This window comes from Miscanthus floridulus, chromosome 1, assembly GCF_019320115.1.
Source record: "Miscanthus floridulus cultivar M001 chromosome 1, ASM1932011v1, whole genome shotgun sequence".
NCBI classification, from domain to species: Eukaryota; Viridiplantae; Streptophyta; class Magnoliopsida; order Poales; family Poaceae; genus Miscanthus; species Miscanthus floridulus.
Window position 1 is genome coordinate 22,997,130 of NC_089580.1, and position 72,089 is coordinate 23,069,218.

The 72,089-nt window shown below is 47.0% G+C and overlaps 3 protein-coding genes across 3 annotated transcripts in view; 2 read left to right on the forward strand and 1 right to left on the reverse strand.

The window, feature by feature from the left end:
* Nucleotides 1-412: 412 nt before the first annotated feature.
* On the reverse strand, nucleotides 413-1,035 carry LOC136476055 (uncharacterized). Its single transcript, XM_066473737.1, has 2 exons — nucleotides 947-1,035; nucleotides 413-843 (listed from the first exon to the last, which is right to left on the reverse strand). The coding sequence occupies exons 1-2, from the start codon at nucleotides 993-995 to the stop codon at nucleotides 632-634; spliced, it is 261 nt and encodes an 86-aa protein (XP_066329834.1). The 5' UTR covers nucleotides 996-1,035; the 3' UTR covers nucleotides 413-631.
* Nucleotides 1,036-18,330: 17,295 nt separating this feature from the next.
* Nucleotides 18,331-22,774, forward strand: LOC136476066 (endoplasmic reticulum oxidoreductin-1-like). Its single transcript, XM_066473748.1, has 10 exons — nucleotides 18,331-18,657; nucleotides 18,764-18,895; nucleotides 20,169-20,424; nucleotides 20,521-20,631; nucleotides 21,047-21,165; nucleotides 21,255-21,359; nucleotides 21,492-21,694; nucleotides 21,782-21,905; nucleotides 22,246-22,410; nucleotides 22,488-22,774. Exons 1-10 carry the CDS (start codon nucleotides 18,469-18,471, stop codon nucleotides 22,497-22,499), a joined length of 1,416 nt encoding a protein of 471 aa, XP_066329845.1. The 5' UTR covers nucleotides 18,331-18,468; the 3' UTR covers nucleotides 22,500-22,774.
* A 48,582-nt stretch (nucleotides 22,775-71,356) lies between these two features.
* LOC136476076 (GRF-interacting factor 1-like) overlaps nucleotides 71,357-72,089 on the forward strand; it is a 3,965-nt gene continuing 3,232 nt past the window's right edge. The window contains exon 1 of the mRNA XM_066473756.1: nucleotides 71,357-71,508. Coding sequence (XP_066329853.1) covers nucleotides 71,419-71,508 — 90 coding nt within the window. The 5' untranslated portion in view covers nucleotides 71,357-71,418. The remainder of the gene's footprint in view (nucleotides 71,509-72,089) is intronic.

The window sequence follows — 72,089 nt, forward strand, 5'->3', positions numbered from 1 at the left end:
ATAGTGTTTTTAATTTCAGTATGCAAAAATTTCGCCCACCACCGAAATTACCGAATTTCACGAAATTCAGCCGAAATTTCGCCGAAATTTTTTTTTAGTGATTAGCACATGAAGTATGCTTTTTCTAAAAAAAAGTTTAGATTTAAACAAATATTAGTATAATTATGACTATACATCTATTGAATAAAAGAATATGCAATATAAACAATAGAAAAATATAAGTTTAGAGTTATATAACACATGTATTAGTGTATTATAAAATTTCGGAGTTTTCTTCCGGTCACCACCGAAATTACCGAATTTCGCGAAATTCGGCTGAAATTTCGCCAAATTTTGAAGCCTATTAGCTGTGTTGCTGTCTGGTCTGTTGGAAGAAGAACGTCAACCGATAGCCTTCAGGCACATTCCTTATGGATTTTGAGTATTTTTCATGACCTCGCATCGCTTGTTCAGTAATACTAAGACTGTACTGTAAGACACATACTTTTATTATTACTAAACATACTTCATTATTCTAGACACAAACAAAAAAAACATACTTCATTATTCATTAATATTCAGCAACGACACTATTCAGACGATCACAATGCAACTTGGTATCGCCCCTGCATGCGCGGCTCCAGCTATAAACCTATGCCTGCCGTGGGCAGTTGAAGGTATCGCCGGTGGCTAGGTGGTGAAGCACGCAGTTGATGCCGTTCTTGGGGGCGCACTCGCAGGCGCAGCCGTCCAGCTTCTGGTACGGGTAGTTGTCGCAGGTGATGTACCCGCCCTGGATGCACACCACCGGGCACGGCTCCGGCGCCGCCAGCGTCCCGCCGATCTCACCCAGCACAACGAGCCCTGATTCATCACAACATACAGAAATCGATCGAGCTCAATGAAGAACCACGCATTATCTCAAGATAGAGAGCTTGGCTAGCAAACGTCGCACATGTCAGCTTACCGGAGAGGAGGAGGATGCAGGTGAGAGTGAGCAGCTTCATGGAGGCCATTTTCTCCTACACTTTGCTTTGCTGGTGTATTGTAACTGTGTTGCAATGGCTGCATAAGTGCATATCGATGTGTTTATATAGGGAAGATGGCAATACGAAGATGTGACTCAGCAATTCAGTATGCCTGGAATAGTAGATAGGATAAGGTTATGAGTGGCTGAAGCCTACACGTCTCTCCAATGCAAATTACCGTACTTGGTCTTTTGCAAGCCAATTAGTCCATCACTCCATTGGGCAATCAGAAATAATTCAGAAGTTCGGTCAACTGAAAAAAAATTGAAATTGCAAAAGGCCTTCGATATATAGATGTCAAAATATGGAGAGCGGTGGACTGCACTAAAATAGCACGCCATATCTCACTGCTTCCGCTGCAAGTAAGGGATAATCATTGAATAATTCATCAGAGATTAGGTAACACAGCTTCCTGGAAGCTCCATTTCAGCCTTTAAGGACTGAAGAGCATCTTGAATCACTTCAGAAATGGTTTTATACTTTTATATGTGGCCCTGTTCGTCTTCGTCTCAACAACCTCCATTGTTTGTGGCGCTACGCTAAGTTTTTTTTTTCTTTTTCTTCAGCTTCTGCGAGGCAGCGCTAGGAAATTGTGTTAGGAACGTAACGCCGTCTCGGTTGATTGCATCATGTGACGTAGGAGTACTTGTACTAGTTGCCTGATCACAATTAACCCGAAGATAGCGGCCGGTGGTCCATAGGCCATAGGCCATAGCCCATAGTGGAGCTTGCGGCACCAGCACCGCGTACCCCAGTGGCCCAGTCCATTGTCGAGGCCGGGCTAGAGGTTACTTGATGGGCTTAACGACCCATGTTCTAGGTTGGGCTGAACGACCACGCTGGTGGGCTATTTAGAGCCTGTTTCAGCCTAAGTTTTGTCAAGTGAAAATGACGAGGCAAAACGCCTGTTACTTTTTTTCATTCCATTTTTTCTAATAATATAAGGATCCGGCTTCGTCTCTTGAACCCATGAGAACCAGACCAATTTTTACAAAAGTTGAGGAACGTATAAAACCAAAACCACTTAAAAACCAATCCTAGCATTATTTGGCCATCCAAAAGAAGCAAAGAACTGCATAGCCGTCGTTTCTAGCGCCCGACAAACATGGGAGAAGCGATCCTTGATTTCATCACACCTTTGCAACTGTGACCAATGTCGTAGCCAGTGCGTTCCTTTGAATAAAACTTGCAAAAGAAATTTGGGTTGACATTTCTCTAAAACCATATCATTTCTTACTAGCCATAAGTCCAACAAATGGGTGCACCACCTGTCAATAACAACGTCTTATTTGATCTACCCCTTTGTGCCAATCATAAAAGATATCCATTACATTCAAAAGGGATTTGAGCCCAAAACGATGTATCGACTGCCATAAGAACTTAGCATACAAACACTCGAAGAAGAGGTGTTGAATAGTTCCATCCCTACTACAAAACACGCAAGATTTGTTCTCATTCTATTTTTTTAATAAATTATCTTAAGTTAAAATCACCCCTCTCTTAATGAACCATAAAAAAATTCAGTGGTATATGTAAACGCCAAATATCCCAGGATACTTTAAAGCCCGTATTGACAAGGTGTTTATACATGGAGTTTACTGTGAACTCGCCCACTGCTTTTAAGGAGCCAAAAGAACCTATCTCATCCAACTTGTAAGTTAATGTTTGCTACTTTTGATACTAAGTTATTCCACTCAACCAGCTTAATTCCCAGTAAAGCCCTTTTGAAGGAAACATTTAGAGGAATTGCCTCTAGAGTCTTTGCTAAATAGCATGTTTATGTCGAACTATATTATACAAGTTTGGATACTGTGCTTTGAGAGGATATGCACCCCAACCTGCTATCTTCCTAGAACCTTATTTGAGTACCATCTCCTAAATTGAATTTCCCTAAGCTCATGAATTGCTCCTTCACTCCCAAAAGCCTCATCCAAAAATGGGAATCACCAGGTTTTTTTTTAACTCGCGACAAAGTCGTATCTTTAATGTACTTATTTCTTAGCAGCTCTTGCCAAATGTCGTCTTCATTGTACAGTTTTAAAAAGCCATTTACTTAATAGATGTTTATTCTATAAATCCAGGTTCTGCATACCCAAACATTCCAGTTATTTTGGTTGGCATATAAGAGACCACTTGGCAACTCTATATTTTTTTATACCGATCATATTGCTAGAAAAACCTTGATCTAAGATCTAAAATACTCTATTTTCTTTAGAACACCTCTTCGGATCTCAAAGAAAGAAAGCATAAACACGGATAGGCTAGATAAGATTGAATTGCTCAAGACTAATCTTCCACCCAATGACAATAATTTTGCATTGTAGCTACATAGGCTCTTCTCAATCCTTTCTTCAATTAATTTCCAATCCTTGTTGTTGAGCTTCCTGTAGTACATTGATATTCCTGAGTATTGGAAGGGATATGTACCTATTTTGCAACCAAATAATTGAGAATATTGTGCCTCACACAACTTTGCTTGCACGAAACAGAAGATTTCACTTTTGTGAAAATTTATCTTTAGACCGCTAATTGTTCAAATGTGCAGAACAATAACTTCATATTCATAGCTTGTGCAATATCATGGTCTAGAAATAAAATAGTGTCATATGTGTATTGAAAGATAGATAAACCATCCTCTATTAAGTGTGGTACAATCCCACAAATTTGACCATCTTCCTTGGCCCTAGCAATAATGACAGCCAACATATCCACCACTATTCTACAGAATAGGTGAAAGTGGGTCACCTTGCCTTAAACTTTTCTTAGTTTGGAAGTATGGGTCAACCTGGTCATTCACCTTTTATGCCTACATTGCCTTTTGTATGAAGGTCTTAATCCAACTACATCAACTATGAGAGAAACCTTTCATTCTTAAGGTTTGTTGGAGGAAAGTCTGATTTAACTGAGCTCAAGTTTTTATGCTTTTTAAGAGGTACATGTTAAATTTATGTTATGGTGTATCACTAAGTTATTACTTTATGATCTATGATATATATATCTCAAGATGGGAAACAGGCCAACATAACGTGTGGTACTAGCTCTCTTTAGTTGTCAGCGCAAGTAGATTTTTTATACCGGGTAGCAGCCCGTTCGGTAGGCTGGCTGGTGCTGGGGCTGGACCAGCCAGTCCAGCCAGCCAATGCCGCTGGCCTCCAGCCATGGCCAGTAGCCTCCAGCCACCGGCTGGTTTGGACACATTCAAAAATTGGCGCCAATGCATTGTAGCTCATGCTGATTTCAAATTTTTGAATTCAAACTACCATGCATTCCTTGTATGCTCCTTTAATGTCAGTTGAGATACTACACAGCAAGTCCAACCTGGCTATATTGAGTTCAGAAGACATAATACTCACTATACAAAATAATACATAACACAACACGGAGTAAGCCTTTCAGCACTACCAACTGATTATCAAACAGACTTGCCCTCCTATGCACCGGCCTCCTGCAAGTGCTCCACGTCCAATGTGGTCTTGCACCCCACTGCCATCTCCAAGTAAAGAAGAATTAGCTATTTGTCAGGCACATCCACAAAAATACAAGGGTTCCTATGCAGACTTCACAAAAGAATCCACACTCTTCAAATGAGTTGATGGAACTGCACACAAAAAGGCATGCTCTAAGATTATACCTGTCAAAGCAAGCTTTAAACCATATCTTGTATGCTTGGCAAAAAAAACACCAGGTGTATCAAGCACATACATACTAGGATCAGTTGTAATCTATACATGACAAATAAGGTTGGTAGTTTATTGAGCAGATCACTAAAGAAAAGAAGGCACGCATTTACATTTCAGGAAATAAATATTACTTGTATTGTTACGCAACAAAAACATGGAAATGATGGATAAAAGTGAAGCAACAAAGATGATATTAACAAGTACCAAAAAGGAAGGTCCAGTACAGTAGGTGGTCTAGCTCTCAACCCATATCTCTTGCATTGATCATTCATAGTTTTCATAAGCTCCTTAACCCATCGGCTGTATCTTTTTAGCCCGCTCCTGGTAACAGAGGGCAAAGGAGGTCAGACAACAGATGTAAAGCATGATGCAATGAAAGATATGTCATGAACAAAAAAATACAAACCTCTAGCTTCGCATCACTTTCATCCCCTTTTTTCAGCTTAACTATTGCGTTATAAAGTTCCAACTTCTCCTGCAAACAAACAGACTAGTAATAATATGCTCACAGCCAGATCTCGAGGCTGAAGTTGCCAGCATTCTAATAGAATCACAAATATACCTGGATCTCACAAAAAGTTGCCTCATCCATTGTTAGCTTGGATGCCACATCTCCACCCTTCTTGCATCTCTCAATCATATTTTGCAGAAAGGGATTGGACCTGAATATCGAATTGAAAGTTGTGCCATTCATATAAACCAGCATTAGACCAAAGAGTGGCCACTCTTACATGCCATCATACAAGGGACTTCATAGGACATTAGTCAAATTGTAACAAAAATTATAATGCCCAAAAGTCTTGTTGTAGCTTCTACCAAAGTAATAAATGATATGATACCACTAAAAATGGTCTCATGAAATCTAAAAACTTGTACTTATTCCACTAGCATGTCACAACAGGAAGCTTATGCAAACGAAGTTAAAATAGTATGACATCCTAGAGATTATTTTCATCCAACTTTTCTGCTTCTGCTAGCACTTCAGAATCCACCAGGATCTTCTACAAACGGTAATTACCCAAAAAAGGTAGGACATAGAATCAGAGAGCCCAACAAATCAATGGTTACAGAACGAAAATTACCTCACGTTTATCAGTAGACATACTTTCTGAGACTTGATTAAACCTGTTGTCGCACCTACTCTTGTACAGAATCTAGGACAACATGACAAAAATAAGTCTGGCTTGGATACATAAAATTAGGACAGCAGAGGTTGAATGCAAATGCTTTATAGAAAGCTAAAACTAGCACATGACAGACTGAATCGAATACATGTGTGCCATGGATATCATAACCTTTGCAACCGGAAGCATAGCTTGACAAGCATGAAGCACGTCTTCTTCCGTCAACTCGAAGCTTCTCTTATTCTTTACCTGCAGCCTACGCAGTTGCAAACTCATGTTACGTCTGGTTCAATCATCCATATGACCAAACAAAGGAACAAATACGATAAAATCATACCTCTGTGGAACAGAATCCTTGAAGAAAGTCAAGCCTAAGCTATATCTGCCCACTGCATCCCGAGGTCAATGAGATAAACAGTGTACCAACAAATTCATTGTCCGTACACAAATTAACCAGAATATTACATCACCTCCCCAAACATTACAAAACTTCGCACTTGTACTTATGTTCGTACAAATCGTCATACATCAATGAACATAATTAGATAGTCCCATACAATCTTACACATGCACACGATAAGACTGCCATGGAATTGTACCTACAGCTACTGGTTGGTAAAACAACTACCTTGACCTACATCAGACATTGCTCCACACCGCCATGGATATCAGCTCCCTAAGGCTAGAGATAGGGGTTCCTAGATTTAGGTCAACCCACTACAGCACCTCGTACGAGGGTGGATTTGCGCCGTACTTACGTATCCACAAAAAATTATCTAAAGTAAAGCATAAAATGATTATCATAGCCTACTTCATCCTACTGCAGTACAGCACCCCGCCCAGAATATGCCAGCGTTCTTTCAACACCCCAAACCTTCTTTCAATTACATTCCACAACTTTGCATGAATGTAGTTGAATTTCTCCTCCCTCTGCAATTGCTGCAAATCTATGCCCCTAAAGTCGTTGATGTGATACCTTGTGTTTTTGTAGGGAGTCATGTAACCTACCATCTCCTTGTAACCTACGTCCACCAGATAGTACCGGCCTACAAGCAATGAAAGCAGCCATCAGCTGTCTTAGCAAAATGAACACAAAGTATGCTTCAATTAATGTACTACAAGCAAAAAAAACAAGGAGGTTTGGGGACAGGCAGCCATCACGAACCTGGTGGGGGATGTGGGAACGCATCGTCGTCCTGACAGTCTTTCCTATTGTAGAAATCAGCCTTTGCCTAGCGGTTAACCTCAACGTTTACGTGCGTGCCATCTATAGCACCTATGCAGCCATCAAACCAAGGTGAATGTGCAGCTAGTTTATGGCTTACACGAGCGTAGTTCCTATCTGCTGGCACTAGAACAATATCTGCCCAACGATACATTACCTCTGCAACTACTGTAATCTTCCCGCTAACTGTATCTAAAGAGCTTTCAAACCTATCCTTACACTCTCTACTAGCCGATTGGTGGGCACATGTCTAGATGTACATGCCTAGAGCTTCTACTGAGCTGCACTTATCTGTTTCTGGTAGCCCATATGGCAGCAGGGCTTCATGCAACTACATGAAGTCATCAGGTGACATGCGCAAATTCTCTAAACATCTGGTATTGTCGGCTAGTGTAAGATGCATCCACTGGGCTCCCATTAGCTTAGGAATGGGACAAGGAGGATTTACCTTAGTCATTTGCTGTGACATAAGCCCTTTCAGTAGGACAAATGTTGCCTTTGCCACGGTGACATTGCTCGGTCCTTCACTGGAAGTGTCGCTGTAGGACGACTCGTTAGTGCTGCTTATGCTGCTCATGGTGCTACCTACAATTGGGTAAACATAAGACAGATTATCAAGCCGATATTAGGATCAAATCAATTGCAAATAACTGAACATATGACGATACCTGAACTAGGTAGGACCTTCAAAACAGGTTGGAATGTACATGGAAAAAGTGAAACACGCATATTTTATTACAACAGTCATAGCAGTACACTAAATATTTATTCAAAACACGAGACAACGACATGCACTTAGTTCTGAACAATGGTCTTTGGTTCTAAGAAAAAAATGAACATAAGGATACAACAAAGCGAATGAACTCAACATGCACATGGTGGATATCCGCAAATAGGTGAAAAACAAGGAATGTGCTCATCAGTGGGACTTGTTGGAGCACTCATAGGCCCACGTCACTTTGATCTAGTTCAGCCGGCCCTCTTTAGATTCCATGTCTAGAAAACCCTAGCGACTGAGCCTATCTCTGCAAAGGTTCAGGGCTTGCACGAATACTTCATCAGCCTCGCTAATACCATCTTGCAGCAGAATATTTTGGACTTAGGCCAACTCCTGAGCATCGTTTTTGTGACAGGCCTTCTGGGACCTAGCCTCTCTGAGAAATTTGCCGATGTCTTCATGGCACTCTTCTACAGATGGAGTTTGGCTACTTTTCTTGCTGCGAGGACTGTTCACTAAAAATTCCCTATGGACTCTCTTAGAGGGCTGCTGAGCACTAGGTGGCTCGACCGGCTCGTCCGATAAGGCTGGAGGAGTGTGAGGGCTTCCATTACTGGGTGACTTGTCATATCGATGGCCCCCCGCCGATACCAACTGGCCCATGTCACGTGGGGTGCATCCCAAAATCGTGATTAGTTGCTCACATCATTGGGGCCGTTTGAACTTGTTTCTAGCGGGTTGGCTACTTTCCTGCACGTGTTGCAGTGATGTCGAAGTTAGTACTGAGTTAGTAGGAACCTAATTGCTACAAAAAAATCAAAGAAATGCATGTAGTTAGTACCCCGGGGCTGGCGCCATACCACTCGGGGTCAGCTGTAACCTCCTGTAACACCCTGGTGTTACAATCTTGTTTAGCACCATGAACTAGGCCTGAGAAAAATTTCCTAAACGGGTTTATCGAATTTTAAAATTTAACTAATGAGCTTATGTTTAAAATGCCATTTTTAGCAAACTATACTGAGCAAAGTAATTAAATAACGCTTAAATATTTTGTCTCTATGGGTTAGTGCGAAGTATGAACTTTTGCGTGAAATAATTGTTAGTGGAAGTTAATCGAGTTCAAAACTTAAAACGAAATAGAAATAAGAACGAGAGTGCTGCTGGCCACTCGTCCCACCTTCCTCGCGGGTATGACGATGTCGTTTTCCCTGCTCTGAATCGGTCACCCGAATTACTCGTGTCACGCCGCGCTGTCTCTGCACTGATGGAGTTGGCCGAACCCTCACGTTGTTTGCTTGCTCTATCTCTGATCGTCCTTGCCTGTCGCTGGCTGTCTATGTGTTTAGCTCCCGACGTGTCCATAGTGCTGGTGTGTATACGACGTGCACGATCCGCATACTGCTGTCTGCCCTGTCCTCATCATGTCCTTTCACATTCCGTGTGCATGCAGGCGAGCAGCTGACGGCCATGCTACGATGTCCTCCCACTGTCCCCCAGTCACGTTTATGAAATTGGGGCGAGCCAACGAGTAGTCTCCATCGCGTTTCCTTTTCTTGTCTGCTTGCCTCGCTGTCTTGTCCATCTGCCTCTGTCTCTATGGATTTTGCAAGCCGAGCGCTGTGTTTCCCCCACCCCCTCTCCTCTTTTTCTCCGCGGCGAAATCCGTGCGCAGGCCGTGAGCGCTGCTCCTCCTCCCCGTGCGCCGGCTCGCTCTCCACCGCCAGGGCACACACGCGAGCCCATAGCACCGGCTTAGGTCGCGCCCCGCCGTTTCCCCTCCTGGGCACCCACAGTCGCCCAAGCCCTGAGCCTCGCCGGTCCGCTGCCGCCGAAGCCGTGCCCCCGGTCCTACGCTGGAACCCCGACAGCTTCGACTCGCCTCTGTTTCCCCCATCTCTGTTTGCTTCTTCGTCGGGGGCGCCGCTGATGCGCATTCCGAGCCGCCGTGGCCGTCCAGCATTTGCGCGCGGCTCTGCTCCGCCATTGTCCCGTGGCTCGCTTCCCCCTGCTCCCCTGCACACCCGCAACCACCATGGCCGCGCCTAGCTCCACCTCACGACCTGCCCCATCGCCTGCCATCCTTCGTGAGCACCCGTGGTTCCCTCGGTGTCCATGCCGTAGCACTTGGCCGTCACCATGATGCCACTCCCTAGCTCACCCATCCGAGCAACCGGCCAAGGTCACGCATCACCGGCTAATTCATCGTGCCTCCTCCATCGACGCTGTGTCACGCGGAGCGAGCCACCGTGTGCCACCTCCGGTGTAGTGAGGCCGCTGCCGCTGCCGCCTCGAGCTCCCGCCACCGCAGCCGCGGCGCCTCGCCGGCGTCCGCGCCCCTATCCCCACAACCACACGTGAGTGTCGCTGCACCAGGTCACCCCGTCGACATCCGCATGCGGCTCCGCATCGTCCTCACCACGCCATCCTAGAGCGCTGTCCCGCGCCAAGACCTATGCGCCCATGCCGAACGTGGCTGTGTCCTCGCTGCCCGTGCCCGAGCCACGAAGCACCTCCCCGCTCCTCGGCCATGCCGCAGCGTCCCGCCTTGGCTGCCCGCCGGTGCCTGCTCTCTCCCGTGCGCGCGAGTTCCTTGCCACGCGCCGAGCCACCGCGGTACCGGCTGCCCCGCCAGGACCCGCGCCGTCGCGACCATAGTGTCTCCATTGTCGGTCAGAGCTCCTCAACTCCTCGGCTCCGAGCGCCTTCGCTCCTAGAAAAGATGAAGCATGGTGAGCAGGGGTATAAATCCAAGAGGATTTTTGTACGGGGGTTCTCGGGGCAAAATACTAGACTCATTTAAATAGTACATTAGTACCGCGGAGTGATTTAGAGAAAGTTCAAGGGCTTTTATGCAATTTGCCATCACGCTGGGCTCAACCACGCACAGGTCGACCGCTTCCGGTCACTAGGCCGTTGGCCGCGCGCCTTGCCTGGGCCTGGTGCCGCGCGCCCAGCTGGGCCGGCCTGCTCGGCGCCCGACTGGGCCGTGCGGTGCTCTGGGCCGCTGCCGCTCAGCCACGCGCTGGGCCGGCCTGCTTCGCGCCCGCCTGGGCCGCCAGTCCGGCGAGTTGGGTTGCCGCCGGCCCCTTTTCAATTTATAAATGTTTTTCTAATATAAGTTTCTAGATAACTTATAAAATCAATATAAAATTATGTAGTTGTCCAAAAATTGTGAAACTAGTTTTGTTAAGTTCCTAAAATCATGATCTACCTGTTAGTATAGTTGGTTCACATAGTGTGATATTATTCCTGGAAGCTATATAATTAATTTAAGATACTTAATGTTGTAAAATATAAACTTGTAGGGATTTTCCGTGGTAAATTGGTAATAGCGTTAGATCTGAAATTTCTATAGTAGATCCCTAGCAATATTAGTTACTCACCATAAATTTTGTAGCTCCAGAATAACTAGTTGCTAATTAGATAATAATATCCTATTGCGAATAAAGAAACACCTTGGTTTATATAACTAAAATAATTATTGGAAAATAACGCCTTATCCGACAACGTGTATATGTAGCCTAAGTATGGTCATCGTAGAACTAGCTCGTTAACTCGAGAGGCATACGTCGTATTTTACGAGTCACGATTGCGATTGATTAATTACATCTTTGCATTGTATCGCATGCATATCATATAGGTACGATGATGGTTCAACGGATCGATCGAAGGATGATTGGGAATCCGAAGATGATGCAATGGACTTTCTATCCAGTTGATGGTGGATGATCAGAAGATACAGATACTAACTTTTAATATATATCTTACCCAGGCAAGCCCCGGTGCATAACCCCTACTTTCTGCAGTTTAAATTATATTTGTGCATTAAGTTTTAAGGAGTTGAATGAAACCCACTTGCATATATATATTTATTCCTATGAGTCTTACTAGTATAACAGGATCGTGTAGAATGCTATGCTACAGGACTTCGGTAGAAGTCGAGTGATTGCCTGTCACTCGCGAGAGATAGGAAATATATTACTATCACTTGGAAGGTATAAATAGTGGAAAGGAAAAATGGTGACCGAGCAGGGATGTGGTTTGGGTATTGGTGGGTGTAAGAGGTTGTGTCGCCATGGACGCGGGGCATAGCTTGGTTACACTACAATTACCTGTCTAGTCGGTTAAGGACCGATCGTTGCATATGACTCTAGGCAGGTCACAGACTTATTATCCCGAGCATATACTTATGTATGGGCGCTTGGAAGACTTGTTGCTCTCTTGTCGCGGATCTGGCTCTTTTTGGACCGGCTGCTAGAGTTTGTTTTTGGTGGAGGAGATCCTTGCACCGCACTGAGTCCAGGACTTAGGGGCGGGGGCTTAGAGTCCTAGTTTGGATGGGGACCTAGACACCCGGATAGGAGAGTGATGGGTTGGTCCTGCTTGTGCCTGGGGTACAAGCGGAGCGTGTGTTTTTGAGGTACCCAGCTAGGGGCATTGATTCGTGAATCGTCGGGCTATCAGGTACGGCTTGTCTATGGTTTAGCATCGTAGTAAGAACTGAAAGATGAAAGATGGAAGATGGACAAAAGAAATCTGATTGCTTATCACCTGCTTGAAAGTAGCACAGATGCTTACATAGAATGGTTAGTTAATGAACCAATGCGGCTATTAATAAAAATCAAATATAAGGACGCACGCTTAGTAATGCTTCCTGCAAATGCAACCCACAAGCCAGATAGCCATGCATATCCTTGGAGTCTTTTCTTTTCTCCTATCGGGTAAGTCTTGCTGAGTACAATTGAGTACTCAGGGTTTTATTCCCCCTGTTGTAGGTAACAGGTGGAGGCTTGAGCTGACCTTTGGGTGTGGAGTGTCCTCCTGGTGGGCTCAGAGAGGATTTTCTTTACGCTGCGATCGTAGTTGTTATTTATAACTCTCACCAACTACTTTTATAAACGAAAGTTTTATAATCTGTTGTCGTAGTCTATATATCAATACTTCATCCTATCATTAATAGATGTTTATTTTCGCTGTAACTCTGTTCACATGTTTCTATTCCGCTGTTCAATTAAATTGTTTATAACTCTGATAACATGATTTCATTCCGCTGTTATATTAATAAATATTATACTCTGATGTTGTATTAAAAGTGATGTAAGAAATGGTTACAAATGATGTAAGCTTTATTCTCTCATTTGTGATCCTGATGGCAAAAATATGGATTTTTGGGTTCTCCCCTGAGGTGTGCCCAATGGAACCGAGTAATTTGGTGTTCTCCCTCGAGTGCTTAGTGTCTAATGGAAGACGAGCACTCCTGTGAGGCATTAGATTAGGCGGTTCTGCCACACCTCTCCAGTCAGCGAGTCACGGCCTAGCCTAGTATGGGTCTGGTCGTCGCGCCAGTTGAAGTAACGACGTTTCAGCTCGTTGTACTTGTTTTGGCATACTTTTTTGGTGTACCCAAGGTCCGTAATTTGGTTGAAGTCATGAGTGATTTTGGTCCACGCTAGTGAGGTTGGACCGTGGGCAGAGGTCCAGTGACAGAGCTCTTTTTGCTGGATGATGAGATCAAGAAGGACAGAGGTTGCTCTATCATCCCACACAGCACGGTCCTAGCTCATCCGATTCAAGGATCGACAAAGCTATTAGTAATGAACTAGTTCGCAAAATCTGCTGGTATAGATATACTAATTCATTTGTAATGCTTTCTTCTATCACGGATACTACTAGTTGCCTGAAAGTGTAGGAAGCATAGAGCAAACCAAAGAACTAAATAACTAGAATAGTTGTCCCTTAAATGAATTATAGGAATCAATTGATACTGTGCTATTTCTCCACCATAGACAAACCCTCGGCAAAAATAGAGAACAAATAAGGAGACAACAACAAAGGCAACACACACAAAAAAGCGCGAGAAATCACAGTCATGTGGCTTGTGTGTATCGCCTAGAGGATGGACCTCCACACAACCAAGAATTTGGTGGAAACTGAGAACTGAGCATACGGTTACAAAGGACAACTAAAAACCAAATGCAAACTGCAAAATGACAAATAGTATCCCTAACTTGCCTTTTGCAGCCGTTTTTGGCCTTTTGAGCGGAGGTTGTAGTGCCTGCCAGTAGTTGGAGAGCAAGACGAAGCCGACGACGCTGCCAGTTTGGGCAGCGCTGGTCACAACCGGACGAAACGTCCCTTCTATGACTGCACTGCAAGTATAGAGCACAATTGTAAGATGAAAAACCTAATCTGAAAAACTGAACATTGAAAGGGGTAAAGAACATCGCATGTCAACTGTGTAACATAACCCCTTCCATTTCAGACTCTGAGTTATGTGTGGTACGTTTGAATATGAAATGAATGATAAATAAGGCAAAGATCATTGAGTAATTGTGTTCGTAAAACAGTCAAATAGACAACGGCGAAGGTCTGTGGACATTGTAAAATAGCACATCTCTTTATCTACAGAAGACATTTAATAACAATTTCTAGAATAAAATATCACAAGTATTGTTCAAAAATAGCACAAGTATTGTTGTAAAAAATAGCACTTCAATGAAATGGAATCCTATGGATTGCTGATAGTGATTGAAGACATTAGTTCTACCACGCAACTAATACTTTGCAAGCACACATTGACACAGGAGATACACTACTGATTAGGAGTTTAAGACTGTATTCTATAGAATATTTAGCAGGTATAAAAAAACAAGGGAAACATATCGAAGTTAGTGTATGGTAATAATAGATCAAAAAGAGACAGGAGTACATGTTGGATCTCAGATCCGGCGGGGTCAAACTGCGCGGCGTCGGGTTCCTGGGGGGCGTACCGAGGTGGAAGGAGTCGCCGTTGATGGAGGCGGGGTCCGGGGAGGGAGGCCGAGCCCAAAGTCAGCGAGGCACGCCGAGAGTGAGGGAAACCCTAGCCGCACGGAGGTCCAACTACAAGCACGACCAGCTGCGGCTCAGAGGTGGCCAGGTGAGAGGACGGAGGCGTGGGATCCGGGTTACCTGCCTGGCCGAAGGTGTCGTCGATGGAGGCAGGGGGTGGGGGAAGAGGACGACGACACTTTCACCGCATCCCCGCCGAGGAGAACGGAGTACAAAGGCGGCCGAGCTCGGATCTGGGGGCCACCGACGAAGGCCATCGACGCGGCGCAGGCTACCGGCCGTACATGCACGGCGCGAAGGCGAGGAGCGGCGCATCTACGTGGAACCCTAGCGACCGCGAGCGACGGGACGAAGGAAAGAAAGTGACGGACGCAACTAAGGCAACAGATATAAGCCAGCCGTTCGACAGATGCGGCTGGTGCTAAGCTGCCGAACGGCTGGGCCAGCCAGCCCAGCCAGCCTACGATGAATTCGTCCACAGAGAAAAAGACATCGAGTCCTGATGACATGATATCTTTGCTTCGTCTAGATGCTAGAGAGTACAGACGGTCGCCTTCCAGCGGAACCGCCCGTGCTCCGTCCTCCTCCTCCGTATAGCACTTGACGTGACGTGGGATGATTCGTCAATGGCCTTTACAGTCAAAGGTACGGCCCACAGCCACGTCAAATGGGACATCCTTGCCGTCCGATCACCCGCAGGCTGGCACAAGCCGTTGGATGCGCTTCCGTGTTTCAGGACTGGCGGTGGCCAGTTTCCACCGTGCCTCATGCCTGGCACCTGTTCCACGCCTAATCCCGTTGCAGATGGCTACGCGCACACGGCGGCTGGGGAAAATGTTACACAAGGAAGGCGCAGCCGCATAGCCATGCTTTGCAAGAGATTAGACTAATATACTTTGCTACTATTTATGTGTGCCTATAAAACAAGACTCACGCATTATGGATACGGGTGAATCATATGCACACAGAAGAAAACATTGTTTTCCAAGCTTAGATTTATAAACTTCTAATGTTATGTCCTAATAACTTATCATCTAATGATGCTTTAAAAGTTTTTGTAAAAAGATGTTTGGGCTTAGGAGTTTTTTTTAAACGACTCCCTATTTTAATATTTTATTAATAAAAAGAAAAAAAATGTCCTCTAATAGTTTGGTAAAAGAACTCTTTAAAAAAAGTTGTCAAATATCATCTTCAACTCGTAAGTTTCCGCAATAAAGAGGAACTTTGTGTCTGCTCCCGATTCGATGTTTTTCTAGGAGATTGAAGTAAATTGGCCGCATGCGTAAGTTAAGAAAATAAAATATTTCAGATGAGAAAACTGTAAGAGACAAAAAAAAACTATTAAAAAAAGTTTTAGTTCTTTAGAAATAGTTCGGCGTTCCCAGTGTAATATCGTCTAGGAAGCTATTATAGGAGAGAGAAGGACAAAATTTAAGATTTCAATTTCTTCAATTAACTTGCTAGATATAATAATGACTCTTTTGTCACATATTAACATTGCCTGGCGCGAAAGGTTTTTATGGTGGAACTTACTTATCAAAGTTCTAGTCGTTGACTTAACATGGTTGCTTATATTTTTCTAGATTTATTATAGGACTCTACTTCTTTTAGTGATAGACGACATACACATCAACAATGAGACGTTTGTGATGGCTTCGTCAATCTCGAGATTTGCCAAACTAGCTCAGTTTCTCGGGCTCATAAAGGTAGAGTGTGAATGCACGTATGTGTGCGTCGGCATATGTAGTGTTTGTTTTAAAAACATTGTTAGCATATCTTGATACTGTCAAAGTTACTACAAAACATTTCATTTTGTAGAGTTACGTTGTCTACCGCTGAAGAAAATAATTAGCTAAGAAAGTGACACCCGTGGTAAGACGAAACCTTGAATTTGCATGGATTGGTTTTCACCACAAGCAATCTAACTGGTTCAATTTGTCCATAAAAGTTTATTGTTTGACCAAGAATTATTCCAGAAGATGTACAATTTTTTTGAATTGCGGCAAGTTTGATCCAGAATCTGTTTGTTCATCATGGAATGAAGCCGCTTGTCCAACGATTTTTGAGGAATCGGCCAACCCATCACATTAGACTAGCGGGGAAGATTACAAAGGATGGGTGGATGCCGGATCGCTTCAACTCACATGACACAAACCAAGTAGACATTCTAGGTTCGAATATAGGTTCGAATGATTCTGAATCGGTACATCAATCAATCCAAACATGCCAATAAATTACTATGCCACAAATATATAGTGTTAGATTCGCATCTAAAAGCACTAGCAAAGAATTAAGATTTTAAAAGCCATTAAAAGAGTACTATATAAAGAATTTATAGCTAAAAGTTTGATTTTGAAAATCAAAACTATTAAATGAAAAAAATATGACTAGATAACATTACACTAAAAAGAAATTTAGAATGCGGGGGGATAGCATGCGCACTAAGAGCATCCACGGCGTTGATTCCGTGCATGAAAAAAATATCAGCCACGCATATTAAGAACTAAATCATCCAAAATCTAACATGTGCCATGGCTTCGGCTCTAGCTCCTCCGTACACTGCAGTAAAGAGTCATTTTTGTCTCTATTCTTAAAATGGTTAGGAGCATGCAAAACCACTTTTTTTTCTGATTCTAACTCTTCCGCGCACTTAATAAGAGCGCAACGTAATAAGAAGCCCTTTCGAGCCGTGCCGAACAGAGCTCAAAAAGGTTACACGAGATCACCTCTAGTGGACCTAGCAATTTGCCTCCCAAAACAACAGGTGCTAATCCATGTGACCCACTTAAGGATGAAAACGGAACGGAAATATCCCGAACCGAACCGCATCGTTTTTTTATATTTAATCCGATCGAATCCGCATTTTCTTGTCCGACTTTACCGTTTTCGCTTTCGCATTTCAGATGTTTCGTATTTCAAATGTAAAAGTAGAAAACGGTTTAGACATTTTTCCGACCGTTTTCTACTTTTCTACTTTTAATTTGAAATATTCCGAATTGAAAATTCGGTTTAAACCGAATTTGGCCAACTGCACAGGTCATACAGCCCAATTACAGGTTGTTCACCACGCAGCTGTGTTCTTTCTACTGGTGGCCAGCTGCCCTCTCTTATAGACGGCGCTCAACCTCGTCTCTCTTCACCTCATGAGATGGTGCTAAATGTCAGGAAACCGGCAGCATCTACACGAAAGCCCACCTGGGCCATAGCCCATCAAGCTCATCGGTTTAACCCCCACCTACAAAGTCAATCATTTGATAGTTTTTGCATCAGCCGAATAAATCTTTGTTACTTAAAAGAAAAATCTGAATAAATCTTTAAAATAAAATACTACATCTATTCTAAAAAGATTAATAAAATTATTCTGACCCAGTTCGAGTTCATGTTTCTATAATATGCACTTGTTAATTATTATATGCACTTGAACTTGATCATGTATGCACTTAGTCATGCACTTGGTCTACGGGTCGGTATTCCGTATTGAGTTTTCGTATACCGACCGTGTTCGATATAATTCCGCTCGAATTGTTTCGTTTTCGAAATTCTCGATATTCCGTAAGTTCGTGTTCGTTTTCGTGTTCGGTTTGTCCTCTTTCGTTTTCGTTTTCGTATTCAAATGCAAAAGTAGAAAACGGTTGAGGAGTTCTCCGTTCGATTCCGTCCGTTTTCATCCCTTAGACCCACTCCGCAGGCACACCCGGATTCCCCAATCTAACCCACTGTATTAAAAATGCCGCCATCGATGTACCAACATCGTTAAATTCCAACGACCCCCTGCCCGTCCCCACACGGCCACACCAGACGACCGCCATTGCCCCCGTGTCGAGCACGGGGCGAAAATTCCTGTCGAGATCTCGCTTCTCGAAGCTTCCGCGGCGGCGCGGCGATGACTATGAACCCCGCTTCGGTGGCGAACGGCGCCGCGGCCGGCGCTGGCGGGGGCACGAAGCGGCGGGGCGGCAGGTTGTGGTACGCGGCCGCCGGTGCCCTCCTCGTGGCCCTCCTCGCCGTGGCCGTGAGCTATCGCAGCTTCCCGGGCATCCCCTCCTCGTCACCAGGAAGCTGCGGCTGCCCGGTAAGAATCTCTCCGTTGGTATTGCGATTTGCTTAGCTGCTTTTGGGGGGTTTGATTTAGTTGATGCGGTTCTGACTTTCTGAGGTGGCGGTGTGGTCCGTTTCAGTCTGCGAGGAAGTACACGGGGATGGTGGAGGACTGCTGCTGCGACTATGAGACGGTGGACGCCATCAACGAGGAGGTCCTGCATCCCATCCTACAGGAACTCGTTAGGTTGCCCTTCTCCAGGTACTTCAAGGTGAGCAATCATGGTTTTTTTTTTTTAATGTCCTGGACTGTGATTTTGGCACATTAGTGGAAATGTATATTGTGGTACTCCAATGGGGAGATAGAGTCTATTCATGCGTGCTTGATTGGAGAATTTGATGCTTGATTACGGAGTTACGGAGTCTTTACTTTTTCCCCCTCAATGTGCTTCTGCCATTTTATAGGTGGAAGATTGTCGTGACGACTGTGTGATTCTTTGTCAGATTATTATTTTTTTACTTGAGCAGTTGAGTGTGATTTATCAGTTTTCTACTATTCTCAAGTGAATGTTTCAAACCTTAGGATCAAACTTTTTCTGTACTCTGCCTGTGTAATGTTTGTCTTTTGATTAGTAATGATTCTAATGAACAATAATCAACTGTGCTCTATTTGGAATCAAAGTGGTATGTGCTTGATCAGAATGTGAAGGTTGGCTTACCTTATGTAGGGAATTTGATGATGTAAATAGTGCACAATCTAGTCATGTGGACCATCTAATGGTACCTGTTAGCTATCCTAATTGAACTCCTAGTTCCAGTGTCTCTTAGTTTTTTTACCCATTCTATTCCTATATTCCCTATAGTTTAGGAAGTTTGTGGCAGACAATGGTATTGATCTTTGTTGATATTGATGTGTAAGCCTTTGCATATTGCAAAATGGTATTGATTGGTGTTGCGACTATTTTGTAAAGTTATACTTTCGTCTCATATGTACTCAGATTACTTTTACCATTTCACACGTAAGGTCTCTTCCAAATTTTGCACAGTGAACTATAGTTTTGTATTTGTTAGTCTACCTATAGCTATAGGAAAATCATATGGCGGGCTGGCGCCCTCGTTAGCTAAAAGACTAAAATACCATGTTACAATGTTTCAAAAATCATCACAAAAATCCTGTATGTAGCACACCTAAAGTTAAGTTTAGCCACAACAATTCGGATTGAAATTCATCTTTGATGCTGAGATTGAAAAACAGAAGTGTCACTGTCAGCTATATGTGATGCCACCAAAATGCTAAAAAAAAGGACAGACCCAGTGCTGGAGGCTCCCACATGAGTGGGGTCTGGGGAAGGGAAAAACCGAGGCAAGCCTTCCCCCCGCAAATCTGCGGAGAGGCTACTTCGAACCCACGACCTGGTGACTCAGTGAGACAGCTCTCACCACTGCACCAGGCCTTCCCTTCACCAAAATGCTCACATTAAAAATAAATTTTGAAGCAATGGTTCATCTGTTCTAAGTCATGTGTTTTTCCTTGTCTTTTGTAAGGTTAAATTGTGGTGTGACTGCCCTTTTTGGCCCGATGATGGAATGTGCAAGCTTAGAGATTGTAGTGTCTGTGAGTGCCCGGAGAATGAGTTCCCTGAACCATTCAGGAAACCTTACAGTGGACTTTCTCCAGATAGTATGATGTGCCAAGAAGGAAAACCACAGGCTGCCGTTGATAAAACCCTTGACAACAAGGTTTTCAAAGGATGGGTTGAGACTGACAATCCGTGGACATCTGATGACGAGACTGATAATAGTAATTTATCTCTGTCTTGATCTAGTTTATTGCGCATTCTTTGTTTCTTATTTATTATCATTCATGATGATTATCAAACTGTTGTACTGATTTCAGATGAGATGACTTATGTGAATCTTCAACTGAATCCTGAACGATACACTGGCTATACTGGTGATTCAGCAAGAAGGATATGGGATGCTATTTACAAAGAGAACTGTCCAAAATGTATGCAAATGTCACATGCTTGTTCCGCTTTAGATATACTGGTTTGATCGACCATGTCAAGTGTGACTAATAATTTGCATCTGAGCTGCTTATTTTATTTCATGACAACCTCCATGTTTATTTTTTTTATTCAGTGCATATGTGTTCAGTGAATGTGTTTATACGTGCCATGTCATAAGTTCACTACATATTGAGATTTATGTCAATTGTAGCTACCTTGTTTTCTAAAGTAATCCAATATCCATGGCATATATTGTCCCATCTGTTGTTCTTTAGTGTCCTGTAGTGTAGTGCTCTAGTTGCATGCCTGTTCCATTAGATGTCCTACGTAACATGATAGATAATCCTAACACTTCAGTCCTGCATCAGTAAAATAATTTTGATACAAGTTTTTCTAACTACATTTTTTCTTCAGATCCTTCTGAAGAACTGTGCCATGAGAAGAAGGCATTGTACAAGCTTATTTCAGGGTTGCACTCCTCAATTTCAGTGCATATTGCTTATGATTATCTTCTTGATGAATCTAGTAACTCAGTACGTGACCAAATTGTCCACCTTTGTTTATTGTTTATTGGGCTAAGTTTCATAATTGTTTTGACCACTTCTAATGTAAATGGACACAGTGGGGACAAAATCTTCCTTTGTTGTATGACCGTGTCCTGAAGTACCCAGAACGTGTCCAGAATCTGTACTTCACCTACCTGTTTGTTCTTCGGGCCGTGACAAAGGTTCCCATTTCTTCCTTATTTAATACCTATTCATTTCGTTTCCATGCAACTGTGGAAGATCAATCTGTTAGGTTTATTTGTTTAAAATTGGTAGTGATCTAGCGGATAATGATTTGATTTGGAATCTTTCAGGCATCAGATTATCTTGAGCAGGCTGAGTACAATACTGGCAATCCTGAAGACGACTTGAAAACAGAATCTCTTGTGAAGCAATTGCTTTACAATTCCAAGTTAAGATCCGCATGTCCATTGCCTTTTGATGAAGCCAAACTCTGGCAAGGCGAAAATGGTCCTGAGCTAAAGCAAGAGATTCAGAAGCAATTCAGAAACATTAGGTTTGTGACATATTTCCTGTGTTCTCATTTCATAAGATGCATATGAACCACTTGAATCCTTACCCAATGTAACATTTTCTTCATTAGTGCAATTATGGACTGCGTTGGATGCGAGAAGTGCCGACTGTGGGGAAAGCTCCAAGTTCTTGGTCTCGGAACTGCACTGAAAATTCTTTTCTCTGTTGATGGAGACAGTCATTTGAATCAGCCAGTATGTAGTTCATTTCTCAAATACTCACTACCACTACTGCCATATTATGATATATGCTGCCATGCTCATTTTGTTTTGAAACATTATCCTCATTTTAATTTCCTAACACTTAATTCATCTTGATCGCTTACGTTTCCTCTAGAACCATACATCGTCTTTTAAAAAGAAGGAATGCACTATGAGTTCTATGCTAAATTGCTACAAAGCCAACTGAAGCACTGTGAATTCTTCTTGAATTGACGAAAACATATTCTAAAACCATTAGTATATCTTTTGAGTTCATTTTGTATGTTTAAGTGGATAATTGTTTAACAATACTTCCTTCCTGGCGATTGATCAGTTGCAGCTGCAGCGAAATGAGGTCATTGCATTGTTCAATCTTCTGAACAGGCTCTCAGAGTCTGTTAAATTTGTACATGAAAAAGGATCATCAATTGAAGAAGTCATTAAGGAACAGAGCCCTTCAACTTTTCAAAAGGGTGCTTCCAAGCCGAATCTTAAACTGGTATTTTCCTCCCCTCGGTATTGTATTGTTTCTTGCATTCATCCCTCGTAATCTTGCATTATTTGATTCTCCTGCAGGACTTCCTCTGAGATCTAAGAGTGTAGTTTGTAGTTATACAAGGACATGCTGGAAGATTAACATAGACATGTATGGATATACCGAAAGATTAACATGTGCTGGAAGCAGTTTCCTATATACTTCTGTCGCAGCTCTATTCGAGAGAATGAGAGATACAGACCCTTTTGAGCTAAATGCGATGACACAGTTAACCTAGTTTTTTCCTTTCTTTCATTTGGTTGGTTCCTGGCACTTCAAAATTTTCCATGTAAATCGAAGGATCTCACCTCCTCTGCGTTCGCCATGATTAAGAGAGGATCGCCCAGTATTTTCGTTCAACTTGTATTAACTTTGATCACCTAACCACTAAACAGCTATCGACCAAAACTTTTTGTCGATCTCACTATTCGTCCTCGAGGAAAGGAATACTGTATTTCTTGACTGGCTTTTCTGTGAAGTGCTGGGTGTACAGTTGTAACAGTTGGTACAGCCCAGAGCAGAGAAAAGGTTAATAAGCCGGAGATTCGGTAGCTGGACACTTCTCTGGTGTGATATCGAGATGGAAAATGCTTAGCTATTTAGAAACAACAAGAGGTTTCTTTCAATTACTGGATAAGATGCTCGGTTAAATCTTGTGTGCAGAACTGTAAATCATGTCCCGGACATGAGCGGGATGGTGCTTGAGGTACAGAAGTTGATGCCTCAGCCCCACCACCGGCAACACAGTAGATTCCTTCAGAGTTCAAGCATGGCGATGGAGCTGGGACATGTCGCAGGAGAGCTAGTGGGTTACACGGTAGTCATGGATTCATGGCGCAGAAGGCATCCTTGTATATGGCTACTTTTGCACAGATATGAGTATGTCACATATATGGAGCAGAGAGATAAATCACAGAAAAGGCTGTTCTGGAAAAATCCGTTTGTACACATAAAAAATGTCTCTGTCTGCGCGGAGCTGGTATGGCACAACAGTAACAGTTCCGGAAGTTGCAGGCAGACGCAGACCAGGAGCCGGACGAGAACAGGAACACGAACACGAGCAGAGTTACAGAGCGTCGCCGGTGCACGGCCGGCCGGCGGCCGCGCGCCCCGGGAGACCAGCCGGCCGGTCGCGGACACGGGCGACGCGCGTACCCCGCAGCCGGTCAAGAGCACGGCACGGGCGCACGGCCCCTCCCCACCGGAGCGCGTGTCGCCGTGTCGGCGCTGCGGGTGCGCCCGCTGTGGGTGCCTGTGTACCCTCTCGGACGCCTGTCCAGGCCGGCCAGCGCGCTCACCGGTCAGCGCTCACGGGCGGCCAGCCTGATCCTTTGGTCCAGCTCCTGCAGCCTCACCCTCACGTACGTGCGCGGAGGCCCGGCCGTGGCGTGCATTGGTTGCAGTACAGTCCTTACGAAACAGCGGCGGTTGGCTGCACAGTTGCAGTACTGTACTGCTGGCCATTTACGGAGAACGAAGTAACACTCTCTTTTTCTTGAAATATATACAAGGATTTTTACCCGGAGTTCACGATTAGGATTAGTAAAATGCATCATGGAGCCTGTGGTCAGAAGGAATAGACATCTCAGCGCTCAAAACGAAAACACAGGGAAGCCGGGTGCCATATATACCCAAACAGCAGCTGAACTGTACTGTAAGCATGTGCTATGGACTCCGCTCACAGACTTGGCATGATGCATGGAACTGTGCCCCTGAAGTGGTTAAAATACACTAGCTGAGGATGATCATGGGCGGTGATGCTCTGACGGACTACTCACTGGGCCAGCAGCAAAGCTTTGTTTGGGCTCGTGACATTGACAAGCCATCCATGGAAGGCGGACGACTCATGTCAGCCAGAGGAAATACTGAAAAACAACTTGTTGATGTTTTGGATGCCACCCCACGTCCCCACGCCACAAAATGGTGCCGTGGCAGCACAGCACTGAAAGCATTTTGAGAGAGATCTTTCGCTACGAAGTCTACGAGTATACACGCACGCATATGGAGCTGGAGTTCACGCAGAATATGTCGGGGCCCCAGATGCTTTTTTGCTTCTGGGATACATACAGGTCTCTAGATCTGTGGATGGCATTGGCATGCAAACAGCAAGATGGCCTGTCCAACGGCAGTAGCAACCTGTGAAGATCCTTTCTCGATGTCATCATGTCCTTAAACCGGCTTGTTTCTTGCTGTATACTAGCAGTAGTAGTATAATATGGAGGGGTTCTGCTGATTTGCAGATGGAAATTTCCCTCGTTTTTTTACCTGTTTGGCTCTTTGCCTGGAACCTCGAGATGTGATGGATCGGTGATGCTATCAGCTAGTATCTCGTGTCATGGTGCACAGCAACTTCGAGAGGAATTTCTCGGGAGTTATGTGCGAGCACACGCACGAACAGCGTGCTTGGAGACTCTAGCGACGACACTGAGTCAGCGCGTCCACGTGGTTGGTGACGCCCATCAGCATTCCATGTGGACTTGTATATACTTCGTATATATAAGTACAAACATGAAGAAGTAAACTGATAGTAGTATAACTGGTAATAAGCAAACCATAATTTACTCAATTATTACTCGGAGTATACATTGCGCTTATAAAATTACAAATGAAAGATTTACACATCCAACCAACAACCTATGAAACTTATTTATACAGAGAGCGGCATATAGACGCTGCAGATAGTACTAGTTATTACTGGCTTGTTATCTCTATGATAGTTTTATCTTAGATAGTTAAACTGGTATGATGGGAAACTGAGCTACTGCTTATCACGGGCAGCGCCGTCCAGGGTTGTTAGGATCGAAGGTGCAGCCAGAAGGCCCCGCCCACAATTTCCTCATCACCACGGCCGACTTCACTGACGCCAGGACGCCGCCGTAGCCGTTGGTGCTCTGCATCTGCTGCTGCTCGCCTGCCGCCGCTGTCATCAGAGGCCTCGAGGCACCGGCGCCGTCCGATGCCGACATCACAAGGGCCAGGACGATCAACAGCTTCACGCACGGCCCTATCTTCTGACCAACTGCCATGCTTGACGTCTTCGAGAGGGTTTTTTTCCCACTGCTCCACTGCTACAGGCAGGGATCAGGGGATCGGAAAGGAGCAATTAACTATAAGACTGGCTAGCTGCTGCGCTTAACTGTCGATGGCTACTGCTTCTGTAATGGTGGTTGTTGGTCGATCTGCAGAAAAGCTGCGAGAGATCTTTGTGAATTGTGAGCATAAATACACACGATCTCGAGCCAGTGTCGCGTAGGCATGCTGCACGTTAGATTTTTCATGCTAACTGCAGTGAAGTTTCCTGCGAATTTTGCTCAAAGTCAACTAGTATCAGCCTAATGGGTACCATGGGGTCTGGAAATTTGTCAAACTAGGAATTGGTCTGTGCGGGCGTGCGCTGCACTGAACCGAGTGGGAATTGCCACGGTAGCGCGCGCCGCGACAGTACACCATGCCGTACGTACAAGTGGCGCCGAGTAGGTTCATGTTCAGGAGCTCGAGCGTCATGGACCGTGTAACTTTTGCTGCGCCTAGCGAGCTAGGTGTATAGTATTTTACAAACGAAAATACAAAAAATTAAACAAAAGTCCCACATATGCGGACGGGACGCGTTAGTCGCGTGGAAGACGTGAGATCCAATTACCGTCGATTTGAGTCTTCAGCAAGTTCCTGATGACTTGGACAAGGTTTTCGTCAAACTCCATGCAAATTTTCGCGGAATCTGCATGCATGCAGCCATATTTGTTTTGTTACCTACGCCACAGTAGAGATTGACGTTTCCGTGCCAGATGGCGACTACTACTGATTACCATTTACCAAGTTATTAGTATTAGTACTTCCCTGTGCGTCTGCAGACAATGACTCAGCTTCTTTCATTCTTCTTGGATTGACAATAATTTGCTACTAGACTGCACTGCACTGTACGTGTGCGTGCGTGCGGCGTGCTGGGGGCACCGGTGGTGCCTTGCTGGTGTTGTGGGTGGTGGGTACTCGTACGTGATAGGAGCAAGGCTGAAGTACACGTGGCTAGCCACATGTTGGGCGGTCTTCACAGACATGTGGGCATGTGGCCTCCGACCCGGACGCCATGGGCACACGCATGCATTGTGGTGGTCTTCATCGCCTGCAGACCATTTGGATCGCCGGAGCTAGCGCTGATGGAATGCAATGGAACCGACCGTCGCCGGCGATAATGGCCTAGCTCGTACAGTACGTACATGTATTATGGGGTTGCTAGTAGCCGTACGTCCTGTTCTCGATTGTCGTCGTGTGTACTGAACTGGCATGTACGAGTAGGATACCTCAGCGATTGAAGGCACAGCCGCACAGCAGTGTTATCCACAGCAGACCACACAACTTCTCGGGCTCTCTCGTCCGGTCTGCCAGCGACCGGGCCCATGCACCGCACACCACAGTGTGGTAAACGCGGGAAAGAGCTTTCAACTTTGCAATTGCGAGCGCAGGCGGAGCATTTACTGTACTACGGTCTACTCACACTACAGTACTGTAGCTGGCTACGAATCTCCATCGCAGCCATACTGTACGTGCATTGCATGAACTGCTCGCTGCTCGCGCCTATACGTACAGTACATGCACGGTCAGCAACGCAGGCACGCATGACGTTGACAGGCAGGCGAGCAGAGGTAGGGGCTCAGGGACTCAGGGTTCAGGCCGTGGCCGGCGAGCCGTTGCGCGTGCCATTGCCCATTTCCGTTATGCATGCCTGGCTAGTGGCCTATACTAGGATAGGCTGGCATGGGCTTGCAAGGCCAACCGACAGGCCGGCACATACCGCTACGGCTGCTGCTGCTCTCTACGGAGTACTCCCTCCGTCCCTTTTTGTTGGTCGTTTTAGCGCTCAAGCAATGTCCCGCAAAGAGTGTCGCTGGGAGAGTGGTAGCCTGTCTTCGTAGGTCCTGCACCTATCCTGCCACAACTCAGCTAGCTAGTCTGTTGCTCTGCTTCACCATTCACCACTAGCCCACCCAACCAGCAGGCTTGAAGGTGGAGCGCAGTAACGATTGTGTGTATAGCTATATAGGGGTATACAGGTTATTTTCACCCTTCCTTGGTACTCCCCCCACAAGCCCGAACGACTCTCTTTAAGGGACAGAGGGAGTAGCCGGTTAGCCCCAACTAGACCCTAGTAGGAGGTTTAGGGGCACTTCCAGCTAAGCTTCCGTTAGCTAGGGTGATGGCGCGCCATTTGCTCCGTGATCGGCATGCCGCGCGGCAGGGCAGCGAGCTGTGGTCCTACCGTAGGAGTACGGCCGTGGAGCGGCCGTCGTCGTCGTCTCGTCGTGCCGAGGTGGAGGAGGGTGGGCGCTGCATTGCATGGGGCGCGCGCCGGAGCGGAGCGAGGTCGGTCAAAGATTCGGTCAAGTGTTTTCGGGCGCGGCCTCGCGACGAGCTGGCGGCCCCCCACGCCTGCATTCACACACACACTGCCTCTCTGGCCGCCGCAGTCTGCACCTGCTGCTGCAGTGCCATACCATGCCATAGGGCATGCAGTGGCAGTCAGCTCATGTCCTCCTACGCATGCAGTGGCAGTCAGTGGTCCAGCGTACGAGTAGCGCAGACATAGGGCAGTTCAGAGAGCAGAGGTAGGAGTAGCCCGTAGCCCGTAGCCCTGACCCTGAGCCCCCCTCCCCCTCCTCTCGTGCTAGCAACTTTTTTCACACAGGGTCAGGTCAGCCGGTCAGGCAGTCAGGCTCACGCCAGACCTCCTCTACGAGCCTCCGGATGGATGATGATGCCGCTTGGGCTTGGCGCCATCCGGAACTGGCTTAAATGCTCTCCCACGCGGCCACGCCGGAGTAGTAGATTCTCACTTGTTTATGATGACAAAAATGAACCGTATGGACCTGTTCGTTTAAACTTATCAGCGTTCGAGCCAGCTGAACAGAGCCTTTAAAAGGCCATCATCACACACCTGGAAGCTGCCTGAACGTCTCCGGTCTTCACGGCACAATGGTCACACGCTCCAAAACGTGGTCACCAGGCGCTCAGTCTGCTGGAGGTCTGGCCTGACTGCCGAGCAACCCAGCCAGCCGTCCAGTCGAAATACTACTGTCAATGGTGGCCATATAAGCCCTACAGACATTCATTGTCAGTTGTCACATCACATGGTGTTCAATGCATGCATACAGCGAGTGCTAGATTTATAAAAGATATTTATGCGGTGCCGTTTCTATCCCAATAAATTTTAAAAATCTTGATAAAAAACCTAGAGCTTTTATTGAATTCTGTGGCTATGTATTAAAATCTAGATCCGGTTTGGTTCCTAAAGATTTTGAGAATCCGGACGAAACCATCCCATTATCCTAAATTCTCATCCAAACGGTCTACATTTTATAAGAATTTTCACTCACAGATTTTTACATTATCGTAATCCGATAAAAGTGATGGGATTTTTTTATCAGGATTCTCAAAATTCTTTATGATCCAAACTGCACCCTAGCCTGTTTGATTGAGATTTTAGGATTTTGAGATTTTTTTATCATTGTGGAATTCAAAAGCTTGTGCACCGTTGAATTTTAACTCTTGATTTTTATCCAATTAAAGCTTGTGCATTTTGGAATTCAAAAGGGTCTAAAAGTCTGGTTCAGCAGCAGCTATAGCTTTCGTTTGGTCCCGATCATGGGATTAGAGACCTGTACGCAAGCTGCTTTTTTGTGATTGAACTTGGTAACCACCGCGCGCTGTTTGGTGGGCGATTGCTCGATCGGACGGTCAAACGGCCCCGCCCGCGGTGCCCCTCGCGCCGGCAGGGCAGGGACCATCGCAACCCAGGCGCAACGTCCCTTTCAGCTGGATCCATCAGAGTGACGGAGGCCCGGCTGCCGGGCGCCGGATCCACCACCACCACCACCTCGGCTGCCCGTGCCCGTCGTATGTTGGCAGTGGCGGCCGGCCACGGCTCGTGGCCGCTCGCATGCTCGCTCGACCGACCCGCCGTCGTGGGGGTTTCAGCTCGGTGCAGCGCGACGTGCGCCCCGGTAGCGGCGCGGCGGATGATTGCACGTTTGAAATGAAACGCAGGCGGGACGATGTTGTCGTGTTCAAACGTGGCAACTTAGGGCGCGTTTAGATGGCAAAATTTTTTTGGTTTGGGCTACTGTAGCGCTTTCGTTTGTATTTATTAATTAGTGTCTAATTATGGACTAATTAGTTTCGAAAGTTTCATCTCGCGATTTCTCACCCAACTGTGCAATTAGTTTTTTTTCGTCTATATTTAGTACTCCATGCATGTGCCGCAAGATTCGATGTGACACTTTGAGGTGAAAATTTTTGGAATCTAAACCGGGGTGACAAATTACCTTTCTACCCCTATACTGCAGTGCTTTACATATGGTTGAAAATGGTACGGATATTTTTCGACCGTATTCGAAACCGAATCCGTTTAGAGGGGTTGAGATCTGTCCATATCCGATTCCGGATATCCAACATTCGATACCGTATCCGTATCCGAATACTCAAATCGCATATTTATGATGTCGATATCCAATCATATCTTATCCGACATAGTTGACACTATTCGTATTCGAATCTGAATCTGGATAGAAATATGAAAACAAATGTAATATCACCGATCCATTTTCATCGTATGTACACGCCAGACAAACCGTCAGAGTAACCGCGCATAATGTGAAGCCCAGCAAATATGTGGTTGGGTGAGTTCCACGCCACCAGCCTGTTCAACCGCGGACACCTCGTCCGTAGAGGGAAAAAAAACTAGTGCTGCACTGCTCTGTCTGCCTCCGCCACGTTAAAAAGCTGCGCTCGTATGCCACGTTGGGAACCGATTATTTTAGGAATTTTTTGAAGTGCAAACGAGCACTTAGGACATGTTTAGATTCCAAAAAAAATTTGCGCAGTACCCGTCACATCGAATCTCGCGGCACATGTATGGAGTACTAAATGTAGACGAAAAAAAACTAATTGCACCGTTGGGTGAGAAATCGCGAGACGAAACTTTTGAACCTAATTAGTCTATAATTAGACACTAATTGCCAAATACAAACGAAAGTGCTACAGTAGTCAAAATCCTTTTTTTTTCTAAACGGGGCGTTAAATTTGGACGGAGGGAGTATTTTACTTTGCGTCGCACGCATCGTCCTTGTGTTTCGGACGTGTTTGTTGCACGACCTACTGTACACAGGCCACAAAAACCGAAGAGGAAGAGAAAGAAAAGCAAAACTGCATGCGTGTCAATGATGAAGGCAAGATCTTTTGGCCGAAGGCTTTTTACCGCACGTACCACCCGGAGGCAGCCGTAAAGTGGTAACTCGGCAAAAAGGTGAAAACCGGGTCTCGTTTTACCGCTTTTACAGTTTCAGTCGCCCACACACGGCCGGCCGTGCGAGGAGAGGAGACGAATCAGGGATGACGCAGCGTCTCACAGTCACAGACGACATCGGTCAGAGGCAATGCATGCTGCTGCATGGGAAGAGGTGAGAGAGCGCGTGTGAGATGGCATGGCATGTGACTGTGTGCGCGGCGTCTAGGCGGCCGCTAGGCTGTAACTTTTGGTGCCAGCTGCAATAGTTTTTCGGAAGAGGAAGAGCAATAGCCGGGCGGCGCATCCGACAAGACCATGAGATTTTCCACGCGCGTGGTCGTGGCCTCTGGCGGCAGCCGGTCTGGCCTGCCTGTGACGCAGGCAGAGGCAGTGTACCGTTGCCGCGGCCAGCCGCGCACGGCGCACCCCCTTCCCCCGGGGCGCGAGGCGGCGGAGCAGCGTGCTTCGGGTGCGCCCCGCGGGCCGCGGGCCGTGTCGCTCAACGGCCGGGCACGTGAAGCGGGTGCCCCGTCCAAGGCCAAGCCAAGGCACATGCACATGCACATGCACATGCACATGCACTTGCGCGCGCGGCTGCGGCGGAGCACGTCGATTCCCTCACGCGGCATCCTAACACGTCCCGGTCGGGCATTGCCATCCATGGATTGGATCGTCGTGAATCCAGACTGATAGACGACATCTATGACGAATTAGCTCGATGCTGCAATGTGCCATTGGTTTGGTTTTCTGGATTCAGCAGCAAGTCGTACAGTTGAAAAGTCATATGATGGCGGTGGGGAAGTCGGTTGACGTTTTTTTATTTGCAAATACTATACAACACACGTGTGTTTTAGGGGGAAAAAATACATAGATTTTTTCTCTCTTTTTTCACCGGTGATCACCGGCTCCGGTGAGCTCACCCCTTAGGTCGGTCTTGCCTCGTGCCCTCGTGTGTGTCGTTTCCCCCTGTCCGATCGCTGGGTTCCTCCACGCACCACCCTGTGGGCTGACGCCTGACGGAGAGAGCGGGGGGACCCTATGACAGAGCCACAGGAGCTTTGACATGACGGCACGAGCACCGCCACTACGCGCCGCTCTTGGCTCCAGGTACCTCTTCCTCTACGATTTGTGATTTGTCCTTCCATTAAAAAAAAATTATTTCTTGTGATCTTGTGATTTATGATTGTCTGGAGGTAGAAGAAAGCTAGAGGTAGAAGGAGGATGGATGCTGTTGATCTTAATTCTATGGTGCAAAAAAAATTATGTGTTGAAACTACATAAAACACATGGTTGTTGGATAGACAGACTTTTTTATTTTTTTTGTTCTACAACCACTTATTGAATAGTCCATGATCTTCATGCAAGTTATTGAGAGGCGCACCTAATTGGACGTCACTCACGAAACTTGTGCAGGGAAGAATTGGAGCACTCGGGCATGGCAACTGCAAAGGGGGGCTTCAACGTCCCTGGACATAAGGTAGGACATGGACGACAACACAGCAGTTCTTGAAAGCCTCTATCTCGGATATCATCTGAGATATTTGTGTAATTGATAATGAAACATATTTGGTAACTAATGTGACATGTCAAGGGTAAGCCATGGACGCCATCAAGATCTCAAGCAACTTGGGCGTGAAGGAATCGGGGGCTACTCTGGGTGATAAGGCCCACAATGCTACCATGACGTGCAAATCGACCCCTCTGGACATGAGATAGGACATGCCGACATGCACATAGTTCGTGATAGCCTGCATTTCAGATATCCATGAGATATTGTTGTAATTGACTATGAAATATATTTGCCAACTGATCGAGCATGACCCACGGTGTCGGTGTTTCGAGTTACCATCGACGAGAAAATTTCTAGTATTACGCATCTAGGCTCGGATGGTGCGTTTAGAGGACATGAGGTTTATATTGGTTCAGGTACAAAGTCCTACGTCTAAGTTCATCGCTGCTGCTTGTGTTACTAGCACTGAAAGTTTATAGTAGGGGTTACTGAAAGCATCTAGTGGATTTTGGTGTTCGATGACCCACACAACTAAGTTGGACTAATGAATTTGTAAGTGATTATTTTGTAGTTCAATAGGGTGCAAGATGTGACTCGGACGAAGGCGACGTGTTGATCCGATGATCAACACCATAAGCAAGACCCTAAGAGCACAAGAGAAGACCCAAAATATCAAGCAAAGTCCAAGCACGAAGATAGAAACCAAGCCGTACGTAAGATCGCGAAGAAACGAACTCACAGAAGTGACCGGACGTTGACGGAAAGTGACCGGACGTTCCGATCAAGAGGCTCGGCAACAGCAGGCGTCAGCAGCAGCGACCGGACGCTGGACCGGACACTGGCGGCAAATCAACCGGACGCAGAACTGCAGCGTCCGATCGAGTACAGAAAGGTTCCAGAGCGACGAAATTACGATCGGACGTGTCCGGTGGCATGTGACCGGACGCTGACAGCGTCCGATCAGTTGATCGCGGCTCTAACGGTCGGGACGACCGAACGCGTTCGGTCAGGACGTGATCAGTGTCCGATCAGTAGCAGAAAAGCGGGATTTCATCCCCCAACGACTACTTTCTCAGTGAGGCTTATAAATAGACCCCCCAACCGGCCATTTGACAAGGGTGGAGCTGAGGAAACATATCAAGGGTGTTGATAAACTATTTTAGTGATCTCCACTTGCATAGTGCTTAGCGATTCATTAGGTGATTAGCGTAGGTGCTTTGCGAAGTGCTTAGGTTGATTAGACCACCGCTTATGCGCTCGCTCTAGATTTAGGCCTAGTGTTTAGTGAGGTTTGCATACCTCTTACCACTCGGTGCTTGCACGCACCATTATTGTACATCGAAGGGGCTTGTAGTCTTGCAAGATCACACTAACCGTGGGTGTGGTGTGGCCGCCACCGTGTACCGAAGGGAACAAGGCCCGCGGCATTTTGGCTGAAAGCTTGATAGTAAAGACAGCGGTGAGCATCCGGGAGAGGCTTGCCGAAAGGCACGTCGGAGACTCACTTACGCGTGGGGAAGGCCCGAGGCTATCCATGGAGTTACCCGACAGGGAGCTTGGCCCTTGCGAGGGATTCCTTACGATGGGCTCCAACGAGGACTAGGGGGAAGCTTACGCGTTTCTCGACACCTCGATAAAAATACCGGAGTCGTCGACGGGAGTTTGCATATCTCTATCTTGCTCTTTAGTTTCCTCATTTACATTGATTGTATTACTCCTTTTGCGGTAGAGATAGCAACACAATAGCAAAATCATAGTTGCACATTTAGATAGTTTATCTATTGCATAGGTTTTTGCTAGGGTTAGAAAAAGAGGACATAGTTTAGAGTTAGAATTTGAAGTTGCCTAATTCACCCCCCCTCTTAGGCGTCACGGTCCCCTACAAGTGGTATCAGAGCCGGTTGGCTCAATTTAGACCTTTGGCTTAACCGCCGTTGAGCCGACGCTATTTAGAGTGGTTGGGATGGATAACTCTAGGCCTCCGCACTTTGACGACACTAACTTCCCCTATTATAAAGCTAGAATGGCTTGCCACCTTGAGGCAGTTGATTTGGGTGTTTGGAGAGTCAGTCGTGACGGGATAAAACCCATTAAGAATCCCGGTAAACCCACAAAGAGTGAAGAAAAGGAAATGCATTTCAATGCTAAAGCTAAGAATTGCTTGTTTGAATTATTTAGCATGGATGTGTTTAACCAAGTGTTCACTTTAAATACGGCACATGAAATTTGGTTAAAACTTCAGGAGCTCCATGACGGCACATCTAATGTCCATGAGTAAAAACATTGTCTAGCTAAACAAAATTATGATACCTTTACAATGAATGATGATGAGCTTGTTCGTGATATGTATTCTCGCTTGAATCTAATTATGAATGAGCTCCATTCAATAGAATTAACAAAGCTAGATGATGCGGACATTATGAGAAAGATCATCTCCGTGCTACCACAAAAGAAATATGCAAGCATCATCATCATCCTTCACAACATGGAGGACTTAAGCACCATGACCCCGAGCATAGTCATTGGCAAGATAGTGGTATTTGAAATGTCACGTAAGATGGGTCAAGAAGAAGTATCTTCATCAAGCAAAGGCAAAGCTCTCGCATGTAGCGATAAAAAGAAGATGAAGGGCAAGCAATTTGAGACAAGCTCAAGCTCAAGCTCCTCAAGTGAAGATAAAGAAGAAGATGAGGATGATAATGATGATGATGATGATTCAAGTAATGATGACCAATCTTCCTCCTCCACCTCCGACCTTGATGAAGAATCAATTAAACTTATCAACAAGGTAGAGAAGATGATTCAAAGGCTCAATGTCAAGGGTGTGCCCATTCAAATTCAAGATCTCAGTTTCACTAATCAAAGAAATGAGCAAAGAAAAAGAGGATGCTATGGATGCGGTGAGTTGGGGCACTTTATGGAAGTTTGTCCAAATAAGCCCACACCCAAGACAAAGAAGAAGGCGTGTAAGAATCAAACCCTCACATCAATAAGATCATGGGATGATTCTTCAAGTGAAGAAGAACACCATCACAAGAGACGAGGCCGCAAGCACTCATCATTAAGCTCTTCTCGTGTGTGCCTTATGGCACGAGGTAACGAAAGCTCATCCTCTAGTGAGAGTGATAGTGATGATGAAATGTCTTCTTATAATTAAATTGTGCAACAAAATGTTAATTATACTAAAGTTTGCACTAGTCAACAAAAGAAGCTCGAAAAATTAAAAGAAAAGTTAGATAGTTCACAAGAAGCATACAAAACTTTGCTTGAATAATATGAGAACTTTGCTAATCTCAATATTGAACCATTTACTAAAATTGAGCAACTTGAGGCTAGTGCAACAATAAATGCATGCATAATTAATGATGAGCAACTTGTAAAGAAAAATGAAAAATTAAAAGAAGAGTTAGTTAGATCACAAGATGCTTATAAAAGTTTGCTTGCTAAAATGGAAACCATGTGCAAACATTGTGATGATCTAACTATTAAAGTTGCTAATCTTGAAGCCATTAGTACAACCCCCACTAAGGCATCTAAAAAGAAAAGTTATATCTTTAACATGTCTAAAAAGGATTCATGTAATGATTTATGTTTAGACTCATCTTTGTGCAACCAAGTTTGTGTTGAGAAAGTTGTTGTAGATACATGTACACAAGAGGTTGCAAAGGAGAATAAGCAACTCCAACAAGAAGTAGCTCGCCTCACTAAGGACTTGACTCAAGTGAAAGGCAAGACGAAGCAAGCCCAACTTCATCAAGATAACACCATCAAGGGAGTGAAGAAGCTTGATGAAGAATAAACCGTGGTTTGCTACATGTGCCACAAGGAAGGTCACAAGTCCTATGAGTGCAAGGTGAATAATGGGGGAGGAGCAAAGAAGAAAGAGAAAAAGCAAACAAGCAAGCTCTCCAACACCTACATCAACAAGGTGGACAAAAATGCCTCCACACCATACTTGTTAAAGAAGAAGAAAAATGACAAAGTGGTGGCCATCAAGGTAAACAAGCAAGCCAATAATAGGGTCAAACGCTTTTGGGCGCCAAAGGAAATCATTTTCAACATGAAAAGCACCAAGAAGGTTTGGATCCCAAAAGGGAAGTTAGAAGTCCGATGGACTTTGGGGAATTTGAAGACTTGGCAAAGTATGGATACATTTCATGGGGTGCATAATGATGGACAAGATCATTGTCAAGTGGGTTAGTGAATATTATGGACCCAAATTCTCATTCCCATGTTTAGTAACTAGATTCAATTTTCTTCAAGTAGTGCTAGATTTAATTTCCTACAAGTGATATCTTTAAGCATCTAGTTACATTTCATGCCTAGGTTTGCATTTGTATGCTTATATCTTTTGTCATGCATACACTAGGTATATCTTATGGTAGGCTTGCTCGGTTTCATTCTTATTCTTTGGAGTAATTCTAGATGGTTTAAAATTATTTAGGAGCACGACATATAGCTTGTCTTTCGATTGTTCATCTAATATGTGCCAAAGTCCAAATTATAGATAATTTCTCCTAAATATCGCCTTTGAAAATGACTCTCACATTCATGTGATGTCATCTTTCAAGTGGTTTTTTTATTCTAAAATCAATATGCATGTTTCCTACAAGTATTCCATACTTGTGTGCATAAATTTAGGGCGAGATTACTCTACAAGTTGGATGCTTTGAGACTAACATCTTTTTAAGCTTATCATGTGTGTAGTAGTCTCATTGCAAGGAAAATGGAGTCCCCAGAGTTAAGCATCATACTTCAAATATCCACCACCTATTGCAAGTGGTAGAAATCAAATTGGTTTCCACATGTGGTATTGCAAGTGGTAGAAATCGTGTTGTCATCAATCACTAAAAGGGGGAGATTGTAAGGAAAATAGACCCTAGCCCCATTTACTTTGGATTTTGGTGTTTGATGACCAATACAACCAAGTTAGACTAATAAATTTACAAGTGATTGTTTTATAGTTCAATAGGGTGCAAGATGTGACTTGGACGAAGGTGACATGTTGATCCGATGATCAACACCATAAGCAAGACCCTAGGAGCACAAGAGAAGACCCAAGATATCAAGCAAAGTCTAAGCACGAAGATAGGAACCAAGCCGTATGCAAGATCACGAAGAAATGAGCTTACAGAAGTGACCGAACGCTGGACCGGATGCTGGCAGAAAGTGACCAGACGCTCTGATCAAGAGGCTCGGCAACAGCAGGCGTCAGCAGCAGCGACCGAATGCTGGACCAAACACTGGTGGCAAATCGACCGGACACAGAACTACATCGTCCGATCGAGTACATAAAGGTTCTAGAGCGGTGAAATTGCGAACGGACACGTTCGGTGGCATGTGACCGGACGCTGGCAGCGTCTGATCAGTTGATCGCGGCTCTAACGGTCAGGACGACCAAACATGATCAGCGTCCGGTCAGTAGCAAAAAGCGGGATTACTATGACTAACGTGTGTTTTATAGATGCAATTAAGTTAGGTCATGGTAATGGCAATTGATTGAGCAATCATGGTTGTCATGCCCCTATGATGGAAATCGTTTTGGTTTTCAAGGGATGGACAACAAGGTTAAGGATAGACTAGTTCTAAGTGTCGTTTGGTGTTGAAGAGACACTTAGAGTAGTTTATGACTTTGTTTTTCCTTTGGTCATATTATTAAGGCGGGGTATGGACTAGTAACTTGACCTAGGTGAATTTAGTGAGTTAGGTGTGGTGTACACTTGTCAAATCTAGCACTAGGCAGCTCCAAAGTAGTCCTTAGATCAATTGGAGAAAACTTCATTCACGTATGATTGCGAGTTTGAAGTGAATGGAGGGTTAAATATTGATCGGATGCTGGTTCCGGTGTGATCGGACGCTGGCGCGGAGTCCGATCAGTTCATTTGATCAAGGTGAAGTCGTCTGGATGTGATCGGACGCTGAGTGAAATGTGACCGAACACTGGGTGCCAGAGTCCGGATCAACTCCTAGTAAGGTTCCTAGAGAGAGAGAATCCTGATCGGACTGCATCTAGTCAGTGCTGACCAGAAGGCTAGTTAGGTTCTAGCTACTGACCTGACTGCTGAGCAGCAAAGTGATCGGATGCTGGGTGCCAGAGTCCGATCAATATCAGTAAGGTTCCAGAGAGAAGTTTTTGTGACCGAACACGTCCGGTCAATGCTGATCGGACGCAGGTCAGAGTCCGATCACAACTTAATAGCTCAGTGGCGGGGAGAACTGACCGAAGCATTCAGGTCACCTTTGATCAGGAGCGTTCGGTCACCCCACAGAATGCTGACTCAGGCACATAACATGGTTCAGTTTTGAATAAGGGGGTATAAATACTTTCTCTATTCATTCAAGGGAGGACTCTTGCCCATTTCAATAGCTAAGAAACACCCTTGAGAGAGTGCCAAGGAGAGCAAGAGCCTAGTGAGGTGATTAAGATTTGAGAATCTAAGATTAAGGCCTCATTAGCAAAAAGTGAGTAGCAAGTGTGCATCCACCCTTCTCATTAGGCTTGTTGTGGTCAAGTGAGAGTTCTTGCTTGTTACTCTTGGTGATCGCCATCACCTAGATGGCTTGGTGGTGATGGGGAGTTTGGTGATCATCCGACGACGCTTGTGGATGACCCAACTCAAGTTATGAGCGGTTGAAGGTGATTCACCACGACGGAGTGTCGAAGAATCAACCCATAGAGAGCACTTAATCTTTGCACGGATCAAGGGGGATCTACACCATTGCGTGGGTGCTCCAACGAGGACTAGTGGGGAGTGGTGACTCTTCAATACCTTGGCAAAACATCGCCGCATTCCTTCTCTCTTTACTTTAAGCATTTACATTTGAGCAATTCAATTCTTGTCTTTACATTCTTAGAATTGCCAAGCTAGAGTAGGATTGGAACCTAGGGTGCTAAACTTTTGTGCACCCTATAATGTCCGATCGTTGCCACCGGAGCGATCGGTTAGTAGAAAACATTTAGATCGTGAGCTCTTTCTCCTTTCCTAATCCAACTCGTGGGGGGCCACCATATAATGTCGCTGTGGTTTGACCTAATCCGCACCCGCAACCACTCGCACTGACATCACCATCACACCCGCGCCGCCGCACGCTCCCGCGCCGCTCCCGAGCCACCACGCCGACTCACCAGCGTCGCGCGTCTGTGCCCGCCACATCCATGCCGCGTCGCGTGCCGCACCACCATGCACGTGCCCTCCGCGCCAGCACCATTGTGCCGCGCCAACCTCACCTACGCCCGCAATCATGCCACAGCACCATCGTGCCTGCATTCACCGTGAGCCCTTGCCCTAGCGCCGTCGCTTGATCCATGCCAGAGTCCCTGCTGCCTTCACCAGTGCCTACAGTGCATCTCCACGGCCCATCTAGTGCCGCATCATCTCACAACCCTAACCCTAGGTGATTCCCGGTGGTTCCCCGCATCTATTCCTTGCTCTTTGGATCACTGGTTCGTTAGGTAGCAAGCCCTCATTTCTAATTTCGTATCTAATGCTTGTTTCTTAGGGTTTCGTATCTCTAGATGTATATTGAAATTATTTATATATCCAATCTATTCCATCGTGCGGTGAGTCAGTGTTGTTGAGGTCACTTTGGCAGTTGTCAGATAACTCAGGGCCACACTCGCGAGTATGGATCTAGGCCTAGCCTCGGAAGTGATAGTTGGTAGTTGTTTCTTATCAGTGGCAGTTGCTCTTTTTAGGTCTAGCAATTGCACGTGTCAAGAACATTAGAGGTAGTCCAGGTGATGAGGATCCAAGGCCTCTGCCTCGCTTGCCTGCTGAGGTGAAAGGCAAGGGGACAAAGAAGACTACATCAAAGAAGTGAAAATCTACAGATGCTGATACAACGGGAGTAGCAGCAGTAGCAGCTGCTTCCGAGCGTGTAGAGAGAGAAGGTGCTTGGAGTGGTGTTGCCATTGTAGATTAGCTTTCACCTACACAGAGGGCAGCCATTGTGTAGGTTGAGCGTTGTCATGGTAGTCCATCTAGGACTATCATGCTTGAGGGTCGACTTGTTGTTTTGGAGGAGACAGCCTCAGGGGGAGCCACAGCAGTAGACACAACAACTAGTGTAGTTAGAGGGTGATGTGTAGACTTAGGTGAGAGAGCAAACAGAGCAGGCACCTCAGCCACAGTTATGCCGCTCTGGTCGTACTCGTACCTAGGTGACACGGATGCCAGAGACATAGAGGATGGGTTCTCGTTTGGCTCCTAGACCATAGGGTTCGCCTCTAGTGACTCATCTAGATTTGAGGGCCATGCAGGAGCAGCAGCTCAAGTTTTTTTAGTTCGAGGACTGGTTCCCATCGAGGAGGGATGAGCGTGCTTCAGAGAGTTTCTATACCCCACTGTAGAAGGATTTCTATAATGCTTATTTGAATAGTGGTGTTGCTTTTAGATCTTAGAGAGTATGCTCTATTGAGGCTATTGTAGCAGCTGTAGGAGAGCAGATCCGTCCTCACCTTTCTTACCTACCAGGGCTGATAGACTTACATGGACAGATAGGTAGATATGTACCATCATGGGTCCATGAGTTCTATGCTACACTTTGGATTGACCCAAGGCACAGATTCATTCACTTTGCTTTTAGAGGCCGTGACTACAGGCTGATGAGCTTCAGGGTCAAAGAGATACTTAGGCTTTAGGAGTCACCCATCTGGCTACATAAGGTTTGCTATGGTCATACAGAGCCTCCTAGACTCTCTCATGGCAGTCTCATGCCTCCCACAGATCTCATCTGACCTTGCTTCATAGAGCCATTCAGCGAGGGTCAAGAAGGATACCTAGGGATCTTACTCCTATAGCTAGACTGCTTGATGCTATCATGAGGAGGAGCCTACTATCGAGGATGGGATATCGCGAGGGATTGACTCGCATTCAGTTGAGGCTACTGAACTCCTTGATCCAGCAGATAGTATTTGATATATGGGATCTTATTCTTTTTGAGATGGAGGATACACTTGCAGAGGGATTCAGAGGTCATAGGTAGCTGCCGTATGCTCACTGGATTACTTTTTTGATTCATAGGGCAGTCACAATGAGGCCTCCTAAGATGTTGGCAGAGTATTCTGGTGCTACTACAGAGTTTTTGGTATATAACATGACTCAAATGCTCTGCCATAGTGCAACAAGGACACCTAGCCAGCCATGCCATTACCTAGAGGTGCCAGAGACTACAGCCCAGCAGGATGATATCATCAAGGGCGTAGCAGCTATAGAGGAGGAGCAGCTAGATGCTTAGCAAGAGTGTATGGTCGAGAGCGACCCCATTGATAGTACAGATGATGACTACCGGGATATCTCTCAGATGCCTCCATGATGACACGACAGTGAGGCAAGTGGCTCTAGCTCAGCTCGATAGGCATCATAGACAGACCCCGATCTACTTGCTATTCTTGAGCGGATGAGGCAGGATCAGGCTCGCTAAGCCTAGAAGACCACAACTGCTCTAGCACAGGTTTAGGCTGCACAGGACGAGTTCCAGCGATAGCAGCAGACTATCCAGTAGTAGCAGTAGGCCATGCAGCAGCAACAGCTCCTCATGCAGCAGCAGTTACTTGGATTTATGCCGCATGTCGTCTCTTCTATTTGGGCTCCACCACCACAGCTTACACCTTAGCTCGGCCAGCCTACCACCACTTCATAGACTCTAGTTGTATAGCCTAGTGGGCTTTAGAGAGAGGGACAACTAGCTCCATAGTTTGCTTCACCGACAGAGCAGGTGTCCTAGTGGTTTGCCTCGCCTTTGATAGCCCAGGGTCTTTCCTTCACACCTCTACATATGGGCTTCACACCAGCTTAGACTTCATCGATGCTTGTGACTGATACCCTAGTTTCTAGGAGCCTTGGTGCTACATTCAGTGAGTTAATAGGGTAGCCTACACTACCAGATCTACATGTCCCTGGTCCTTCCACAGTTGCTCCTATTACTAGGACTATAGAGACGCTACCTTCATCTATTCCATCATTAGAGCCACCTACTTCAGTGATACCTATAGAGTCATAGGCCGCACCAGTCCTAGATCTAACCCAGACCGCTTTAGCTTCACTTCTAGCGATAGAGGGTCATACAGCTCAGAGCTCCAGATCAGAGGGTGATGCTACACAATTCTAGATCGCTCACCACACTTTAGCGCCTAACTCGTCTGCTCCAGCCCCGCGACTGACCCTTAGGTTTTGGTGCTTGACGCCAAAGGGAGAGAGGGATCAAGTATGATAGACTTAGGGGGAGCGATATATCTAGGGGGAGCTTATCTATTATATTTGGCTTTTTATGTGTGATACATTATTACGCATTCATGTTTACTTTCATGCATTGAACTACATACATGTGATCGTGATACTTATGTGATAGTGATATTTATGTGATATGTGACATGTGTGCTCTCTACTTTGATCTTTATATATGTCATGTCACTTGGTTATGCTCATTTGCTTTGCTTTCGTGTTTTACTCTGATGCAAATGAGTTTTATTTCTTATACTCATGCTTATTTCATATCTATTGAGTACATTATGTTGGCTTAGGTCATATAAGCTTGCCTAACTCTTTTGTTCTTATTGTCAAAAGCTTATATGAACCAAACATATTGAAAACCTCATCTCTTTTACATACTCGAGGTTGTATTGTCATCAATCACTAAAAAGGGGGAGATTGAAAGCATCTGGGCCCCTAGTTGGGTTTTGGTGATTAATGACAATATGAGATTACTGTGACTAATATGTGTTTTATAGATGCAATTAAGTTAGATCATGGTAATGGCAATTGATTGGGTAATCATGGTTGTCTTGCCCCTACAATGGAAATCATTTTGGTTTTCAAAGGATGGATGATAAGGTTAAGGATGGACTAGTTCTAAGTGTCGTTTGGTGTTAAAGAGACACTTAGAATAGTTTAGGACTTTGTTTTTCATTTGGCCATACTATTAAGGGGGGTATGGACTAGTAGCTTGACCTAGGTGAGTCTAGAGGGTTAGGTGTGGTGCACACTTGTCAAATCTAGCACTAGGCAGCTCCAAAGTAGCCCTTAGATCAATTGGAGCAAACTTTATTCACATATGATTGCGAGTTTGAAGTGAATGGAGGGTCAAATGTTGACTGGACGCTGGTTTCGGTGTGACCGGATGCTGGCGCAGAGTCCGGTCAGTTCATTTGATCAAGGTAAAGTCGTCTGGATGCGACTGGACGCTGAGTGAAATGTGACTGGACGCTAGGTGCCAGAGTCTGGTCAACTCCAGTAAGGTTCCAGAGAGGGAGAATCCTGATCGAACATGTCTGGTCAGTGCTGACCGGACGCCGATCAGGTTCCAGCTACTGACCAGACACTGAGCAGCAAAGTGACCGGACGCTGGGTGCCAAAGTCCGATTGACATCAGTAAGGTTCTAGAGAGAAGTTTTTATGACCAAACGCGTCGGGTCAGTGCTGACCAGACGTAGGTCAGAGTCCAGTCACAACTTAATGACTCAGTGGCGGGTAGAACTGACTGGAGCGTCTGATCACCTTGACTGAAGCATCTGGTCTCCCCGCAGAATGCTGACTTAGGCACATAACGGTTCGTTTTGAATGAGGGGGGGGTATAAATACTTCCTCTATTCATTTAAGGGAGGACTCTTGCCCATTTCAACAGCTAAGAAACACCCTTGAGAGAGTGCCAAGGAGAGCAAGAGCCTAGTGAGGTGATTGAGATTTGAGAATCCAAGATCAAGGCCTCATTAAGAAAAAAAGAGTAGCAAGTGTGCATCCACCCTTCTCATTAGGCTTGTTGTGGTCAAGTGAGAGTTCTTACTTGTTACTCTTGGTGATCACCATCACCTAGATGGCTTAGTGGTGATTGTGAGTTTGGTGATCATCTGGCGGAGCTTGTGGATGACCCAACTCAAGTTGTGAGCAGTTGTGGGTGATTCACCGCGACTGTGGTAGAACCGCCTAATCTAATGCCTCCCAGGAGTGCTTGTCTTCCATTAGACACTAAGCACTCAGGGGAGAACACTAAATTACTTGGTTCCATCGGGCACACCCGAGGGGAGAACTCGAAAATCCATATTTTTACATCAGAATCACAAATAAGAGAATAAAGCTTACATCATTCTTAACCATTTCTTACATCACTTTTATTACAACATCAGAGTATAATATTTATTGTTATATAGTGGAATGTAATCATGTTATCAGAGTTACATCGGAGAATGAATATCTAATCATGACATGATGAAGTATTGATATATAAACTATAACAACAGATTATGAAACTTTCATTTATAAAAGTATTTGGTGAGAGTTATAAATAATAACTACGATCGCAGCGTAAAGGAATCCTCGCTGAGCCCACTAGGAGGTATCCACGCACAAGGGTCAGCTCTAGCATCCACCTGTAACCTATAGCAGGGGGAATAAAACCCTGAGTACTCAATTGTACACAGCAAGACTTACCCGACAGGAGAAAAGAAAAGACTCCAAGGATATGCAAGGCTATCTGGCTTGTGGGTTTATTGCTTTTGCAGGAAGCATTACTAAGAGTGCATCCTTATATTCGATTTTTATTAATTGCCTCATTGGTTCATTAACTAAGCATTCTATGTAAGCACCTGTGCTACTTTCAAGCAGGTGGTAAGCAATCAGAGTTCCTTTTTCCATTCCATCTTTCATCTTTCAGTTCTTACTACGGTGCTAGACATGAAACAAGCCGTACCGGATCGCCTGGTGATTCGTAAATCAATGCCCCCAGCTGGGTACCCTGAAAACACACACCCTGCTTGTAGCCAAGGCACAAGCAGGACCAAGCCATCACCCTCCTGTCCTAGGGTCCTAGGTCCCCATCCAAACTGGGACTCTAAGCCCCCGCCCCTGAGTCCCGGACTTAGTGCAGTGCAAGGACCTCCTCCACCAAAAAGAAACCCTGACAGTTGGTCTAGAAAGAGCCGGAACCCACGACAAGAGAGCAATAAGTCTTCCAAGCGCCCATACACCATCTTCGGATTCCCAATCATCCTTCAATTTATCTGTTGATCCATCATCGTACCTATATGATATGCATTGATGCAAATGCATAGATGTAAATAACCAATGATAGCCGAAACACTTAGAAATCTAATAACGCCTCACAAGCTAACGCGATAGCTCTAACGCGGGTCTACATATCCATGTTGTTGAATAAGGCATTACTTCCCAACCACCATTTTAGTTATACAAACCCAAGTTGTTTCGTTGTTTCATTCTATCGATTTAATCATTATTCGAAATAGAACATCATCATTAATCTAGCAACTAATTATTACGGAGCTACTAAAATTATAGTGAGTACCTAATATTGCTAGGAGCCTACTGTATAAATTTTAGATTCAACAGTATTACCAATTTACCCCAACAATTCCTACAAGTTTATATTCTTCAATATTAAGTACCTTAAATTAATTATATAGCTTCCAAGAATATTATCACACTATGTGAACAAACTATACTAACAGGTAGATCCTGATTTTAGGAGACTAACAAAATTGGTTTTGCCATTTTTGGATCCCAATACTATTTTATATTGCTTTTACAACTTAACTAGAAACCTATATTAGAAAAGTATTTAAATAACGGAAAGGGCCGGAGGCAACCCAGTCGGCCCAACAACTCCCAGGGCCCGCAGACGCGCGCACGGCTCAGGCACGGCGGCATAAGGCTGCCCCAAGCAGCCAACCAGCGGGCTGTAGCCAGAGCAGGACAGCCCACACGGGGCGCGCGGCACCCGACCCAGCGCGATGGACGCACAGCCCAACAAGGCTCAAGCGGGGGAGGGGCACGCGTGGCGCAATCAACCCAGCGACGGCCCAAGGCTAGGAGGCCCGCACGTGCCATTGTTTTGCAGAAACGACCCTAGATTTCAACGAAATTCACCCATAGCCCTATCCACTATTGCTCTCTTTCTCTGATGCTTTCACCCAGCCCCCAGACTTTCTCCTAATTTGAGCGCACCAGCCTCTCAGCGACTCCACGTGCGGCAACGTGGCTCTAGCTGACACTACCTCGCTACGCCGGTCAGCAGAGTGAGGCGCCGACTAAAGGAGCAGGCCAATGAGCACTGCAGAGCCAAAACGAGACCCTAGGTGCCGATTAGGGACCGAACGGTGACTCCTAACGCTCTGACCACACGGCGGACTACAAGCTATGGCGGCGTGACTGTTCCAACGTCCTACGACCTTGAAGACGGAAATGAAAAGATGGGAGAGTAGGAGGACCTTACCCCAGACATGGCTACTATATCGACTGGAGCGGAAATAGCCCGTGCTAGGATGGCCATGTGCATGGTGAAGGGCGGCAGCGCTCTAAGCATGGCGCGGTCGTGGCAGCTCATCGCCGATGAAAGTCCTGACCAAGCCGAGATGAGCACTACATAGAGGAGGTTAAGGCGAGTTAGAAATTGCATTCGATCAAACTACTACTGTAGCCTTGGGCCTTACCCCCAAACGTGCTCTATAACAGCGGCAGACAGACCGATGGCGACAGCGATGTTCCACGCGCGCACTCTGGTGGACGATTTCCATAACGGTTGACTGAAGTGGCAAGCTAGGGACATTGGGCACTAGTGAGTGCAAGGAATTGGAGGGAGGCGCTTCGCGCACGTTGAATTTTGGAGGAGAGGGAGGGCGGTCATGATGACTAGCGACGACGACACGACTTAAAGGCGCAGAGCTGAGCGGGTTGGCGAGCTAACTAGTTGAGTGATTAGGGCATGGGGTAGGGCACATGTGGTACCGCGTAGTCGGTAGGGTGTGTCGGCTAGCATGGATAGCGCCACAAAGGTGTGCCTACGTGCAGTCAAATGCAACAGCGACGTGGTAGGCAACACGACGACGTCGAGAACAGGGCGAGGTAGGTAGGTCGAGTAGCAATGGACGAGCTCTACAGCGGCCGAGGTGACAAGAGGCAAGGGCGTGGACCTACTCATACTTTTACAATCAACCCTGACTACCCGAGACTAACCTTCCTTACTACTCTTCTTTCCCTCTCTGACCACATCCGTCTTTCATGTAGACTAAGACCACGTCGTATGTTCTTTCTCCAAAACCACGTTCTCTTACTTTCTGTGAGAGAACACTATTTTATTAACCCATTGTGGATTTTCCGTTTGAACACATGAATATTTTCAAGGAAATTATTTGTAGCAAAAGTGGTATGGCGGTGTAACTTAATAAAGGTACTTAGTTAACAACCTCGATACCAACACATGCTGAGCAGTGTCACCAAGTGGCAGCTGTTCCATAGGGAGCCCTCGGTTTCATCATGGCACCATAAGCTTTTAACCAGGCAACTATTACCAACTTACACGCCATGAAGGCGGTGGGGCCATAGACCACAGAATAAGGGAAGTTTTGCAAGGGAAGATTCAAACAACAAGGGTTCCCTTCACAACAAGGGACAAGAAATTCAAATCCAAGGGCAGATTTGCTTTAAAGAGATTTAAGTGTTCTACTGGGACATCCACAATTAGTCAATATAGTGTCCAATGTTCTTCAATTGCGGCGGATCTGCTGGTATCTAAATGGCACTTCTCTTGTAACCCACTTAACATCGCCCTTGAAAACTCTAAGCAGATCTCACTAAACTTAAGGTAGAACGATGCAATAGCATAGTAAAATTAATAAAATGCATATTCCATGATCTTATATGGGTACATCATACAGGCATTCAAGCTCCCATTCACGACACAGCATTCACCTACGGTCGGATGATCTCAACAACTACGGACAAACAATAATGGCAAGAGTACAATACGGAGGACAGCAATGAAAAACACTACTACTATAGGAACAACATCCCAAGAAAACTAATCTACATCTTCTCATGGCAGAGGCTAAGTGAGAGGAACCAAGGGTTCTGCTTCTAACACTTCCGAAGGTGGAGGTGCTGGCAGTTCAGCATCTCTGGTTCTCCTTCTTTCAGGCGGGTGGATAGGGATCCCCTCCAAGATCGGGGCATCCTGCCTTTCAGCAGCCAGCGTCCATCGCTTGGCCTTGGTGATAAGATAGGCCACCCACAGCAGATGGGCATGTCGATCTTCAGCCTCCTTTAGAGCTTCCGACATGGCAGTCTCCTAGCTCTCAACAGCTACAACACTGGCATACGCTTTGACGAGCTACACCTGGAGCATCCAGGTGAAGATCTCAGCTTCCTCGGCGCACTGAAGGCACGCCCTTAGCATCAAGGCTTATTGGTCATACTACTCATCCAGAGCAAGCAGGTACATGGTCAAGTGCACCATGATTGGACTGTCCTCTTGTGACTCCCGCCCTTACAAAGCCTCTATGCGAGCCCTCCATGCCCGCCGATTCTTTTCCAAAGGTGGAAAGAACCTCATGGGGGTACAGGCAATGGGCTCTTCATAGATCTGGCAAAGGTACCATAGGGCTTTGCGGGCCACAACCTGGTAGGTGTCGATGAAGCTAAACCCGGTTGCGGTCACACTTTAGGCTTTAGTGATGTCGGGGAACTCTTCACTCTTCCCGATGTAGATGGTAACCTCACACTGCTCGGTGCCATGCTCCTCATACTCATGGCCCTCATACTCAGGATGATCTTTGACTCCAAGCTTTTGTAGGGTGGCATGCAAGATTCTTGGAAAACCCTCAACATTTAGGCAGTAACTACTAACCCAGGCTCCTACCATCCCTGGCGATGGTTGTGAGGAAGGTTGAGCAAAAAGCTAGCTCAAGGGAAAAGCTAAGCGAGCTAAAGTGCGCCAAGTGGTGGTACCAAGGGCTAAGTTAGGCTCTACTTATAAAGGCAGAGCGACAGTGGTCCTGGCGTGGCTCACCACGGTTCCCGCGTGGAATCACAACGAGCGAATCAACCAAATTTCCGCGTGTTCGAGGCGAGCGACGTGCGATGCCATTACTAACTAGTATGACTGCAGGGCAAGGGTCTGACAAGAGCACAGAAAAGGGGTATAGGGAGACGTGGGTCACGATAGGCGTGAACCATGGGTGAACGCGGAGCATGAAGCCATAGTGCAGACCTAACTCTAGACAGGAACGAATCAGTAGTGCACAATACGACATGAGTGACACCTATGGATGGTGTATCAGCCACTACAATGCATAAACCAAATATGCATGAACGCATGTCCTATATGTCCTTCCACTGTTGCCAACATATAGGATAACCGTTCTCAGATTTTTGGCAGAGCGTTCTCTCCCTGTAACTAGTCGATACTATCAGACTATGCTCGAGTCAGTGTACCTGTAGAAAATTTGATTAAGCCATATTAGAGTTCCTTTTTCCATTCCATCTTTCATCTTTTAGTTCTTACTCTGGTGCTAGACACAAAACAAGCCGTATCGGATCGCCCGGTGATTTGCGAATCAATGCCCCCAGCTGGGTACCCCGAAAACACACGCCCCGCTTGTACCCTAGGCACAAGCAGGACTAACCCATCACCCTCCTGTCTTGGGCTCCTACATCCCCATCCAAACTAGGACTCCAAGCCGCTACCCCTGAGTCTCGGACTTAGTACGGTGCAAGGACCTCCTCCACCAAAAAGAAACCCTGACAGTCGGTCCAGAAAGAGCTAGAACCCATGACAAGAGAGCAATAAGTCTTCCAAGCGCCCATACACAAGTATGTGCTTGGGATAATAAATCTATGAGTTGCCCACGATGCCTTATGCAACGACTGGTCCTTAACTGACACGGACAGGGAAAGCAGTGTAACCAAGCCATGCCCCGTGTCCACGGCGACACAACCTCTTACACCCACCCATACCCAAACCATATCCCTGTCTGGTCACCATTTTCCTTTCCACCATTTATATTTTCCAAGTGATAATAATACAGTAATATATTTCATATCTCTCGTGAGTGACAGGCAATCACTCGACTTCTACCGGAGTCCTATAGCATAACATTCTACATGATCCTATCATACTAGTAAGACTCATAGGATAAAGATATCTATGCAAGTGGGTTCCATTCAACTCCTTAAAACTTAATGCACAAATATAATTTAAAATGTAGAAAAGTAGAGGTTATGCACCAGGGCTTGCCTGGGTAAAATATATCTAAGAGTTAGTATTTGCATCATCAGATCATCCATCGTCAACTGAATAGAAAGCCCATTGTATCATCTCCTAGAGAGAATACCATTACACTATCTTTGGATTCCTAATCATCCTTCAATTGATCTTTGATCCATCATCGTACCTATATGATATGCATTGATGCAAATGCACAGATGTAAATAACCAACGATAGCCGAAACGCTTAGAAATCTGATAACGCCTCACAAGCTAACGTGATAGCTCTAACGCGGTCTACGTATCCATGTTGTCGAATAAGGTGTTACTTCCCAACCACCGTTTTAGTTATACAAACCCAAGTTGTTTCGTTGTTTCATTCTATCGATTTAATCATTATTCAAAATAGGGCATCATCATTAATCTAGTAACTAATTATTACGGAGCTACAAAAATTATAGTGAGTGCCTAATATTGCTAGGAGCTCACTATACAAATTTTAGATTCAACACTATTATCAATTTATCCCAACAATTTCTATAAGTTTATATTATTCAATATTAAGTACCTTAAATTAATTATATAGCTTCCAAGAATATTATCACACTATGTGAACAAACTATACTAACAGGTAGATCCTGATTTTAGAAGACTAACAAAATTGGTTTCACCATTTTTGGATCCCTGTACTTTTTTTATATTGCTTTTACAACTTAACTAGAAACCTATATTAGAAAAGTATTTAAATAACGAAAAGGGCTGGAGGCAACCTAGTCGGCCCAACAACTCCCAGGGCCCATAGATGGGTGCACGGCTCAGGCGCAGTGGCACAAGGCTGCCCCAAGCAGCCAATCGGTGGGTTGCAGCCGGAGTAGGCCAGCCCACGCGGGGCGCGCGACACCAGGCCCATCGCGATGGATGCACGACCCAGCAAGGCTAGCGGCGCGGACAGCCCAGAGACAAGCAGTCGCAGCCCAAGCAGGGGCGGGGCATGCACGGCACAATTGACCCAGCGACGACCCAAGGCCAGGAGGCCCGCGCACGCCATCATTTTGCAAAAACGACCCTAGATTTCAACGAAATTCACCCATAGCCCTATCCACTATTGCTCCCTTTCTCTAATGCTTTCACCCAGCCCCTAGACTTTCTCCTAATTCGAGCACACCAGCCTCCCTGCGACTCCATGCGCAACGGCGTGGCTCCAGCTGACATTGCCCCGCTGCATCGGTCAATAGAGCGAGGCGCTGACTAAAGGAGCAGGCCGACGAGCACTGCAGAGCCAGAACGAGACCCTAGGTGCCGATTAGGGACCGAATAGTGACTCCTAATGCTCTGACCACACCAGCGGACTACAAGCTATGGCGGCGTGACTATTCCAACATCCTGTAACCTCGAAGACGAAAATGAAAAGATGGGAGAGCAGCAGGACCTTACCCCGGACATGGCTATGGTATCAACTAGAGTGGAAACGGTCCGTGCTAGGATGGCCACGTGCACAGTGAAGGGCAGCGGTGCTCTGAGCGTGGCGCAGCCATGGTAGCTCGTCGCTGATGAAAGTCCTAACCAAGCTAAGATGAGCGCCAGATAAAGGAGGTTAAGGCAAGTTAGAAATTGCATTCGATTAAACTGGTACCGTAGCCTTGGGCCTTACCCCCAAACATGCTATGTAACAGCGGCGGACAGACCGGCGGCGATGGCAATGCTCCGCTCACGCACTCTGGTGGACAATTTCCATAACGATTGACTAAAGTGGCAAGCTAGGGACCTTGGGCACTAGTGAGTGTAAGGAATTGGAGGGAGGCGCTTTGTGCACGATGAATTTTGGAGGAGAGGGAGGGTGGTCATGGTGACTAGCGACGACAACACGACATAAAGGCACAGAGCTAAGCGGGTCGGCGAGCAAGCTGGTCAAGTGATCAGGGCATGGGGTAGGGCACATGTGGTACCGCATGGTTGGCAGGGCACATTGGCTGGCATGGACAGTGCCACAATGGTGCGCCTGTGCGTGGTCAAATGCAACAGCGACGCGGCCAACAACACGATGACATCAAGAACAGGGTGAGGTAGGCAGGTCGAGTAGCAAGGGATGAGCTCTACAGTGGCCGAGGTGACAAGAGCCAAGGGCGTGGACCTACGCCGGTGTACGAGAGTAGCGCCATGACCGGCAATAGCATGCGCACAGTAGGGAGCGGATGTGACCCTGCTAGGCCTGGCGTGCAGTCGACGGCCACCAGGCTAGCCAGCTAGGCAGTGGGGCAAGGTGAGGCAGGAAGGCAGCCAGGTGATCAGGGATGGCAGCGCAACGACAGTGACTAGGCTTGGCCTGGCTCTCAGCCGGTGGGCCAGGCCACAGCGCGGCTAGATAGCAGACGCGCTAAGATGTGTGGTGACCGCGGTCATAGGGTGAGTAGTCGAAACAAGTGTCGTGCACACTTTTTAAAGCAATGCCAAGGCTGCCAACCAGTGCAGTTAAGGTTTGACCAACCTCACTAATCCAAAGTCCATGCCACCAGCTAGCTAGGAAAGCACTCGGCACGACCAAAGAGCGGCTAGGGAAAAAGATACGAGATGGCCAAGATGAGTTCGTTGAGCAACGTGCCGGTTCACGAACAGAACATCGAACGTGGTTCTTTGCGTGTTCTAAAGAGCTTCGAGCAATCTTGGGATAACCCCGCTATGTCAGACCATTCTACGACCCACTCCATGCCAAAGTACTCACCAGGATGCAACTAGCGATGCAAGAATATCAAGTTAGTGTTTAAGAAATTTAGCTAGAATTTAAATGCTAACACGTCACTATCTATCGTTTCTGACTTAGAAAATTATAACTTCTAGTTTTGAACTATATTCAAGAACTACTCAACTAGTTAGTGCAATATATCTCACCACGAGTGATACTTTTAAATATAAGTCAAATTTTAAAAACTGAGAAATCATTTCAGAAATTTTCTTAGGCCTAAATTGCGGTGCTAAATAAGCTCATAACACCAGGGGTGTTACAACCAACCCCCCTTAAAAAGAATCTTGTCCCGAGATTCGAAGCAAGAACCAGAAGAGGGGAAACGCGATTACATTCTATAGATCAGGTATTACACAAAAGATTACATGACTTCGAATACTAAACCACACGAGGACCTAGGGATATATGGTTAAGAGCAACCTGGTATAACCGAGACTTAATCCAGAAGTCGAGATAGACGAGGGCAATGGAGAAACAACAAGATAACGATTATCCAAAACATGGCGTAGCACCAACAGATCTAGAAATAGGACTCCTAGAACTCAGCCATTGTGAACCCTAAGACCAAACTAACCAAGAGAACTTGAACTTCTTTGAAAACCAGACCCTTTCTTCTTCTTAGATTGCACCATCACCTCAGACTAACGAACCTAGCTTCACAACGTCGACTGGATTTTGTAGCTCTACTTTGAATGCGAGGAGAATGGGATGAAGAAGAAGAGCAAGGACCAAGGGCATCTTATATAGGTGAACGGAGGTGGGGCGCAACACATCGGAAATGGAGGTGGTGGGGATGGGATACACAGACGGTTCATGCTATGAAGATAAGATTGAACATGGTGTGCTTCCCACGCTAGCGACAGAGGGGAAATAGAGGAGAGGAGAGGGGGTTTGCTCGATGAGGCAGGCATGTCACTAACCATGTTCACAACAGAAGACAGAAGGAAGGGGAAAGGGGGGGTCCGGTATGAGGGACGAGGCGTGGGGGTCAAAAGCCGACCGGATGCTGGGAAAAGGAGAAACACACAGTGCACAAAGACGGTGAGTGTGGCACGATGCCATGGCCATGCGAGAATGAGGTACAAAAGAACCCGACACAGACTGCACTCGCAGGGCACACAGTGAAATGACCCAGCATGGTCAACTAAACACAGGGCTTAGGACATGACATCCACTCAGACATTTACAATCACTCCTGACTACCCGAGACTAACCTTTCTTACTACTCTTCTTTCCTTCTCTGACCACATCCGTCTTTCATGTAGACTAAGACCATGTCGTACGTTCTTCCTTCAAAACCACGTTCTCTTGCTTTCTATGAGAGAACACTATTTTATTAACCCGTTGTGGATTTCTCGTTTGAACATCTGAACATTTTCAAGGAAATTATTTGTAGCAAAAGTAGTATGACGGTGTAACTAGATAAAGGTACTTAGTTAACAACCTCGATACCAGCGTGTGCCGAGCAGCGTCACCATGCGGTAGCTGTTCCACAGGGAGCCCTCAGTTTCGTCATGGCACCATAAGCTTTTAACCAGGCAACTATTACCAACTTACATGCCATGAAGGCGGTGGGGTCATAGACCACAGAATAAGGGAAGTATTGCAAGGGAAGATTCAAATAACAAGGGTTCCCTTCACAACAAGGGACAAGAAATTCAAATCCAAGGGCAGATTTGCTTTAAAGAGAATAAGGGAAGCTTGCGCACAGCATGGAGCGAATGCGACCCTACCAGGCCCGGCGTGCAGTCGACAGCCACCAGGCTGGCCAGTGGGGCAGTGGGGCAAGGCACGGCAGGAGGGCAACCAGGTGATCAAGGATGGCAGCATGGCGATGGTGACTAGGCTTGGCCAGGCATTCAGCCGGTGGGCTAGGCCACAGCGCACCCAGATAGCAGACACGCTAAGACACGTGGTGACCATGGCCACAGCTGAGCAACTGAAACAAGTGTCGTGGATGCTTTTTAAAGCGATGCCAAGGCTGCCAACTAGTGTAGTTAAGGTTCGGCCAACCTCACTAATCCAAAGTCCAGGCCACCAGCTAGCTAGGAAAGCACTCGACGTGACCAAAGAGCGACTAGGGAAAATGAAACGAGAAGGCCAAGATGAGTTCATCGAGCAGCGCGCCGGTTCACGAACAGAACACCAAACGTGGTTCTTTGCGTGTTCTAAAGAGATTCGAGCAATCTTGGGATAACCCCGCTATGTTAGACCGTTCTACGACCCACTCCACACCAAAGTACTCACCAGGATGCAACTAGCGATGTAAGAATCTCAAGTTAGTGTTTAATAAATTTAGCTAGAATTTAAATGCTAACACGTCATTGTCTATCGTTTCTGACTTAGAAAATTATAACTTCTAGTTTTGAACTATATTCAAGAACTACTCAACTAGTTAGTTCAATATAACTCACCACGAGTGATACTTTTAAATATAAGTCAAATTTTAAAATCCGAGAAATCGTTTCATAAATTTTCTTAGGCCTAAATCACGATGCTAAATAAGTTCGAAACACCAGGGGTGTTACAACGATGAAGTGTTGAAGAATCAACCCATAGAGACCACTTGATCCTTGCGCGGATCAAGGGGAAGCTACACCCTTGCGCGGGTGCTCCAACGAGGACTAGTGGGGAGTGGTGACTCTCTGATACCTTGGCAAAACATCGTTGCATTCCTTCTCCTCTATTTTACTTTAAGCATTTATATTTGAGCAATTCAATTCTTGTCTTTACATTCTTAGAATTGCCATGCCAGAGTAGGATTAGAACCTAGGGTGCTAAACTTTTGTGCGGTAGATCAATAGAATCACTTTCGAGGTACAAGGGGTGAAGTGGGCTAAGTGTAGGGTTTAATTATTGCAAAGAATTTTAGAATTAGCCTAATTCACCTCCCTCTTGGGCATCTTAATCCTTTCAGTTACAAATGAGTGAGAGAGGGAAATGATCCCAAGTCTCTAGTGAAAGGAGTGAATGGGTGTTGAGAACTCAATTGTTGCTCGGTCGGGTGCTCGTGTCGTGCTCTTGTGTGGATCTAGATCGGGTTTTGATGGATCGATCTGGCTTGAATCGAATCCCCTTTATGGGACTCCTTGCTTTCTCTTTTATAGGCCAAGGGAAAGTGTGGGTTATAGCAAAGGAAAAGAGAAGAACGAGAGAGAAGGAGGCCTTCAGGATCGTTGGGTCCTTCTTCTTCATGTGGGTCCCGCCGATCTTGTAGATTTCAACAGAGATGGCTCCATGTTGTGGCCCCATTTATCACTAGCACCATGCGCATGCATCATCTGTCGGTCATGGAATTCTATTCTGTCTCGATGGACATCGTGGTGAACTGACGTGCCTGTCAACGTTCGTACGAGGGTTAGGCAGAACAGCACTAGAACGCTCGACGCTGTTCTCAATGTGAATCCTTAGGTATGGCTCGTCATATCCACGGGTTACATCGAGTCATGCTAGTCTCTTCCCTGCTGTTAGAGTTTTGACATAGGCCCATACACTTGGACCTAAAGTGGTTGGCGGCGGTACGGGTCCCTGTCGAGCGAGACGGAGCCCGCGGCCTTAGGGTCGGGTGAGATGGAGCATGAACCCAAGGGGTCAGGCGAGACAGAGCCCGCAGCCTCGATGTTGGGTGAGATGGAGCCCATGGCCTCGAGGTCGAGCGAGATAGAGCCCGTGTCCTTAAGGTCGGGTAAGATAGAGCCTGCACCTAAGGGGTCGGGCGACGCCGAAACTACACCCGAGGGGTCGGGTGAGGCAGAAATCATGTTCTTGAGACCGGGCAAGGCAAAAACCATGTCCTTGGGGTTGGACGAGACGGAGCCTACCCCCAAGGGGTCGGGCGAGGCAGAGCCCCACGACCTTGGGTGAGACCCGTGGCTTTGGGATCATGCAAGACGAAGCTCGTACCCAAGGTGTCGGGCGAGGCGGAGCCTGCCCCTAGTGGTTGGGCAAGGCAAAGCCCATGCACCTAGGGGTCGGTCAGAGCTTTAGTCATGCTCTTGACTGCTCGGATGAATCAATATTGATGATCATTAGCTCCTCCTCTTTGGATACCCTAGTATTGGTCCCCGACAGTAGCCCCCGAGCCTACAGAGGAGTAGAATACTCCTTCAAAGGCTTTTCCTAATGGGAGGACTCTGAGGGGCTCAGCCTTCTTTTGTTGCCCACGACATGTCCTGGGGACGGTGATTCCCTTTCATCGTAATCGGAACCCTTAGGGGTATAGCCATGACATTTGGTGGGTCAGAAAAGGTCTTTCCTGATTTTGACCCCTATAGGGGTCTATCGTTCTACGACCGCATGTTCGGTCCCCCATACGAGTCCAACTTTCCTCGAACCCTTGCTCATAGCAGGGGTCTAATCGAGGGTCGGGTCGTCTTTATAATCATATTTCCTCAAGCATTTTTTGCGATAAAAATGGAGGGACTGAGTCGTTCTATGATATTCCTCTATGGATGAATCATGGTGCTCGATGAGATGTTAATGGGCTAGTCCAAGTGGGGCCCCAGCATCCTATTTGCGGGGGTCCAGCTTGGGTCAGCTGGTGACTGACTCCAGATTCTCAGCGGTCAATCCATATAGCTCTCGGGTCCGTTTGTCCGGTCCCGAGGGCTCTCTGCCTTTCTTCATGGAAAAACCATGGATCATATCCGACCGAGACTCGAACATGGGCCAAGATGCCCACAACACTTGTGTGCCTAGGTACTGTCTGCTAGTGGACCCATCCCTTTCCTCCCCTCATTCTAAAGGTGCCTGGAGCAGTTGTTAAACCCATCGGTAGGCCAACCTTCGAACTCCTAGGTCTAGACGGGCTGTAGGAGCGTCTTTAGCTCCATATCCTTGTTGCCTATGACTAGACCTGGCCTATTCAGGGAGGCAAAACATCCAGCGCATTTTCTGATGGGACAGCCATAGGTTGCGTGTGCAGGCCCCATGATGAGACATGGTGACAGGTCATGGCAGGCATGGAGATCTAGGCGAACTGTTGGTTTCCTCGCACCCATTGCCCATATAAAACCCAAGGGTTAGCCCTCCATGTTTTATACACACACCTACATCCTTACCTTCGTAGCCATGCCGCCACCGCCAACACTTAGGTTTCTTGCCTTCGCATCTCTGCCACCGTTGAGCTCGCATCTATTCGCCCCCACCTCCAATGCATCCGTGGTGCCGTTCTGACATCTCCTTCTAGCGCATGGAGGGCCTTATCCATCACGGTCTTCTCCACGCGTGGACCTCAGCCGAGGAGTGGTTGCTGCCCAGCGACGATGATTCGCCATCACCGCCTGACGGCTACGTGGTGTCGTTCGCCCACTTCCATGAGTGTGGGCTCACGACCCCCGCCCACAAATTCCTCTGAGGGTGCTACCCTTCTATAAGATTGAGCTGCAACATCTCAATCCCAACGGGATCCAACACATGGCGGTGTTCATCGCGCTGTATGAAGGATTCCTTGAGATCAACCCCGACTTCGACTTGTGGAGGTATTTCTTTGCTATCAACCTCCAGAAGAAGAGGGAGAAGGGCGGTAGGCCGAAGATGCACATGCTGATGGGGTGCATCAGCATCCAACTTCAAAACAATCGGGTCGGCGAGTACCCATCCATGCGGCTCTCGATATCCAATAAGGGTGGCACTCACAGTGGTTCTACCACAAGAATGACGCCGCCGCCCTTTTGTCGGAGGTCACCAGGTGCCTGATCGAAGAGGCCCCGGAGCAGTGGAGGAAGTGGGGTGTCCCGAAGAAGGATAAGAAGAAGATTAGAGACCACATCGTTGCCATCCAATTCCTAATGGAGAATGGCCTGAAAGGGTCAAACATCATTGGGCTTACCATGATAGGAGGGTGGCACCGTTGATAACGCGCATGCTTCCGCTATACGCGATGGCGTCTGAGGCGTCGTTCAATGGAATGGCGCTCACCAAGGGATCGCTCCCCAACTCTAAGATCACGCAACGCATCAAGGAAGCAATAGAGCCTTTACATAATGATGCGGGTGCCACCCTCGACTTTGTCTACCCAGTGCCGGGGCATCATTCGATGCGGCCGGAGCCAGGCTATATTGTCTTCGTAAGTTTCCCTTTCTCTTGCCTTCTCTTTAATTGATTTCCCAACCTTGTGAAACTAATTTTCAGAGAGCAGGACCAGCCGAGGGACGTCATCCTCACGGATCACCCGGTGCCGCTGCCGAGGGATTTAGCCGTGAGGGTGGCGAATCGTGCCGAGGGCAAGCAGCTGAGGAAGGCGAAGGAGGATAAGAAAAGGAAGAAGCAGCGGAAGCTGTGGTCATGGGAATGAGAGGACACTGATGACAATGACGATGATGGCGATGGTGACGATGATGAGGTGATGGAGGAAGAAGAAACGGTGGCCAACGATATCTAGGGGGATAACCTGAAAAACGAGGATGCGCTGATAGGCGTTGGTTCATCCTTGCAGGCATCGGGACCCTTCCTGTTCCATGGAGGGGAGAGCACGTCTAGGGAGCTGGCAGAGGTGGGCCATACCATTGGCCTACCCTAGGAGCCAATAGAGCTGTGTGGCTCAGCCTTTGCGCCCAAGGTGCCAGCGAAGGTAGGCGGCTCTGTCGTTGTGGCCCAAGCACCAAGGGGAGCGGGGCGTTCCGCCAATGTGCCCCAGGAGCTGCTAGGGGCGAGCCCCTTTGCCCAGGAGTAGGGTCAGGCTCAAAATGGCCTCATTTCGATGAGGAAGAGCAAGGGTCAGGGGGTTCATTCCCCAAACGCATCTGCCACATGACGGCGCTAAGGTGAGTTATCAATTTCTCTGTTTTTCCCGTTTTAGTTGGATTTCATCGTGACTTATGTTTTTCATCCATTGCAGCATCGGCAGACATTGGAATCCTTTGGCACTAGCACCGAAGAAGAGCATCGCCCTCCAATCGGGGCGGTGGCCATCGACTGGTGTCGCGCCCATTTTGGGTGAGAGCGGCGCTAGTGTGATTGGATTGCTGGCTTGTCGGGTGCCGCCCTCGGTGGCACCAGTGCCCTGATGGGACGGGCAGATGCAGGCGTTCAAGGGGCACCTTCAGAAGTCATGGAGCAGCTAGTGACAGCCATGATACTGCTACCGATGGTAGGCGGACGGGGCTACCGACTATGCTCATGACCCCCCTGACACAGGTGGAGGTGGCGACAGCCATGACAGATGGGACATAGCTGGGCATAACCATAGCATCACCTAAGGCATTGGCGCTACCCTTGCCATCGGTGGCCCAAGCAACGCCGCCTGGCGGTGGGGGCGTCCCGGTAGGGACATCATGGCTAGAGGGGTCAGTGGCGCTTGGGGCCGACGGGGAGTCGATGCTTTTTACCCTTTTTGCCACCGCAGAGAGCATGGAGCGGGAGAGCCTCGACGTAGGGATCGCGTCCATGCTTGAGGCCCTAGACCACGCTAGGGGCGCATTGTGTGATGTTGTTGTTCCCTTCAACTAGGTATTGCTTGGTTCTACTTCTTGTCCTTTTCTTCCTCTATATACTTTTTGCATCCTAACCATCGTCTCCCTGTAGTCCCTTATAGCTTGGAGCCAGGGGAAATCTTGGTTCCTTTGTCAACAGAAGGTAGCCTAGGACCACCTCATCGAGGAGGAGTGGCTATGCAGGGAGGTGACAGCTCAGCTCATTGCCACCCAGCAGAGGGTGGTTGAGCTAACTCCCCTCGCTGAGGAGGCGGTCAATCTTTGGTCGTGGGTGGCCGAGGCCCATCGAGATGCTAATGAGGCCAAGAAGGCATTCGAGGCCCTATCAGCGAGGTCGTAGAAGGATGACAAAGAAGCTGCCAGGGTCTAGAAGGAGCGGGATGAGATGCTCTAGAAGGACACCAAAACCCGCCAGCGGATCCTTGACCTTCTGGGTGAGGTTGAGATAGAAAGGGATCTGAAGCTAGAGGCCAAGGAGAAGCTCGTGGCCCTAGAGAAAAGGACGAGCCTAGATGTCGTGGCGGCCGCTCGGCTGCGCAAGGAGTGGGATGAACTAAGCCAAACCACGGAGAGGCTCTGCTTGGAATGCGATGTGGCTCGCGAGGAGCGTGACCAGGCTTTTCGAGAGCATGGCCAGGCCTACCAAGAGCACGATGATGCACATCAGAAGGTTGGCTCCCTCTAGGCCAAGCTCAAAAGGGAGATGACCCGAAAGTTGGAGGCCGAGAGCATTTCTAGCAAACTAGCTATGGATCTCGATGAGGTGAGGAGAAATATTTAGGCGAAGAGTGACGAGCTTGGTATCCTGAGCGCCACCCTCGCAGTGGTCTACGATGACCTTGAGGCGGTGCGGTTGGAAGGGACCAGCTTGCTCGTGGCTCGTGCCATTGAGATCATGACTCGGGTGTGCCAGCTCAAGAGGACTTCCCTTCATGCCAGGGTCAATCAGTCCTTTGCGATTGCTCATTCTCATTATGGGGACATCATCAATCTAGAGGTGATGAGCCACGGCTACGTGTCCGATTATGAAGCCCACGAGCAGGAGGAGATAGAAACGGTGATGGCTCCCTTTTCGTAGGACCTAGTAGACAGGATAGAAGGCATAGTTTTCGTAGGGCTAGTTAGTTAAATAGGTCAGATGGTTGTTTTTGTAATAAGCGAACAAGTTCCAACCCTTGTGTTTTGTTTAAACAAGCTTGTTATTTCGTTTGAACAACTTTGTTCTTTCTCCCTTTTTATGTGAAAAAGGAGTTAAATGTGTTTTGACCCTTCCTATTATTAAGACCGTAGAGCTCTAGGTGTGGGCAAAAAACTCTGGTCATGCTGGTAAGCAAGAGTGCCATAGTCGCTGAGGCGTAGGTTTCTTGCAGTCCAACCAGTTTTTCTTGGCGTTCGTTTCCGCAAAACCTTGCCTCTAGTTTTTTAACATCAGAAAGGGTCAAGCACGGTGACTATTTTGGAAAGAGTATATATATACCCTTATCAGCCCCCGAGTAAGACCCGACCCCTCACCGTTGTTAGGGTCGGGTTTCACTAAAGATTTAAGGAGACGATAGCGAAATCAGTAGGAGAAAGCGTTTCTTCTTTTAGAAACATTATTCTTAGTTTTCGTACGTACCACCTCCCTAGGATCTGAGCCGCCATTCTATGACCACGCATTTAGTCTCCTTACGAGTCCAACTTTCCTCGAGCCCCCCTGTGTAGAGGGGGTCCAATCGAGGGTCGGCTCATCTTTGTAATTGTTACCCCATCCGTAGTTTCTATAATCGGAGGGGTTGAGCTAACGTCACTTGCCTCGATGGCTTGAGTGATGCACTTGGTGAGATCATTAATGGGCATGTCCGAGTGGAATCCGTGTCCATCGTTAGTGATAGGGTCAGCATAGCCCCCATGTGGCATTCCACTCCTCCTTAACCCGCCTCCCGGTAGATGCCTAAATCATTCTAGAGATTGACTTAGGTGGCCCACTGGCCTCCCCTCAATGGAGATTCTATGGGCTTAGCTTGAGGTTAGGATCAAACAAGAAGGTCAAGGTGACCCTGTCCGCTTTTGAGTGGGTCAGGAAAGGGCCGCTAGGGCTCATCTACTTTTCTCCCCTGGCTCTGTTCGACATGAGGCGGCCTCAAGCCCTTCATGGGCCAGCCTTTGAACCTTGGTCAGTCGAATTCCCAAGTTGGGGTTAGGCGGCTCGAGCCCCATTGGGCACGGTAGGGGTCAACCGAGTTTTATGCGTCACCCTATCCATGGTTTCCGTAATCAGAGGGGTTAAGCTAACGACACTTGCCTCGATGGCTCAAGTGTCGCGCTCGGTGAGCTCGCTAACGAGCATGTTTATGTGGAATCCGGGTCTGTCATTTGTGACGAGGTCAGCAGAGCCCTCATTTGGTATTCCACTACTCCTTAACCCGCCTCCCAATAGATGCCTGAGTCGTTTCAGAGATCGACTCAGGTGACCTGCTGGCCTCCCCTCGATGGAAATTCTATGGGCATGGCTCAAGGTTAGGATTGAACAAGAAGGTTGAGATGACCCTGTTCGCTTCTAAGCAGGTCGACAAAGGCTACTAGGGCTCATATTTGTTTTCTCCCCTTGCTCTATTCAATGCGAGGTGGCCTGGAGCCCTTCGTGGGCCAACCTTCGAACCTTGGTCAGTCGCTGCTCATATCGAATGAGATGACTATCACTTCATGATGCGACACGAAGCGTTCTAATTGAATAACTGCATATGCGATGCTTGGATGTATGAGAATTGATGAATAAATGCTCATGCTCTGGAAAAGTATAGTGGGGGTTGGTAAAGTTACCTCGATTTCTCGAGTGATAGGTTCAGAGAGCTCTTACCAGATATGTTTGGAATCAGGGTCCATCATTAGTGATGGAGTTGGCCTAACCCACATGGGGCATCCTGCTACTTCTTACCCGTCTCTCGGTAGTAGCCCGAGTCGTCCGATCGACTTGGGTGACCTATTGGCCTCTCCTCGATGGAGATTCCGCTGGTGGACCCCTCCAAACCCTTCCTAGGAAGGCAAAGTCTAAAGCTTGGGGTACGGTAAACAAACTCTGATCATGCTGGTGAGCAAAAATATCGTAGCCACTAGGGCATAGGTTTCTTGTGGTCCGACCAGTTTTACTCAGCATTTGTTTCCACAAACCTTGCCTATAGCTTTTAATCATGAGAAAGGGTCACGTATAGAGAATGTCTACCAAATAGACATACTCTTACCAACCCTCGAGTGAGGCCCGACCCCTTGCCGTTGCTGGGGTCGAGCATCACTTACAGATCATGGAGTCGATTGCGATACAAATAAGAGAAAACATGCATAAATCAAGGGTGACCCCTCTGTCGGCAGCGTCCCGAGCCGTCCGATCGACTTGGGTGACCTGCTGGCATAGGACTTACCTTGTTGACTTGAGTGATGGGTTCGGGAAGCTCTTATCGGATATGTTCAAGTGAAATTCGGGTCCATCATTCGTAATGGAGTTGGCATAACCCTATAGGGCATCCTACTGCTCCTTACCTGTCTCTCGACAGTGGGCCAAGCCGTTCGATCGACTTGGGTGACCTACTGGCACAGGACTTACCTACAGAGATAGAGGATGAGATCATCCCCCAAGGAATTAGTTAGGCAGATAAGCCAGGCAACAAACTCATAGTAAGCGGACAAGCTCTAAATTTTTATTATGGCCAAATAGTTTTTTAGCCCTTCTCCCCTTTTTGTATAAAAAGGTTAATGTGTTCTGACCCTTTCTATCATTAAGGCTGTAAAGCTTGGGGTGCAGGTGAACAAACTCTGATCATGCTGGTGAGCAAAAATGCCATAGCCACTGGGGTGTAGGTTTTTATAGTCCGACCAGTTTTACTCAGCATTTGTCTTCGCAACCCTTGCTTCTAGGTCTCGATGTGAGAGAGGGTCGGGCATAGAGAATATTTGCTAGGTGGATATACTCTTAAACACGTACTAACTCTTTCCGTAGTTAAGGGTAAAAAGCTCGGGGTGCGGAACAAACTCTGATCGCGCTGGTGAGCAAAATGCTAGAGCCACTGTTGCGTAGGTTTCTTGTAGTCCGACCAATTTTACTCAGCATTTGTTTCCACGACCCTCGCTTCTAGGTCTTAACGTGAGAAAGGGTATGCTCTTATTAGCCCCCGAGTGAGGCCTGACCCCTTGCCATTGCTAGGGTCAGGCGTCACTTAAACATCGGGGAGTTGATAGGGAAACTAATAAGAGAAAGCGTACATAAATTTAAGGGTAAAAGTGACATATCTGTTTGATGTTCCAGGCGTTGATGAAGACTTTGCCGTTGATGGTCCTAAACTTGTAGGTGCCTGGTCGGAGCACTTTCATGATGACATACGGTCCCTCCCATGGTGGAGAGAGATTATGGTGGTTCTTGTTGCTCTAGACGAGGAGGAGCACTAGGTCCCTAACGTTGAAGGCCCGACCCCGCACTCGACGGCTATGGTACCAGCGCAACGCTTGTTGGTACTTGGCCGAGCGGAGGAGGGTAACATTGCATGCTTCATCTAGCTGGTCCATGGCATCCTCGAGGGATGCCTCGGCTCCCTATTCATCTTAGGCCTTGATCCTTGGTGCTCCATAGTTGAGGTCAATCAGGAGGATAGCCATGGAACCATAGACTATGAAGAATGGTGTGTAGCCGGTGGCCTGGCTGCGGGGTCATCCTTAGGCTCTAGAGCATCGTGGGAACCACATCATGAGGATGTAATCCTTATATAGGTGCTCGATGGGGAAAGCATGGTTCGAGCATGGCCCTTTGAGCAGCTTCTCGAAGTGGTTCGGGGTACCCTCGGCGGGCTTCTGACCCCCCCTTGAGGTCGGTGACGGCCACAGGCAAGCCCTCGCGCCACTGCTTGTTCTTCTTCTTGCTAGGATAGTTGGAGGCGCCTTTGTCGGTGTTCTCATCCTGCTTAGCCTTGCCTTTGAGGCGGTCGAAAATCGCCCTGATCGCCTCCTCACCCGAGGCGTGGCTGGTGGCGACGTCGAGGAGCTCTTTGATGGTTTGTGGGTCCTTACGTCCTAGCTTGTGAACCAAGGACTCATAGGTGGTCCAAGACATGAAAGCTCCTATGATGTCGGCGTCGACGATGTTGGGTAGCTCATTGCACTGCCGGGAGAAGCGCTGGACGTACCCACGAAGAGTCTCCTAGACTTCTATCGACTATTTTTGAGATCCCATGGGTTCCTAGAACACACGTATATGCCCTAGAAGTTTCCTATGAAGATCTCTTTTAGGTCCGCCCAACTTTGGATTCGATTAGACGGGAGGTGTTCCAACCATGTTCGTGCTGAATCAGCCAGGAACAATGGAAGGTTACCGATAATGAAATTGTCCTTATCCGTTCTACCGGCTTGGCAAGTAAGCCGATAATCCTCGAGCCACAGTCCGAAGTTCGTTTCCTAGAGTATTTCAAGATATTGGTCGGCAGTCGGTACCGTGGTGGGAAGACAACATTACGGATGTGTCGGCCAAAGGCCTGAGGTCTTGGTAGGTCGAGGCTCAAGCTTCGGTCCTCATTGATGTCGTAGCATCCGCTATGACAAGGGTGGTAGCTGCGGCTGGCCTCCTCCCTCGCATCATCGTGGGTACACCTACGGGCATCTAGGGAGTCGCGTGCGTCGCGATAGAGGCCAAGACGCTCATGCACTGGGACCACGGTGCGTGGCCTGCCACCTTGTTGTGCCTGGTGGACTAACGCGTCCTTGTCGGGTCACTCTAAGAGCGTGCGCTGGTTGGCATCGAGCTCACATCGTCGGGACAGTGAGATCTCGGCCTGCTGCACCACCACACGCTCGAGTACCGTGTGAATCTCGCGATGGGCCCGACGATCCTCGGGTGTCACGGGCCCTGAAAGCCCTCGGAGTAAGGCTGCCACCATAGCGATGTTCTGGTTTGCTCAGGGTGAAGTGTGGGAGGGCTTCATCGTCCCCGATGATCCTCTGGTTCACATCGCGGGCCACGGCGCACGCACGCCCGCCATCTCCATGGCGCTCGATCTCTCGCTCGAGCTCTGCGCATTCCTACTTGAGCTAGAGTCATGCTTCCTCGAGCTTTTGGTGCCGAGCCTTCAACTACTCTACCCACAGGCAAGGTGGGGCCCCTGCATCCCCCTTGACCTCGTTGTCGAGGTCATTTGTTGGGGTAGCCTCTCCCTCATGGATACTTTTGACGTGTCCCACGAGGGTACCTGTAATGAAACATTCACGAGAGGGGTGATGGCTCCCCCTGCTGGAGTCAGAGCTAGAGGGCGACTCTGATTCTCCTACGAGGAGGTTGTGGAAAGATTCCATGACATATTTGGTCATCCCCATGAACTCGTCGTTCATAGGGGATGGGGGCGTGCGTTGCGCCACAAGGTGGTCAACGTTCTCTACGATGTGGCATAGGCCGAACAGGAGTGCTGTCGGGGCACTCTAGATGAGGTATTCTGGGGAGAGCGGCTCTCCTCTGGCAAGCTACGTCATGACGTTGGCGAACGAGAAGGTGAGGTGGCCCAGGTCCTTCCGGGACAGTCAGGGTCCTAGGAAGGCGCCAAGCTGGCGCTCTAGCCTCCCGTAATCAAAACTGAGAAGCTGGTCGCTTCTGGGGGTGCGGGCTTCTGGTGTGTGCAGCTGCAGCTCCTCATGCGCCTCGGTGATCGCGTTGAGGTCGGCGGGGTAAAGAGGTTGGACTACGGCGGGAGGCTGCGCCAACTCTGCCTCCGTCGTGACGATGAAGTCTTGGTTCCCAAAGCGCACGTGCGCGCCTAGGACCCAGCTGACACCGTGACTAGCCATTCGAGACCTAGTGTGGACATCGAGATGCGCAAAAGATCCCTACCTAGCGTGCCAACTGTCGTTGTTTCAAGTTACCACCGATGAGTAAATTTCTAGTATTGCGCGTCTGGCTCGGATAGTGTGCTTAGAGGACATGAGGTTTATACTAGTTTAGGTAGAAAGTCACTACGTCCAGTTCGTCGCTGCTGCTCATATTACTAGCACTGAAAGTTTGTAGTCGGGGTTATAAACGAGCGAGAGAGGAAAAGTATCCCAAGTCTCTAATGAAAGGAGTGAACGGGTGCTGAGAGCTCGATTGCTGCTCAGCTGAGTGCTCATGTCGTGCTCTTGTATGGATCTGGATCGGATTTTGATGGATCAATCTGGCTTGAATCAGATCCCCTTCATGGGACGCCCTGCTTTCCCTTTTATAGGCTAAGGAAAAGTGCGGGTTACAGCGGAGGAAAAGAGAAGAATTAGAGAGAGAAGGAGGCCTTCAGGATCACCGGGTCCTTCTTCACGTGGGTCCCGCCAATCTTGTAGAGGTCAATAGGGACAGCTCCACGTCGTGGCCCTGTTCGTCACTGGCGCCATGCGCAGGCGTCGTCTACCGGTCATGGCGTTCCATTCCGTCCCCGCGAACATCGTGGTGAACTGACACGCCTGTCAGCGTTCGTACGAGGGTTAGGCAGAACAACACTGGCACGTCCGACGCTTTTCTTGATATGAATCCTCAAGTATGGCCCGTCATGGCCACGGGTTATATCGAGTCGTGCTAGTCTCTTTCCTGTTGTCAGAGTTTTAACCCAGGTCCATACGCTTGGACCTGGAGTGGTTTGCGACGGTATGGGTCCTCGTTGGACGAGACGGAGCCCACGGCCTCGAGGTCTGACGAGACGAAGCCTGCGTCCTTGGGGTCGGGCGAGACGGAGTCCGCACCCAAGGGGTCGGGCGAGGCGAAAACCGCACCCAAGGGGTCGGGCGAAGCAGAAACCACGTCATTGGGGTCGGGCGAGGCGAAAAACCGTTGCATTAGGGTTGGACGAGACGGAACCCGCCCCCAAGGGTCGGGCGAGGCGGAGCCCCACGGCCTTAGGTGAGACCCCCGCAGCCAAGGGGTTGGGCGGGGTGGAGCCCACACCCAGAGGTCGGGCGAGGCGAAGCCCACGCACCTGGGGTTCGGTCGGAGCTATAGTCGTGCTCTTGACTGCTCGGATGAATTAATGTTGATGATCATTAGCTCTTCCTCTTCGGGTAGCCTAGTATTGGTTTCCGACACATAGCTTGTGTAACATACACATATAGGCTATATAAGATAGGGATAGGGAGCCCTGGTTTGGTATCCAATACTCTACTATTAATCTACGAACACAATCTGTACAATCCACCAAAACATGATGCGGGGTCATACCTCCATGCAAGCGGCTAAATCTCCATGAATCTTCGTGCCTTGTGTGTTACCATCTTTTTTTTGAAAGTTTAAATTTTAATTGCATCACAAACAAAGTACAGATATTGGGCTAAGATTGCCCCATTCGAAAATGTTCCAAAGCTTGAGCAATGTTACATATTGGTGAATGTGCTAATGGGTGGCAAGAGAGAAGAGAAGCGTTTGGGATTCTAGCACAGCTTGCTTTTTTGGCAAGTGTGTCAGCCGTTTTGTTTGACTCTCTTCTGATCTTGATGAATGAGAGATTCCTGACTTGACTGATCTCCTGCAATTCAGAAAGTAGAGACCGTAGTGTCCGATGACCATCTAATTTCATCTTGCGCATAATGCCCATAGTCATAATGTCGGTGACAAAACACTGACAATATGCAGTCGACCAGGGGTCACTATGGATCACTATATGAACTTGCCATGACTCACCACAAAAGTATAGACTTCTGTTTGGTTCACTTCCTAATCTTGGCCTGGTTTAGATTAGGGTTAGGAATCAGTATTCGGCACTGTAGCACTTTCGTTTGTATTTAACAATTATTGTCCCATCATGACCTAACTAGGCTCAAAAGATTCGTCTCGTAATTTACAATTAAACTGTGTAATTAGTTATTTTTTTATCTATATTTAATACTCTATGTATGTGTCTAAAGATTTGATATGATAGAGAGAGTGAAAAAACTTGCAATCTAATTCAGGCCCTTGTTGCAAGTTTGGCCTGCTGGTTTGGTGCGATGCACAGCTAGCCAAACACGCCATAGGGTAGTCCTAATCCCAAAACCAGGGGCGCAGCCAAGGCCCGCCCACCTAGGCCGCTGCCCGGGCTCCCCCGCAACCTGCATTTTAGGACCAAAGGCCCAGCACAGAGAAACAGGTCCAGTGGGAGGGGCGCCACCACGGCTTCACGCTACCGCGCATCACGGGAAAGTTGTTTCGCCCAGGCTCTTGGATTGCTGGCTCCGCCACTGCCCAAAACCACATATCTGTTTTCCATATTAGAAATCAGGCTGTTCGCTTGTTCGTATATGATCGTAGACCAAACCAGCCAGCACTAATGATCCACATCGTTTCCGCCGAAACGAACCGGCTGATACGGACGCGACGAGCGGCAAGACAGGAGGTGTGGCAAGGATGCAGCGTGCAAGAACGCCGCCCTCAATGGCTACAAGGAGAGGCCCACTCAGAATGGAAACCGGCGAACACCCCAATCTCTGAAACCACAGGTTTCCTACCCTTTCGAGCTCACAAGCCGAAATGGCTTCTCAGGCATGAAACAGCTTACCTCTCTCTTATTTAGTTGCTGTTTGGTTCCTTTCCCTTCTCCTAAAATTCCTGTCACATCGAATGTTTAGACACATACATGGAGTATTAAATATAGACTAATTACGAAACTAATTACATAACTTGCGACTAATTTACGAGACGAATCTTTTAAGCCTAATTAGTCCATGATTTGACAACATTGTGCTACAGTAAACATATGCTAATAATAGATTAATTAGGCTTAAAAAATTCATCTCGAAAATGAGCCTCCTTCTATATAATTAGTTTTGTAATTAATTTATATTTAATACTCCTTATTAGCCTCTAAACATTTGATATGACATAAATTTTAGGAGCGCCTAAAGAACCAAACACCCCCTTAATTTTCTTATCTAGTCAGCGATATGTTTATATATATGGTAGCCCATTTAATGCATACTTCTTGTGGGTCTCAAAATAATGGGGATCTTACTTTTCGAGGAGTTAAAACATCTTAAATTTGATCAAATATATAAGAAATGATAAAAGTAATCACAAATTGTATTACCTGTTTAAAAATATGAATGTTGATATTATTTTTAAAAATTTAGTCAATTTTAGGATCGTTTGATGTGCGGAAACGGGATTTTTTTTTTTGACGGGGGTGGCATCTGGTTTGGAGTGTAGTATATGGTAGGAGGGTTTGGACTACCAAACCGACGTGGGCTACTCCTATGTACGAGTATTTATTGGACTATTTATTACTGCAAGGCCAGCATGACAGTGCTGCCACCCCATACATAAATACTGACCGGGCGTGCAAACGCACATAAATTATGCGGACAACGCAACCACGGCATATGAGGCCACGTTTAGCCCGTGTTTAGTTCCGAAATAAACTTTCTAAAAAGTGCTACAGTACCTATGACATCGGATCTTGTGATATATGTATGGAGTATTAAACGTAGACGAAAAAAAAACTAATTACACAGTTTGGTTGGACAATCATGAGACGAACGTTTTGAGCCTAATTAGTCCATAATTGAATACTAATTATCAAATAAAAACGAAATTGCTATAGTAACCAAATTTCTAAATTTCATCCAACTAAGAGGCCTGAGCCATGAGCTTGATTTGTTTTCGCCCTCCATGACCAGTAGCGGTCATTGTTAAAGAATCCTTTCGCACAGGTGCTGCCCCAGGGCGAAAGTTACCGAGTTTTTCTGTAGGGCTGGTATCAAAAGTTATCGTATCAGTACATGGCAATGGCATAGTAAAAAGTTTTACTACTCGATTTCAAAACTTTGCCATTGCCACTCCAAGGTTAAAGGGCAGAGAAGCACCGAGAGACACGTCAAAGCAGGGCAAAGAGGGTCAGCGGCCTGACCTGCGCAAAACCCCGCTCTCAGCTCTCGCCAAAACCCCCCAAGAAGCCGCAAGGGAACGGAACCCCCCCCCCCCCCCCCCCCCCCCCCCCCCCCCCCCAAGCGGCGGCGGCGGTGTGTAGGCTGCGCAGAGAGAGACAGCGAGGGATCGTAAGCTGTTGGCAGTGGTGGTCTTGGAATGCAGCAGCAACACCTGATGCAGATGAACCAGAACATGATTGGGGGCTACACCTCGCCTGCCGCTGTGACCACCGATCTCATCCAGCAGGTCCTTATCCTAACCCAAATCCCCCCATCCCTCCCCGCCCCCGCTCTACCCTCGTGTCTTTGAATCTTTTCTTCTTTGTTTGTGCCGTGATCTTGCCTTCGCTATCACTTTTGGATTCTTCGCTCGTCAGAGTATCAGATATGAGTCAAAGTTCTCACTTTTTCCGTTCTTCTTCCCTCCCTGAAAATTTTCCCAATCTCTTGCTTTCTTGATTTTTCTCTGCACTAGTATCTTCACGTTTACTTGCATTTTTTTAATCTGTAAATGCAAATATTCTTTTTGGCGATTTGAAAAACACCCCCTCTCTTTATATCAATCTTTCGTGATATTCGAAATAGTTGTACTAGTTCACACTTCCTGGTACATAGGGCTTTCAGTTTATCCCTTCTCTTCTGTTCTTCGTGTTGATTTCTTTTTCTTTTTTCATCTTTCGATTGATCCCATGTCCTTGTGTCATTTTATATTGACGTGTTTTCAGATGGTCCCTCGTTTCTGATTTCCTCTGCAGTTCAAACTGCCGCAGTCTATTTGGTCCTATTCTTTTGCTGCTGTCGCCCACATGATTTGAATACCTCCGTTCA

Bases quoted from the DNA above. Each gene is read 5' to 3' on its own strand.
- LOC136476055 (XM_066473737.1), bottom strand. From the start codon at position 995: ATGGCCTCCATGAAGCTGCTCACTCTCACCTGCATCCTCCTCCTCTCC. The intron at 844-946 runs GTAAGCTGACAT...GTGATGAATCAG, and splicing joins CTGCATCCTCCTCCTCTCCG to GGCTCGTTGTGCTGGGTGAG.
- LOC136476066 (XM_066473748.1), top strand. From the start codon at position 18,469: ATGACTATGAACCCCGCTTCGGTGGCGAACGGCGCCGCGGCCGGCGCT. The intron at 20,425-20,520 runs GTAATTTATCTC...TACTGATTTCAG, and splicing joins TGATGACGAGACTGATAATA to ATGAGATGACTTATGTGAAT. The intron at 20,632-21,046 runs GTATGCAAATGT...TTTTTTCTTCAG, and splicing joins CAAAGAGAACTGTCCAAAAT to ATCCTTCTGAAGAACTGTGC.